We start from the raw sequence: 60,948 nt of genomic DNA, 5'->3' as shown, positions 1-60,948 counted from the left end.
CTTCACTCCCCCTCTGTTGAGTGGCAATAAAATACTGTTTCGACCTAGGATCCATAAAAGTAGAGACAGGATCCCAATCTGCTTACAAATTGGGTAACTAGAATAATTCTGTTCCGAAGCATTCAATTTATTTGATTTGTTTTGTGCATAGTACGACAAAGTCTTGTGGTAGTACATCTTTTTATAATTCTAGAATACGAGGATGGTATACATAAAAATGCTACGTAAATTTTAAAACTATTTTAACTATTAAACTTATAGACTAAAACTTAGAATAGTAAGTGAGAAAAAGGGAAAGATGGTGGGAATGGGAGAAGGGAAGGGGAATTTAAGGTTAGAAGTAGTTAGAAACTGCAGTTTTAAAACACCTTGCTTGTTTTATAAGCTTTATTGTAGTTGATATAAAATGTCATAGTTTTATGGCACTAACAAAGAACATGCGTTCTGATTCCAAGTAAGTGTAAGCAAGAACAATCAGATGTACGGGTGCACTGACATTGTTTAATGTTTTTATACAGGTACAGAGCGTATTTTGAGATACGAGTTGAGGTTATGACCGATAATCTGTTTTGAGTAGATAGATACAGGGTGGCGCACGAATCGTGCTACAAAAACAAAACGTAATAACTTTTTTTCTAATCAATGTATTTAACTTTTTGTTTTTTTATTGTATAGATAATTCAATTTTATTTTATGTAACTAATTAGTTTTGAAAATAATAGAACGTAAATGACCTCCATGCTCATTCACGCATATGCGACACCTGATGAGAAAATTGTTCATTGCGCACTGAAGGGTTGAAGTCGGGATCGCCTCAATTATTGTTGTGATGGACTGCTTCAATTCAGTCAAATTACTTGGTTTTGCTTTATACACCTCTTGTTTGAGATAACCCCATAAAAAAAAATCTGGTGCAGTGAGGTCAGGTGACCTTGGGGGCCAGCGGAAAGTGGAATTTCTGGATATCAATTTATTTCTAAATTTTCGTTGGAGCTCCTCCATAACCGGTCTGGCTATATGTGCAGTTGCTCCATCTTGCTGGAACCAAATGCTGTTAAAAGGGATACGTCTTCGCCGCAGTTCTGGATAAAAAAACTCCTTCAACATGTTTAAATAACGGTCCCCATTTACAGTCGCTGTTACACCGTTTTCTTCGAAGAAGTATGGTCCGACAGTGCACCTTGATGAAACTGCGCACCACACTGTGACTCGTTCTGGGTGCAGTTCCATCTCATGGAGTATTTGCGGATTTGATTGACTCCATATACGGCAATTTTGCTTGTTTACATTGCCGTTTAGATCAAAATGGGCCTCATCAGACATAAACAAGCAATTTATGAAGTTGTTGTCTTCTTCGGCCATTTCAATAATTTTTTGGCAAAATTCCAGGCGAATAGGCAAATCCAGAGGGTTTAATTTGCTTGTGATTTGAACTTTGTACGGAAACAAGTTTAAGTTATCATGAACTATCCGCTGCAATGACCGTCTGCTAACTCCAATTTGCGCCGACAAGTTACGAGTCGAAACTCTTGGATTTGCCTGAATTGACGATGCTACAGCCGCGATTGTGGCTTCGACCCGAACATGGGGATCTCGATGGTGCGGTCTGCGTGCGATGCTTCCAGATTCAGCAAACATGTTCACCAGCCTCATAATGGTCCATCTGCTCGGGGGAGTGCCGCCAAACTCCCGCCTAAATTCCCTTTGGACGGAAATGATGGACTGCAAAGCATGGTACCGCTGCACTATCCAAATCCTCTTTTCGGTATCCCAAGCCTCCATTTTTTGTAAATCTAAATACTAATCTGCAAAATAAAAAAAAAAAAGCCGATTACTCACACAGAAAAAAAGTTATTACGTTTTGTTTTTGTAGCACGATTCGTGCGCCACCCTGTATATGGTAATATTTCCTTTTTTCAAACTCGAAACGCGCTGTATTATTTAAAGCGATTTGCAATTTATGTTTCGAATTATTAGCAAGCCTGCAATATATAATATTAATTCAGCGTATGATACATGAGGAACAATGTAGTGCAGGCGCTAAAGGACATTTAGTATGCAAAATGTGAGGACCGGCAACAATGCTGAAATTCTTTTACCTGAGACCCTACACAAAAAACAAACATGTTGCCGGCAGCTGTGATGGTCCCTTCCCTTTCCCCCGCCCTTCACCTTGTCCAAGCGTTATTGCGTCATAGCACTCGTATTAGTCAGTAGAAAACATTTCGTGGCGCATGACGGTTAATTTTTTCGTAATCACATAATTATTTTAGTTAAGTTTTCTTATAATTCAGTGTTTTGTTTAAATAAACACATGACAACGAAACTATACGAAAATTCGTGTTTGTTTTGTGATGAAACGGGTAATTTAGTGATGAATCCAAAACCACAATCATTTATAAATATTCAGAGAGTAGCAGATCTGAGAAAAGATGACATTAGTGGGAAAATTAAAAATAATGCAACTTGTATGGCAAGTTACATAAGATGTCGAGAATTGGCACTACAAAAGCAGGAGAATGTTTCTATTTCTACCTGCTCTGCAGAAGCTAGTGTGTCAGGTACTCAAGGCACTCGAAGGTCATCAAGAACAAATTTAAAATTTAATAAAGATCTAAAATGTTTAATCTGTGGTAAACAAACAAGAAATAAAAACAAAACACTTTAGTTGTGCTCCGAAATGTCAGCAGCGGAACAAATCTTAAAGACTGCTCGAAAAAGACAAGATGATGTTTTTACACAAATTGACACTTGCGAACATCCAGCGGATTTATTTGCAATGGAAGTAAGGTATCATACACACTGTTATCGTGATTATCTACGACTACCAAGAAACTCAGCAACTCCAGCAGGTAGACCTCCAAATAAAATACCACATGACATTCTTATAGAGGGATTTGAGAAGCTGATTAATGAAATAAAACATAAATTAACAACTCACTCTTTTGAAGTGTCATCATTAGCTAAGCGACTAGCTGAACTCACTGACATAGAAGATGCAGTTGTAGAAAATCGTGATATTAAATCACTACTAATAGATAAGTATGGTGAAATCGTTTTATTTTCATATCCAAATGATCGATCGAAATCATCATTAGTGTTTATGGGCAACATACCACTGGATGAAGTCATTGAACATTTTCGTACCATAACTTCAACAAACTCCATTGTTCAAGTGGCAAAACAACTGCGTTAAAAAATATTAAGTACTGAACTAATACCAAATGGGTTTTTATGTGATGAAATTTTAATTGTACAATTTTTAAAGAAAAATCATTTACCGAATAATTGGCAATTTGTTCAGTGCTAAAAATAAAAAATTAAGTCAAGTTTTATGATATATACTTCACGATTACTGAGAAACCGACTCCAAAGCATATTGATTTAGCTCAATCCATTCATCATTTGACTCGATCGAAAAATTTAAACAATATGATGAATAAATTTGGTCATTGCATTAATTACAAAGCATTAAAAAACATCGATAAAGAAGTACTAACGTCAATTGTGTGTGAAGATATAGACAGAAAATTACTTATTCCTAAAAATATAGTTCAAGATTTGTCGTTATTTCGTCATGGAGCTATAGATAATAATGATTTCAATGAAGAAACATTAAGCGGAAAAGACTCGACTCATGTTACAACAATGGTGATCTATCAGCAAAAAAAACCTACGGAAAATGAAGTACATTTAATCAAAGTGAAGCCTACAGCAGAGTTGAACAAATTTGATTTCAATGTTTTAAACTGTCAGGAAATTCTTCATTTCCAAGATAATTTTCCAACTAATTGTAATAATTTCTTTTCAAGCACTGAAAATAAGTTACAGCTCGTTCGATTTCTCTGTAATGTAGCTCCTAAATATGCACGAGTAATAGAAGATTCCGAATTATATGTTTGCGGAGGATTTGAAGAGCCAACAAAATGTTTTATATTACAAAACTCTCTATTTTTTGAAGTACCTGATTTGAATTCGAATCATTTAGAAGCAGATTCAAGGATGTTTTGTCACATATTTCACGCAGTAAAAAAACATTCTGCTCATATCATAATTCTTAGTGCTGATACAGATGTTTTTATTCTTGGAATTTACTTCTGGAATAATCTAGCACGTCTAGGTTGTTTAGGTCTATGGTTTGAAGGTTTTTATGAGAAAAAATGCATTTCAGCTTAAAAGCTGCATCGTTGGATTTTGTGGAAAATGGCCTAAGGCATTTAGGAAATCCATACCTAACAGTCGAACAGTCGGAATTAGAAACCATTTGCACCTAAAAAAACATTAACTGCTGATGAACTTCGCTATAAATTAATTTGCCAAAATATCGGCTTCGGCTTAAATTTATTAAAAGTAATTTGCACATCAGATGCTCTACATTTACATTTGTTAAGAGCTTCAGCACAAACATATATATGGATAAATTCTGACCAAACAGTACTACAGCCTATTGATTACACCTTATTAGGCTATGAAAAAAAAGATGGTAAATTGTATCCACGACAATTGACGAAGCGACCATTACCGGAACTGTTAATTCAACCCTGCAAATGTACATCTAATTGCCAAACAAAGGCTTGTTCTTGCAAAAAGTTACAACTAAATTGTAGTTCGTTGTGCAAATGTATTAATAATAACTGCCCAAATTAAAAAAGATGAATTATTTGCATTTTTTTGTATGACTTATGGTATGTTAAAATGTTTTTTTTGCTATTAAATAATTTCTTATCAAAAATATGTGCTTTATTTTTTACTTTTTTTTGTTGCCTTATCTACTAAAATTATCTTTAATCATAAGAAATAATTGAATTTTATCACTAAAACAATCATTGAAATGGTTTCAAAGCACTTGTTCAGTCCATTTACTTGAATACTAAGGGGGTGGGGTAAAAAAAAAAAATGGGCCATCAAATCTCCCGGCAACAACCAGAATCATAATCTGCAAGCTTTTCAGAGTTCAAAACTAGAATGCGGTCCTCACATTTTGCACACTCAACTCCATACAGCCCCCGCTCTAATGAGTGATGTAACAAGTTTTAATTTAGTTTGCCGTGGCAGTAAGTAGGCAGTACAATATAGCTTTCTAAGAATATTATATACCTTGTTTACAACAAAGTTTACATGGTAAACGCATGATTATCTTGAATTTATTCTCAAACCCAGGTTAGTTACTATGTCATCAAAGTTAATATTTACTTCATTAAATAATATTGGCGGCAAAGAGCTAAGGTCATACTTTGAATGAGAAATAGCAATCACCTTCTTCTTTGACTCATTTAATTTCAAGTTGTTAGATTTGGACCAGTTAGAAATACGAGTGAGGTCCTCATTAAGCCTTGCTATCAAATCTTCAATAAGATCTATTGGCCTTGACAGGTAGATCTGGGTGTCATTAGCATAGAGATGCTAAAATTGAGAAATAAAATTGCCGATTCGAAAGGTAACTTTTTATTAGTTGCAGAGAAAATGCTAGAAACTTATAGTGATAGCACAATTTTTGCAGTAAAATGTTGTGATCAATAGTATCAAATGCTTTTGTAAAATCGAGTAGTACAGGGTTTGCTTTTTGAACCACCTATATTTTTGAGAATGGTAACACAAATGACATATCAAATGTGTTCATAATTTACTTAAAGGTTTGACATTTACGAAATGGGACGCTATACGCTTGAACAAATTGGGAAATATTGAAAACCTATTTCCAAAGTGGGGAGTCTTCTTCTTCTTTTCTGATTTTCACATCGGTGACTACGTCAATAAGCAAAATTGTCGGATTTGGCGCTCAGAAAATCCACACGTTACTGTAGAGAAGCAAATGCATCCACAACGAGTCACTGTTTGGTGCGGTTTTTGGTCTGGCGGCTTCATCGGGCCATTTTTTTTTTCGAAAATGAGCGAGGAGCCGCGGTTACAGTAAATGGCGAGCGTTACCGTGACATGCTCAACGAGTTGTTTCCAAAAATTGAAGAGGATGACATGGACGACATTTGGTTTCAACAAGACGGTGCAACTTGTCACAGTGCCAAAGTTACACTCGAACTTTGGGCTACCGTTCCTGAAAACCGAATAATCAGCCGAAATTCCGATATCAATGGGCCGCCTCGGAGCTGTAATTTAAGCCCGTTGGACTATTTTTTGTGGAGAGCCGTTAAGGACAAATGCAATGCGAATCATCCAGAGACGATTGATACTTTAAACCACGAAATCGAAGTTGCCATTCATGAAATTGGATCCCAACCAATCGAAAAGGTGCTTAAAAATTGGGTTGATCGAATGGCCTACTGTAAAGCCAGTCGTGGCAGTCATTTGAACGATATTATTTTTCATTCAGCAATGACAGTGTTCAATCTTCAAAGTAAAAAAAAAGTTTGAAAAAATATTGATTAGTTTTTTTTTATAGCCGATTCAAAAAGCAAATTTTACATGGTCCACCCTATACTAGCACGGTTAGGTAGTTTTTATCATAAGCAGAGCGAACATCTTCAAAAATTTTAAGCATAGCTGTGGACCAACTATGCATACTTCTGAAACCCGACTGGAAATTACTCAGCAGATTATTCTTGTCCAAGTAGCAGGTAATTTGTCGCGCCAAAAATGTTTCAAATACTCTCAATAGGGCAGGTAAAATGCTTATTGGTCTGAAGTGCTGAGGAACGGTAGATCATTCTATTTTTGGCACAGGTATGTATTATATTTGCTATCTTCCAGAGATATGGAAATGTACATGAGGTGATTGAAAACTTAATTATGTGATAGTATTACAAATTTTAGAATAATTTTAAGAAATTTAAGACAAATGCCGTCGGTCCCTATAGCATTAGATTTGACAGTATGTACACCCTGTATCAAATACATCTCTGTTGCAGACACAAACTCAAACTCACCGTCATCAGCATGCTCTCGTAGAGGAACTTTTACAGGTATCTCGAGTGAAGCCCTGTTAGATGCTAGAAACTGAGTATTTAAGATTTCTGGGTCCAAACTGCACACGGGCTCCTCTCCTGGCACACCTAAGGTTTTAAGGTTTTTCCATAGGACTTTCGGAGGAAAACTATCACTGATATAAACACTATAAACATTATTGGCAGAGAACGAGTTAACGGCAGGTAGTGATTGGCACTGTGGTGCTTTGTAAGTGTCTAAGAGAATTCAAATTACATAAACCTCCACGCGTGAGTCTAAACACGTTTAGATTCAATTATGCGATATTTTATAAAAAAAAAAAAATACAAATATGCAATTTTTTCAACCTTCATTATCCCCTACTGCTGAGCAATTTTACTAATTGCAGAATAAATTGCGAAAGGGTCAAGAGTACAAATTGACATCAATAGTGGAATAAAAATTCAGTTCGGAATAAATGGTCATGTAAATTTGGAGCTCATAACTAACAAACCGCCGTTATGCAACGTCTATGTAAAAAATTAGACCTGTTTTTCAAAGCCGCAGCTGGGGACTAGTGTACAAGATGTGACTTGCTCTATAACTGCAAACCTCCATGCGACCTCACATTATTTGGTATCCGATCTTCGTGAATTATATTTTGCATACGTGCGATACTTAAATTAGCAAATTCAGCACATTTTCGCCAAGATTTTCAAGTTTTGAAATGGTTTCTGAGTTATTCTCGTTGTTAAACCACCGTAAAACCACCTATTTGACCTAAATTTTTTACTGGTCACCTGTCGGACAAAACCACATTAAAAATGGCTTCTTTCGTTCCTTTGCGTGCGTGAAAAGGGCATTTCTGCGGGTACAGCTCCACTTGCTATGTTCGTAAGGGATTGAACTAAAAATTTTACTAATATCAAAGCATTTTTCTAAGCGTTACAATTTTTCAAGTTCTTTCAATCTAAACTTTTAAATTGAAGCTTTTGGAATGAGCTGTGAGTCACCGTATATTGTGAAATAGGCTCACTAAGGACATATAAGGGAAAGTGGTCCAAACTTTTTACTTCACCATTAATGAAGTGTATCTGTAGTATTTTTCATGTTTCTTGAAGTTCTAAGCTAAATAAAACCTAAAAGCTAATTGCGGCCGCCGTAGCCGAATGGGTTGGTGCGTGATTACCATTCGGAATTCACAGAGAGAACGTTGGTTCGAATCTCGGTGAAACACCAAAATTAAGAAAAACATTTTTCTATTAGCGGTGGCCCCTCGGCAGGCAATGGCAAACCTCCGAGTGTATTTCTGCCATGAAAAAGCTCCTCGTAAGAATATCTGCCGTTCGGAGTCGGCTTGAAACTGTAGGTCCCTCCATTTGTGGAACAACATCAAGACGCACACCACAAATAGGAGGAGGAGCTCGGCCAAATACCCAAAAAGGGTGTATGTATATAGGTATAACTTCTGCTCAAATATGAATGAGACTGATTTAATAAAACACAAACGATTAATTATTGTTCAATTTTTATTTTATCTCCTTCAAAGTAATCACCATTGGAGGCGATACACATATGCCAACGTTTTTTCCAATCATCATAGCATTTCTGGAAGGCCGATTTCGGTATGGATTTCAGTTCCTTCTTCGAATTCTCTTTTATGACTTCAATTGTCTCAAAATCTTTTCCACGGAGCGGCAACTTGAGCTTGGGAAACCGGAAAATGTTACATGGAGCCATACCAGGCGAATACGGTGCTTACGGAACGATATTAACATTATTTTTGTTCAAATTATCGCGAACAAGACGTGATGTGTGAGCTGGTGCATTATCGTGATGAAAGAACCATGAATTGTTGTCCCACAATTCCTTCCTTTTAAGACGAATGTTCTCGCGCAAACGCTTTAAAACGTCTAAATAATATTCAGCGTTAACCGCTCGGCCTTGCGGAAGGAACTCCGAGTGCACCACACCTTTGTAATCGAAAAAACAGTCAGCATAACCTTAATTTTTGAGCGACTTTGGCGTGGTTTTTTGGGTTTCGGCTCCTCCGGGGAGCGCCATTCCGATGACTGTTGGGCTGTTTCGACGTCATACTCATAAACCCAAGTCTCGTCACCAGTTATGATGTGCCGGATGTCCGTATCAGTCATGGCGAGCATTTCCTTAATCACAGTTTTGCGTTGTTATTTTTGAAGAAAATTTAACAATTTTTGAACAAGGCGCGCGGACACTCGCCTCATGCCCAAGACATCATGAATAATAGTATGAACGGATCCATTTGATATGCTCAGCTCACTAGCTATCTCTCTTTCGGTCACTCGGCGATTTTCAAGCACAATTTCCTTTACTTTTCCGATGTTTTCGTGGTTTACTGATGTTGCAGGACGACGTTCATGAGGCAAGTTTTCAACCGATGTACGGCCCTCTTTGAACGATTTGTGCCACTGACAAACACGTGCACGCGATAGAGCAGAGCCCCCATAGGTTGTCTGCAATATTTTTAAGGCGTCTGAAGCCTAAATTTTGTTGGAATAACAAAATTTAAAACAAATTCTTTGTTCAACTTGAATTTCCTTCGTTAAATTCGAAAAACACACTCGAGCTTGACTTGTTTACAGTAGCACAGAAAACAAACTATGTGACATATCACGCTGAAATTCGCCATGTAAGCTTATAACAGTCCTATCATCCGACAAAAAATTTATTTTTTCCATATGTCATCCGCGGACCGTTTTATTGATAAAGTCTCGTTCATATTTGAGCAGAAGGTATATATTGAGTAGTCGAAAAAGTCTTTTCGTATTTCTAATCAAACTTCAACTCACTTTTTTTATATTTATAATGAACTTTATTAAACCAAATATGTACCATTTTGGTCGACCACCTTTTGCCATTTTCCTTCTAGAGACATTATTCCATCACTGTAAAACTTTTGTGGTTTCTCGGCGAAAAAGTGCGACAAGTAATTTTCACAGGCTTCTCTTGAAGCCAACTTTACTCCATTAAGGGAGTTCTGCATTGACCGAAACAAATGGTAGTCCGATGGTGCAAGGTCTCGGCTATATGGTGGATGCATCAAAACTTCCCAGCCAAGCTCTCCCAGATTTTGCCGAGTCATCAAAGATGTGTGTGGCCTAGCGTTGTCCTGATGGAAGACGACGCCCTTTCTGCTGATCAGTTCTGGCCGTTTTTTTCGATTGCTTGCTTCAATCTCATCAGTTGTTGACAGTAAAGTGTAGAATCAATCGTTCGAGCAGGCTGGAGCAGCTCATAGTGGATGATTCCTTTCCAATCCCACCAAACACACAGCATAACCTTTCGAGGCGTCAATCCTGGCTTTGCGACCATTTGTTGAGCTTCACCACCCTTGCACCACGATCTTGCACATTATTGTCGTATTTTTTTTATATTTTTTTTTTTTTATTACAAACATAGATACAATATAAAATACATAACAATGTTTGTTGGCACTGCAACTAGTTACAGATAAACTAACGAGCAGTACAATTTTGGTAACATAAATAAAATTTTGTGAAGAGATTTTCATAGTCCCTTCCTTAAGTTAACGGCCATCATGCCAGATCATGTGGTTTAATTCGATGCAGTCGTCGAGTTAGGCCTGAGGTGTTGAGCAGATTGCTAGCTTCCTCGTTCACGTGCCTTTGAAGCCTATGGGAGTGGGCTTCTGCTTGTTTTTTAATTTCTTCAGCGACCGTAGGGATATTAAGGTCACGATGAATATCCTTATTGCGAACGAACCAAGGTGCGTTGAGAATATCTCGAAGGATTTTATTCTGGAGTCGTTGAAGTATATTTATATTACTTTGACTGGCGCAACCCCATAATTGCGCGCCATAGGACCACACTGGTTTTATAATTTGTTTATATATCGCTATTTTGTTATATATGGATAGCTTTGATCTTCGTCCAATTAGCCATTTAATTTGTATTACCTTCAGATGGGTTTCATGCCGTTTAAGTTTTATATGCTCCTTCCATCGAAGCTTAGCATCAAGCGTCATGCCAAGGTATTTTGCAGTGTTTGCATGTGGTATTGCGGCACCTAGCAGCATTATTGGATAATGATTCACTTTTTTGTTGGTGAAGTTTACATGTATTGACTTGGTATTGTTCAATTTTATGCGCCAAGTTTTCGTCCATTCTTCAATAGCGTTTGTTGCAATTTGAAGTTTGGTTGCAGCTTCTTCAGCACTTTTTCCAATTGCTAGGATGGCAGTGTCGTCGGCGAAAGTGGCGATCAAGCTATTCGAGGGTATCGGCAAGTCTCTGGTGTATAAAAGGTATAAGAGCGGACCAAGAATGCTTCCTTGCGGCACACCAGCATTTATTTCTTCAAGGTCAGAGTATTCATTTCCTTGTTTAACGCGAAAGTAGCGTTCACTCAGATACGACTTTAGGAGGGCGCAAAAACCGCTTGGAAGGCAGGTATTTAGTTTGTTATTTAAACCGTCATGCCAAACCTTGTCGAAAGCTTGTGCGACGTCCAAGAATACTGCTGAACACACGTTATTCTGTTCAAAAGAGTTTTCAATTTCGGCTGTGATTCTATGCACCTGATCGATGGTTGAGTGCTTACACCGAAAGCCAAGTTGATGCGAAGGTAACAAATCTTTAGAGTCGATAATTGGCGTCAACCGATTGAGGATGAGCTTTTCAAATAGCTTACCAATTTGAGGCAGCAACGAGATTGGTCTGTACGAGGAAACAAGATGTAGATCTTTTCCCGGTTTCGGAATCATTATCATTTCCGCAACTTTCCACAGGGTTGGAACATAGTGAAGCTGAATTGAATGATTAAATAACTTTACTAATTTAACCAAACTTATGTAGGGTAACTTTTTTAAAACCTCAGCTGTAATTAAATCGAATCCGGGCGCTTTTTTATCTTTTAGTTGTTTTATTTCCCTTTTGAGTTCTTTTATAGTAATGAATGAAATAGGAGTGTTTTCATCTACAGTATGAGTATACAAATTGTCAGATTGATTTTCGTTGGGTTGGAAAGTTTCTGTTAAGTGTTTTGCAAAAGCTACTGCCTTGTCTTTGTCACTTTTTGCCCATGTATTATTATCTCTTTTGATTGGAGGAACATGACAATTTGGTCTTTTCAAATATTTAGTACACTTCCAAAGCGAGTAGTCACCTTTTTTATCAGATCTCAAGCTTGAAAGGTATTGATTTATTGATTCATTTTTAATACAATTTATTTCATTATTTAATTCTTGTGATGCTTTGTTGAGCTTGGTTTTGTCACTAGGGGAACGAGTATGTTGCCATTTTCGCCGTAATTTTCTTTTGTTTGTGATGAGCTGCTTAATTTCTTTGGGGTAGTTAGCTCCATTTGTTACCCTTTTGAAATTGGGTGTACTCATCCAGGCAGCTTTCTGGATTTCTTGGACAAACCTTTGAATTGTCGTATTTGATCCACTTTTCGTCTCCTGTTACCATTTCGTCTCCCGAACCATTGCACAGTGGTCCGACCAGAAGGCGTTGGCGGACAAATTTCAAAAACTCATTTAATTAAGCTGAAAATATATACTTAGGAGTTTTAAGGATCAGTGATGACGAATCTGACCTTAGTTTTAGCAAATTTTAAATTCATTGAATACTTTAACCCTACATAGCTAACGTTATAGAACTAACTTAATAAGCTAACCATTCGACTTTTTGACGAACATATTTTAATATGATTTTATATTTAACTACTAAAAGGTATTGAAACTTTTATTTATTTATTTTTGGTTTATACGATATAAATAAAGTAATCAATAGAGAAATAATTATATTTATTTATCAATAATGTACAAATTATAGTATTAATGAGACCTACAATTTATTGAGATCAATTAGGCGTTTAGCTTCTTAAACCAAAAAAAAAAAATAAAATAAAATAAAATAAACTAACCTTTTCTTCTTATAAAATTAATAACTTTACAACATATAGATAGAAAATCAATAATAGGAACTTAGATTTTTTGGCACAAGTTGGGCAAAAATCAATGTTATGTTCACCACATATAGGAATGTTGCAACTGCTGCAATTGTTCTTCGTCATGCGCCGTTTTTTATAGGAGCACACACCACAGCTCTTTCTTTTCTTTGCTGTTGTATCTCCAGACGTCATAGAACTTCTACTGTCCGATGGAACAGATGCGTGGTCAATTGGATCTTCAGTGTCTTGTTTAGTATTCAGAACATCTCGTATTAGGTCCTTTATTTTTCGTGTCATCGTTGGTGTTTCGAGCCTATGTTTTAGCCATGGTTCTACAAGTTGTTCATGTAGCTTCTTCGGGATAAAGGCTTTCCTCCAGATGCCAAAATATTATGACAATAGATGATGTAAGAGTTTATCCCACATATATTCAGCATTCCGTAAAACATGCACATGGGCCATCGGTTAGTTTTACGATTGCATGACATATTTGAACACATCTGGTCAAAGGTGTCTACCCCACCTTTTGTTGAGTTATAAAACTTAATGATGTTTGGTTTATTGTTCGTTGGATTCACAGTTCCTTCCTCGTCACATGAGGACACCAAATAAACCATCTTGCTCGGCTTGGGTTTATATGATAAAAGAGTAAGTGGCCCATCATAGCAAAACATGGAAGTTCCGACTCTTCTAGCTCTATTGTTCTTCATCGCCTCTGGTATTTCTTTTTTATTTGCCCGCAAAGTTCCGACAATAGTTAACTTGTAAGGTTGCTGTAGTAAACTTTTGGCTAATGGGATAGACGTAAACCAATTGTCAGTGGTTACATTTCTATTTGATCCATGAATGCTGCGAGTAATCTCCTTGACAACATATTCTCCGAGGGGTAATCCTCCTGTATTAGTTCCCTTTCCGAGATATGGCATGGCATCAATCATATAACGAGTACCACTCTCTCACATCATTTCAATTTTGAGGCCATACTTCGCCGGCTTATTGGGGATATACATTTTAAATTTGCAGCGCCCTCGGAATGCCAGCAGTTGCTCATCAATAGTTACATTGGTACCAGCAATATAGTTTTCTCGACGCTGCACCATGAGAATATCCCATATTTTTCGTATTGGTGTGAGTACATCAGACTGGGTGGTTTGAGTTCTTAGATCACGATCATCAAATCTAATGCACCTTACAAGGAAATCAAATCTTTCACGACTCATACAAGATACATAGCGAGTTCCGCAAAATTCTGTTCTAAATAATTCATCGCTTGTGAGATGATTATCCTTAAGGGCAGCTGCCAATATAAATATACCAAAAAGAGCTTTCAGTTCTTCCTTGCAAACATTTTTTTGAGTTGAAGTTTCAGGCTTATAGGTTTGTTTCCTAATGGCAATTTCAACATTGGTCCATTTTAAGATTTCGTCACAAATTTCGTCAATCAGAAAAGATTCAAACAATCCTAGGGGTTCTGTAATATTTTTCACTGATCTGGTTGGCCCTCTTGCCATACGGACAATATTTATAACTGAAGTTCGCGATGATGTCTGTCCTTTTCTAGTTGACCAAATTTGATGATTTTTGCCTCGTAAGCTATTTTGAGATAAGATAATAATATGACTGGATGCTGCTGATGAACCTTCGTGTTGTCGATTATCGGGTGGATTGGTGTTGGATGGATTTTCATTTGGCCCTTCAACGTCTGACGATGAAGAACCGTGTTCAGAGTCTTCGTTCAAGGGTTTGTCTTGGTAGTCGCTTTCCACATCATCCAATGATAAATTATCCTCCGTCTCAGTGCCAGAAAAATCGTCACACTCTTCATTTTCGAGTGCCGCAACTATATGATCATCTGTGATTGTTGGCCTCACCGCCATGGTTAACTAGAACGTATTAAAACAATATTAAATGTAAGACATAATTTAGTACTAAGTAGATGCAAAAGTTACACAAAAGCTAAACATTCGACAAAATGACGACTACGAGCTAGGTAAATTAAAAACCAAAGTACTTACCGTATGCGCACAAGTGCCTCGCGTCGCAGCTCGGCGGTCACTGAGTTGGCTCATGCTTAAATGCGTAAGCTAATCGGTGTTAGAGGGAGATAGGAAAATGTTGCTAGTAGTCGTCATTTTGACGAACGTTAGCTTTCTAGGGTTAAATACATTTTTGCTTCCGTAATTAGCTGGTGAGTTCATTTTTACATTTTTCACGACCCCAGAGAGTACCACGTGGAGGTTTACGGTAAGGTTATTCTCTCCTCATTTTTTTTTTTGTTTTTAGATTTTTTTATTTTTTTTTTTAATTTTAAAATTTTTTTTATTTTAAATTTTTAATTTTTTTTTATTTTTAATTTTAAATTTTTTTTTTGTTTTAGTTTTTAAATTTTTTTTGGATATTTAGTTGTTTTTTTGTTTTCAATTTTTAGTTTTTTTTTATGATTCAGAATCCTCGGTTTCTGATGAGCTGTTTTCTGAGGCTGGATCATTTTTCAAATTTTTTCTGAAGAACGCAAAAAAATAAATAACTCCTTTTTTTCAAAACTATACGTCATTTTGATTTTATTATTACAAGCAATTCTCAGATATTCGTTAATATTCTAATCGGCTTATGCTCGTTCCTCCAGTGACAGATAAAAATGTTATATTATTATATATAATTTTATTGTGTATAGTGTTATATATATCGTATTAATATTGTAGTAATATTAAAAAAAAATTTTGTTTTTTTAATAAATTTTTTTTTTTTAGTTGTCTCTTAATGCTGATGGGGTCTGTGATGTCTTTTTCTGTCTTTTACACAAAATTGCATAAGCCATATGTAACGTTTTGCCTGTGGGTAAATGCACAAAAGCTACATTATTTTTAATTTGCGCAATAGGTTTCAGTTTGAGATCAAAGCTGAAATATGTGCCTACATCACTCATGTTGATTTCAAGTGGGCCGGTGTGAACCACTCGAAAAACTGATCTTTAAAAAAAAAATTTTCGAAAAATTTTGAAATTTCAAAAAAAAAAATTGGATTTTGTACCGCAACTTAAAAGAATTATTACTCTTTCCGTTAATATATTCAATTATCTTCTTTTTTTTCAATATTTGGTTAACAATCAAATGGTAATATTTATTTGCAGACATGAAAATGAAACTCTTGTATGAAGTACGATTTGCACAATTTCATGTTTAAAGTCAAAAAACTACAATGAAAAATTTTTTAAACTAAGTAATATTTTCAGAAAATCTGCCTTGAATATTTAAGAAAACATCTGCATTATCAAATTTTTATTTCAAAAATGTTGAAAAATTGAATTTTGTCCGGCCGCCGAACCACTGTGCATTGTTGTGCTACACGAACTGAGACAGCATCGCCTCCGTAAACTTCACAAATTTCATTGGTGGCTTGCGTGGCATTCTTCCCTTTTTATACAAAAATTTCAAAATATAGCGAATTTCTTCATTATTTTCACTCATTTTTGAACAGCTATAACTTTTTTTCAGCTTCCCCGAATTTAATTTTGTTTTGGTTAGATGAAGCTTAAAATGTCTCCTTTCTAACACTACATGATATGACACAATGTGATTGGTAGCACTGGAGATAGATGACTCCAACGACATCTATTGACCAAGTACGAAAAGACTTTTTCGACTACCCAATATATATACCTATATATATAAGCTAAATACATAAGTATGTGCGTGTAGGCTACTTTTTTTTCTATATTCATACAAATATATTTCGATTTCTACTCTGAACCATCTTCGGTCACACCACAAACCATATAACTTAAGTTCACCCAGCACACGCGATTAGTTCACACAATTTATGCCCTTTCGTTTGAGGTACGTGCGCTTCTGCGAAATCTTCATCAATGCTCCCAACTCATCTGCCTTAATCCTTCACTATTTAACTTAAGTATCTGCAACACTTGCCATTTTTCTTGTTCTTCGTTTTTATCTTCTCCAACAACATTTGTTCTTCCTCCTCGCTGCCGCCCAATCCTACACCAATTGGCATATCTCTCATTTGATCATCGTAGCAGCGGCCCTTCTCATCTGTAAGCCTCCAAATGGCTCGTTTGCCTTTAGTCTTTCGGTGATTAACCGTCGTCGGTCGGTCATTTGGTATGTGACTTGACGGCTGTGGCGTATCGCATTGCGGCGCTTTACCAACCACATAAACGCTCCGCATTTAGCATCTTCGTTGTGTCGTCGGTTTGCCGCCAATTTAGCATTCCCATGGTCATTGGCCGGCACTTCCCTTAGCCTTGTGCTTGGCGCATACCGATGGGTCAAACTACCTACATACCTACTCGTGCTTGTGTGTGTACGTAAACACAGTTATACATACATATGCGCATATGCTTGCATGCAGATTTGTATGTTGATCGCTATTAACCTGTATTCTAACTGTTTTTATCCGGTTGATTGGACTTGGCCATTTCACGCCGGCTCACCGCACGGTCGACACACATTCCATTTCCTCTCGTTGCTTGCCTTTGTTCTGCCATTTCTGCAATTTGTACATGCAGTTGCGGTTATATTGTTGCTGGGCTTGCTTTTGTCATGGTTGTTCTTGTTTTTGTTATTATGGTTTTTTCATTCTGATTTACTTGTCCGTTGCTGATACCAGTGATTACCTTTTGATCTCGTCGAACTACATAATGGAATCAAATTGACAATTGAGCGTATAATATAATATTTGTATGATAAGTTTGCTACTATTTACACGTTTAGATTCAAACAGTAGGAAATTATAAGAAAAAATGTGTTAATCCTCGGTTTGAGATTTAAGGAATGAAGTCGCAATTTTTTCATGTCAAGCGAATTTCAACTGAAGTGACGAAATCTTTGTTGCGAGGCTGTTCAAGAGTCTTCCTCAACTGGAAACCTGTCTCCCAGCTGGGAAAAGATTATTTCACTCTTTTTATAACTAAAGATCATTCCGAGAAATCGGAACAGGTTTTAAATGAGGTTGGCCTAGTGTTGAACAGAGAATTTCTTGATAACTTACTTAAACTTAAGGGGCTCCGGTGTCCAATTGTCGAAGCACTTTTGCCACTCTGAATGAGGTACCTCCAAAACATGCATTCTGAATGCCGCAACCGCTTCTTCAGGTGTCGAAAAACGTTGACCTCTCAGTTTGTTTTTTACGTACGGGAATAAAAAAAAGTAATTCGGTGCCAAGTCAGGACTATACGGCGGATGACCCATTAATTCGATGTTTTGGGTGCTCAAAAATGCAGTTGTTTGAGCCGATGTGTGTGAGCTCGCATTGTCCTGGTGAAGAGTGATCCGTCTTTGGCGATTGGTTTTCCTAATTTCTTGGAAGACAACTGGCAAACAAATGGTTATGTACCACTCAGAATTCACGGTTGTGCGTTGTTCCAGTGGTACGGTTGCGACATGTCCAGTTTTTCCGAAAAAACAGGCGACCATTTGCTTGGAAGGGTTTCGTGCGCGAACAACTTTTGTTGGATTTGACTCAGCTTGAAACACCCATACAGTCGACTGCTATTTACTTTCGGGCTCACACGCGTAAATCCATGATTTTGGACGACCTTCACGAAATTCGTCTTGGAGTGAACTACGACTACGATTGAATTCACCGCACCATCGATAAACACTGGTCCTTGATGGAGCTTCATCGCCAAAAAATGAACTAAGTTCATCCATGCAATGTTGCTGAGTTAATCCACGTCGAAAGTTGTAAAAAATAATCGCACGAAAATGTTCACCATATAATTCCATTTTTGGACCGAGATGAATCTTTTATGTTACTGTAAACTACACAAATAGCGCTGGTATTTCAAAACGTTCTGAGTACGTAAAAGCCAAAAAATGTCAAACTTTGTGATACAGCTGTCAGTTGCCAGATTACAACACCAGGGTTGCCAAATCACGACAAATAAAAGGCACCACTCGTATGATGAATATCATAAACAATGTAGAGTTAGTACTGACGAGACATTGTCTAGCTCGAAATCACGCAGCTTTCACCAATCACGTTTTATTCCATGTGATCCACGCATGTAACTTGTGCGAAGAAAAAAGGACTACGTTAGAACACCTCATTTGCCACTATCCTTTTCTATGCAGAGCTCCTTACAACTGTCTGGAATCGGTGTATTTTCATTTGTGGAAGATATTGCTGACAAAAGTTTAAACCGTTTATTAAAACTCGCCAACACGACTCCAATTAGACAACACTATGGACCCTTTTGGTCTATGTCAGTTCTATTCAGATCAGCCAGATGTACCTAACCTAACCTATGTAAAGTTCACTCTTTATTGAACAAATTTTTCATTCGTAAACAATTTTCATGGCCGTTGCTGGCGTATCTTTGCTAACACTTCTTACACCTCTTTAGTTTCCTTTCTTTCAATCGCGAAGTTAAAAATAGATCGCCAGTGCAACTATCAAAAGCTTTCATATACTAATCATGACGCCAATCTGGAGGACACGCCAATCTCTCTAGATATGACTTTCTGCTTCCTCGGAATTTCGGAGAATTTATTTATTTATTTATTTAAGTCTATGAATTACAATCCTTACAGACTATGAGACAAAAGTTGCTTAGATTAAACTACAAATATATTACATGTATTTAAAAACTATACTAGCTACTAACTAACTATAATATAGAATTCAAAAGGTTTACAAATGCTGTTCTTGAAAGCGAGAAATCAAGAAGAACATCATTATGAACGGCATTTAATTCCCGTAAAGCACGAGTAATGGGAGCATTATTGGCATACGTAGTTTTAAAGTTTCCCCCATAATAAGGGTAGAAGTTCCTAAGAGATCGCTGGGGAACATTAAATCGAATCCTTTCCAACAAGTAGGGACAATCGATTACTCCAGTAATAATATTATGAGTAAAAGACAGACACAGTATAGACCTACGAATCTCTAAGGCCTTGAGACTTATGAGCATGAGACGAGCAGAATATGATGGCATGGGATCAATAAAATTCAGGGACCGAAGGGCACGTTCGATTCTATTGATAGCTTGGGGACTACAAGGTCTCCAAATAAAAGCAGCATTTTCTAAATGAGACCTAACAAAAGATGTATAGAGTAACTTAATGGTATAGGGATCAGAGAATTTAGTGGCGTTCCGTCTGACGAAGCCCAACATCGAGAAAGATTTAGAAGTAATATAATTTAAATGGCTATTAAAAGAGAATTTGTTATCGAAGATGACGCCAAGGTCCTTAAACTCGCTAACACACTGCAGGACACATGCCGAGATCCTGTACTTAGTGCACAAAATGTTAGATGTTTTAGAGTAAGATATTTGGAAGCAAGTAAGATTTAAGGTCATCAGCATAAGTCAAAAATTTAGCAAATGTGAAACAACTTTTGATGTCATTAATAAATAACACAAATAAAAGCGGTCCCAAGATACTTCCTTGGCAGGTGGCAGCAAAGGAGATTGCTGAAATACCATCAAGCGTCTATTGCTCAAATAAGAGTTTATCCATTGCAGAAATGTAGAATGAAAGCCAAGACTAGCTAATTTTTTAACTAAGAGTCCATGAGAAACTTTGTCGAAGGCTATCGAAAAGTCGGTGTAAACACAGTCGACCTGGAAGCCAGCGGAGAAAGAATCAATGCAGTATTCACTAAAAACAGCCAGATTAGATACTGTAGATCTGTTAGCAATAAATCCATGCTGATTAGGGCAAATTAAAGATTTAACGGCAAAACTCAGCTTTGCATAGACCGCGTGCTTAAAAATTTTGGAAATAGTTGACAGCTTAGAGATAGGCCTATAATTTCTAACGTGATTTTTATTGCCACTCTTGTAGAAGGGCGTATTGAAAGAGAGTTTCCATGCGTCAATAAAACACCCCGACGATAAAGATTTGTTGAAAATAATTTTCAGAGGATAGACGAAGGCCGGACAATTTTTTATCAAAACTGCTGAAAGTCCATCAGCATCAGTTTGAGAGGATGATTTCAATTTAATTAAAGCGTTACTAATATCCTCAGAAGAGAGGCAAAGACCTCCAAAGTTCAGGGCATAATCTAAGTCAGAAGAAAAGTCGGATGGGCGATCAAGTTCGTCGTCAACAAAATTAGATTTAAAAAATTCAGCAAACAAGTTTGCCGTTTCAGTTGGGCTTCGCGCTTGGCTATTATCGAAAAACATACCAGTGGGAACACTGGCACTACTCCTTCTAGATTTTATGTATTTCCAGAAGATTTTGGGATTTGCTTTAAAATCGCATAAAGAATAATTGAATGATAACCTGACATCTGACGCAATAGTAGCAAAACAGGAAAAGTCGATTTTGACAACTAAGGGTAAATGATGCTTACCTTTAGGAGTTCTTGAATTCAAACATTCGTTGATCTCGTAGTTTATGTTATCACTTACAAATATGAGGTATAAGATTCTATTCAGAGAATTAACAAAATTATTAATTTGAAATAAATTAAGACTAAGAATATTATCAATAAAATATAATTCATGATTTGCAGTTACATTATTTCGTGTGAGAATAGAGTGAGGCACTAGCACACCAATTTATCTTACATAAATTATTGCCATTTAAATTATTTAGGACAAGATATACTATGTTGTCAACATGCGCTTTGTACAGCTCGTATGAACTTTCAGGCCGCAAATACGAGGCAATTAGATATAAAGAGCCTTGTGAGTTGGGACAACTTATGCAGACGCAGATCTGATCCAGTAGAGAGTCACCGTTCATGAGGGGCACAAAAATGCGTTTAAGTGACACCTGATTCGCACCCGCACATCTTTTATGACTCTACTCGTACGAACAACGCGCGAACGTCTGTGTCTGGTCCTGTTTTACACTTGAGATGATTCTAAGAATCGACTGCTGGTATACAAACATTTTGTACACAGAGTTTTTGTAGCAATTTGAATATCTGACTCGCACTTTTTATTACTACTTTTGCACTTTTGCAAAGCAGTCAAGGGGATACGATTTTCGATGTTACCCCGCTCCGTTTTAATAACGTGAAATTTTAAACCAAACTCAATTGAATTCATTTTGGGGTAACAAATGTTTGGAAAAAAATTAAGTAATGTGCAAATTCAAATTAAAGTTTAAAGCCGTTTGCTTTGAAAATTTTATAATGGAATTTCTCGAGAATAGTCCTAGAGTTGTCTCACATTTGCTTATTATTTGCTTACGTCACCTCCAACACAGCTTCAACAGCAAGGACTGGAATGCAATACTAAGCCGATTCGCAGCGGGATATGTAACGGAAATTATCCAGAAAGGACCCCCACAAAATTCGAGAGCTGTGACTTGGTTAACCTTAGAAGTTCCCGCGAGTGCGACATATTAACTTTCCAACACCTAACAATACCATTTGTCAAGACTTACGAGAAACAGAAGAGTACTACCTACAACATTGGAGAATTATAGTACTGACAGAAGTGAGTGAAGAAAATATTTATAAGCTTTCATTATAGTCATCGAAATATAGTAAATAAAAGTGTTTTTTGATAGATTACGCTTATTACGATTAGTATTCACATACATTAAATCATGGAAAGACTTACGTCTCAACAACGTTTACAAATCGTACAATTGTATTACAAAATCGAGGTCCAGTGAAAAGTGTTTATCGCGCTCTTAGGCGCTCATCTCATGGTGTTCAGCGACGAGGTCCATTTTTAGCTTAATGGCTACGTTAGTAAAATTGCCATATTTGTGCAGAAGACCAATCTGAAGCCATTCGCGAACTGCCATTACATCTATTGAAAACAATAGTTTGGTGCAACTTATGGACTGGAGGAGTCATCGGCCCATATTTCTTGAAAGACGAAGCTGGCACCAATGTAACAGTGAATGACGAACGCTATCGTGCCATGATAAACGAATTTTTGTTGCCGACTGAACGAAAATTGAAACCCGTGATCTCCACAACATTTGGTTCCAACAACGCGAATAATGGCGCTACTTGCCATACAACCCGAGCAACAGTGGATTTACTGCTTCGTCGTTCCGGTGTGCAATTTATCTCTCGCCTCGAACCAGTGGATTAGCCACGAACATCGTGTTATATTACGCCTTTGGACTTTTATTTGTGGTAAAGTCTAAATGCTTTGTGGATAAATCAGCTTCGATTGAGGCATTGGAAGCCAACATTATTAAAGTTATTCACGAGATACCGACCGAAGTCCTCCAGCGAGTCATTCAAAATTGGTGTTCACGGATGGACGAATTACGGCGCAGGATTGCGGCGCAAAGGATTATCTTTAAAAAAGTCTTTTGAATGGTTCTATACAAAAATAACACGGATGGCCCAACCAATTTGAATTTTCGTTGTTTTATTTAAATTAGATATCCGATACCTCTAAACTGATTCCCTTTTACAGGGCCTGCCATTTATCGTTACGGATTTGAATTAGGTATTATTTGAAGAACGGTAACACTTAGCTGTCATCTGACTTGACAGAAAATTAGTTGTATTCTTCCGCTGAACGAAAATGATTGTGTATACGCTCAAAGGACCGACCGCCCAATGCGTTTTCGCTTCGCTTCATGGGCTTGGGATTGACTTGAAGAAGATGAAGACTTTTACCGAAAAATCATCTTTTCGGATGAAGCTCATTTCCATCTCGGCCGCATTTGGGGCTCAGAAAACCCGCACGCACTCGAAGAAAAGCCGATGCATTCACAACGAGTCACTGTTTGGTGCGGAGTTTGGTCGAGAGGCATCATTGGTCCATTTTTCTTCGAAAATGACCGAGGAGTGGCCGTAACCGTCAATGGAGAGCGTTACCGGGCCATGTTGAACGAATTTTTGTTCCGAGAAATTGAAAAGGAGGATATTGGTGGCATTTGGTTCCAACAAGATGGCGCTACTTGCCACACAGCGAATGCTACGATCAATCTTTTGCGCACTGTCTTCGAAGATCGCATTATCAGCCGAAATTCTGATATCGTTTGGCCGCCTCGGAGCTTCGATTTGACGCCGTTGGATTATTATCTTTGGGGCGCCGTCAAAGACCAGTGTTATGCCAACAAACCAGCAACAATTGATGCACTGAAGACCAACATACGCGATGTCATAGCTGAAATACAGCCGCATACAATCGAAAATGTGTTGAAAAATTGGACCGATCGTATGGGATGGTGCATGGCTAACCGAGGCAGCCATATGAATGAAGTTGTGTTCCTTCATTAACCGGAAGGATTGTACTTCAAAATAAAAAAAAACAGTTTGGAAAAATATTGAGTAGGTTCTTTTTTATAGTATTTTTAATTCCGTAAAGTTATATGGCGGACCCTTTACAAGTGATGAGACAAACCGTTCATGTGGCAGGAGCGCACACCTGATATTGTTATTGTATTTTAATAAACACAAAAACGAAAAATGTTTTTAATTGAACCCAAATGAGATTCTCAGTCGTTCTTTTGTTGGTTCATAAAGAGTCGAAGTCCGTTACATCGTCTAAGCTAGGACTGCCAACAGAAACTGGTCGGTGCCTCCTATTAACCTACAATGCATGAATTTGCATGTTGCTAGGAGGCTCTAGAACAACAGCCAATCGCGACCATCAACACAATTATAATTAGTTGTTGTTGTGAATACAAACATATAAAGAAAGTTATGGCTCAATGCATTTCAGTTCGAATTCCTTAAATTATTATTTATTTCCTTCGATCTAACGCTTGTTCGACTTTCACTTTATGCCACCACCCTTAGTACCCTTGCCACCCGCTGAGCGCCTTTTACTACATGTAAATGCCATAAAAGCTGCATGTGTGGGCAAACACTCATACACTTGCACACATTTGCTGATATACCGCAATGCTCATAAATCTTGTTGGTGGCAGCAGTTTGTAGTTGCAGCAAAAACAGCAAAGTGCGGTGGCGATGTTCACAGCTACCTAGCGACACGATGCTTGCAACTGCAACTGCAACTGCAGTTGAACTAAATCAAAAAATTGCAGCTGCAATGCGAGACAATGAGACTTAAAGTGGCGCAACAGACGGAATGTGCAGCACATAGCGAACGACAATGCGGCAATAGCAGGACAACGACTACGACAACGACGACGACGATGATGTCAAAAACACAATACAATTGACGACGGCAACAACAAATGAAAGTAAAACAAACGACAACAACGCCAACGATGATTACAGCAAGAACGAGACAACTAGGAAGGATTGCTGCAATATGGTTTGTTGGTCGGTTGGTCGGTTGGGCAGTTAGTCGATTGGTCGGTGTGTCGGTGTGCCCGCTTGTCAGTTGGGCATTTCATAGTTTGCTTGCTTGCAACAAAGCGATTTTGAGATTCTCGTTGCTGCAATTGTTGCAACGAGATTGCCGACAGCGATGACAAAAACAACAAAAGCATAACAATGCAACATTGCAACTATGGCTCTGGTGATGGCTACAGCTGAGGTCGTATCACAAAACAAAAAACAAAAACCACCAGTAAAGAAACACAACAAAAAGATGAAGAATCAGCTTGAATGCGGCCAACACACATAATTACACTTATCATATATACATACATATGTACATACATACATACATACGTACATATGGGTGCATGCATAGAAATCTATATACGTACGAGCATGCCTGCACTCAACCGCGCACAGGTCCGTATATTGCAAATGTGTAGTCATCGACTCTTCTGAAAAGACCCACTTTCACCCATTGCACCAAACAACAATAATAACAACAAGAACAATGACTGCAACAGAAATGGGAACGATATGCAATCTCACAACAATTGTAGGGCGTACGACATTGCAAGCGAATGGCTAGGGCTGCAAGTGTGGCTGAATTAATGGAGGACAGACTACTGCAGAGTGCAGTCTTGCAACTAGCTGCTAAATAACTATTGCACATCAAAATAATGTGGCAACTTCAATGGCAATTTTCAGACTTGTAGCTGCATTTTTACGTAGACCTGCTTTTTACCTGCCTACTGTGGACTGAACCGAATTTTATGCACTCGACGCTAAACACTTGCGAAATGGCAAACTTATTTAGACGGTACATATCCGTTGTGATACCTTTGATCCCACATGGGAACCTCATTTATTTTTTCTACGTGAAGCCCAGACTTGGTCCTATTCCCACGCCGGACAGTGCCGCAAGAGAATTGAAAAAGTAGAGCTACCGAGAAAACCTGCTCTGATTTTAGCTAAGGCTGAGGAATTGCAAAGGAAGTGATCAACTGTTTGTTCCTCTTTCTTATCTCTACGACTTCTACAATATTCTGGGGAGAAAACTTCTAGTTTTAAGGAATGTCTGCCAAATAGCCAACGATCGGTTATAACTACAAGTCACAACCATCTTTGAAAGGCTAAGCAATCCCTTTCTTTTCTTTTTATTTATTTGCGGCCACAGTGTTTTCATCTCTCCATAACATATTGGTCTATTGGATAATGTTGTTTTTAATTAATCATAGAATACCTCGTAGAAAACTACTACGAATACAAAAAAATTGTAATCGTGGGTTCCATGTGAACACGAAAAAAGTGCTGCCAAACTCAAATGTCAAATTTTGATATTTCAACAACAGCTCACTTCAATGTAAACGAAAAAATTTAGCAAATAATCTTTAAGTTTTTTGTCAAGTTAGCTGAATTGGAGAAAATCGAGAGAAGCAAATGGAGTCTCGGAATTGAGCGAAAAATATTAAAAGATGAAAGCAAACCTCTCGATATGGACTAACCGATGTAAGTGCTTGCCTTTTTGTTAAAGAAAAAGTTTACGTAAATACGGTTTAAAACAGGTTTATCAAAAATTAGCGGTTACATAAAGCTGCATTTACATAAATACGTTTTGAGTTTTATTGAGGACAGCGCGAGCTCAGCAACGTCGTCGTCCTTAGCTCCAGTTCTCCGACTTCGACTTCTGTTTTACGGTTTCTTGCGGAGGGAGGCTATCAGCAAAGATTTCGACATGCCGATGGGGCAGTCGTTTAGCATTTAGATATGTTCTAAAAGACGTATTGGCGTCACTACGAACACGATTGTATCCACAGTGGGTAAATCTCGACTTGATTGCCAATGAAAAACGGCAAAGCCAGATGGAATTCTATCAAAAATATAGATAGCTAGCTCAGCGGCTTTGCAATTTCCGCAATATCTCTGTGCCCCGGAACCCAAATAAGGCTCACCTTGAATACGATGCATATATCATTTAGGGCTGCTCGGCGTTCCTGTTTAACCTTTGATCTTAGTATAGCTGCATTCATGGATTTAATGGCCGCCTGGGTTTCCGAGAATATATTTATTGTTGTTTTTGTTACGGTATGCGTATTTAGATACGTAACCACTTCTTTCATAGCTGGAACTTCAGCCGAATAAACGCTGCAGTAGCCTGGAAGTCGAACGGATAGTTCCAGTCCTAATTCCTTCGAAAATTCTACCCTTCTCTACGTCCTTGAGGTTTGCCACTCTCTTCTTGGCGGTATGATCGCCTTGAAGAGTCTGTCGAAGGTGAGTCTAGGGATGGAGTAGGTTATTTTTTGTTTGTGACTATTCAGCGTATGTAAATTCCTCTCTAGGATATTGAGGGGAAAAGATGCAAGACTAATGGGTTTGAAGTGTTTGAGATTAGTGTGTGAGGTCCTACTAGCCTTGGATATAAAGGAGTCTTTTGTCTCTCTCAAGATTAGTGGAATGTAGCCTATGTTAAAACCACGATTACTGCAGTTCAGCAAGATGGATACTGTCCAGTAATTTTTAAGGATCAAAAGCGTTAATGGCCCATTTAATCATTGCGTTTGTAAGTAATTTGTTGTTGTAACATAGCAAGATATTCTCAATAAATTTTTTGCAAATTCTGTTGAAGTGACAGTGCTTGGTCGGATCGCTCCGGTAACGTATACCCGATTGTCGTTAGTCTACTGCACGGGAAGCAAAATAATGCAGACTCTTGTTTCTATGTGCATTTTTTACTTATTAGAGCCCGAATAAGTTCGAGCTCATTTATTTTGATTAAAGTGACTCAGAAGCCACAAAGATCGGAATGGGAATAACTAAGCAATTTTCGGCATCGAAATGCGGAATCGGTCTGATAATCATGCGGGGATCGTGCTACAGACGTACATACTCCTTTAAGCCAACGATTATAATCATTATGAGTTCTACAAAAATCTACTTTTTTCTGGATATTCTCTTCTTTTTAATTGGCGCGCGATAACCACTTACGCGATTTTGGCCGAGCTTAATAAAGCGCGTCAGTCGTTTCTTTCTCGTGCTAACCGGCGCCAATTGCACACACCAAGTGAAACCAAGTCCTTCTCCACCTGATCTTTCCAACGCAGAGGAGGCCTTCCTCTTCCTCTACTACCACCAGCTGGCACCGCATCGGATGCTTTCAGAGCCGGAGCGTTTGTATCCATTCGGACGACATTACCCAGTCAACGTAGCCGCTGGATCTTTACTCGCTGCGCTGTGTCTATGTTGGCCATTGCCTGTGATATTCGCCGTTGCCAACGTGCAAAGGTCCAAAAATCTGGCGCAGAATCTTTCTCTCAAACACTCCACGCTTCTGCGTCATACGTTAAGACGGGAATGATGAGAGCCTTATAGTGTGTTAGTTGTGTACGTCAAGAGAGGACTTTACTACTCTGTTGCCTACTTAGTTCAAGTAGCACTTGTTGGCATGTTGGCAAGAGAGATTCTACGTTGGATTTCCAGGTTGACATTATTACAGGAGTTAATGTTGGTTCCTAAGTATACGAAGTCTTTTACAACCTCGAAATGGTAGCTGTCAACAGCGACGTTTGTGCCAATACGCAAGTGCGCCGACTGTTTGTTTGATGACAGGACGTTTTGTCCTCGTTCACTACCAGACCCATTCGCTTTGCTTCTTTATCTAGTTTGGAGAAGGCAGAACTAACAGCGCGGTTCTTAAGGCCGATGATGTAAATATCATCGGCATACGCCAACAATTGTAGGCTCTTATAAAATATTGTGCCTGAGCGATTAAGTCCTCCGGCTCGTCGATCCTCGCCAACATCAGATTAAAGAAGTCACACGACAGCGAGTCACCCTGTCTGAAACCTCGTTTGGTATCTAACGCCTCGGGGAGGTCTTTACCAATTCTGACGGCGCTGCTGGTTTTCAGCAACGTCATCTTGTAAAGCCGTATTAGTTTTGTGGGGATACTAAATTCAGACATCGCGGCATACAGATAACTCCTCTTCGTACTGTCGAATACAGCTTTGAAGTCGACGAAAATGGTGTGTGTCGATTCCCCTTTCATGGGTCTTTTCCAAGATTTAGCGTATTGTAAATATTTGGTCGATGGTAGACTTTTCAGGTCTAAAGCCACTCTGATAGGGTCCAATCAGTTGGCTGACGGTGGGCTTCAGCCTTTCACACAATACGCTTGCTAGAACCTTATAGGCGATATTTAGAAGACTAATCCGGCGGTAATTGGCACAAATTGCAGGATCGCCCTTCTTATGAATTGGGCAGAGCACACTTGAAATCCAATCAGCAGGCATGCTTTTAGCCGACCATATTTTGCATAGGAGCTGATGCATGCACCTTGTGAGCTCCTCGCCGCTTGTTTGAATAGCTCAGTCGGCAGTCCGTCGGCGCCCGCGGCTTTGTTGTTCTTTAGCCGCGTTATCGCTACTCTCACCACGTCACCGTCGTCGACGATCGGGATCTTCACATTCTCTGTGACATGCGCAGCTGTCACTGTTTAACAGGTTCGAGAAGTATTCCCTCCATAATTTAAGTATGCTCTGGATGTCAGTCCCCAGACCGCTATCTTTGATCTTACAGGAAAACGTGATTAATCGACGCATAAAATCCACTTTACCCTTTTGAAAACGCTCTTAATATTGCTGAGAAAGTCGCATTTGAATGTGTTTTTGTTCCATTGTTAGGTAAATAACGCACCCATTGTGCACACAGCATACTGAACCCTAATACTTCAGTCAAAATATTGCTTACATTGTCCAATGAGATGCCAATGTCTTCTACTAAATCTCTTTCGATTTCTGGAGTTGTTGCTGGTTTTGGGCGTCCTTGGTATGGATCGCCTACAAGGCTTGTACGACCGTGTTAGCAATCCCTATCTTGTACGCATATGCAGCCAATAGATTGTGGCCTGTTAGCATACCTATGATAGTTCTGCATTCCTTTCGCGAGAGCGTAAGTACGAATGGAGTCAGTTTTTTGTCGTTAGTTCTACACATGAGTTTTGCTGTTTTGCATGTGGTCAGGTTAGTCCACCTAGCTTTCACTTGCCTTTTCATGTGGTCGTCCATTTCATTGTATATTGTGTTTAGCGGTTTTGGTATGTCGTTCTCTTGTTCAAATGGTAGTCTCACAGCACTTTTTGCTATCTCATCTACTATTTCGTTCCCTATAATGCCTTTGTGACCAGGTACCCAGTAGATATGCAGCCTACTGTTTCCGGCTAGCCTTTCTATGGCCTCCCTGCTCCGTCGAACATTTTTGGACTTAATACAATGTGAGCTTATTGCTCTTATTGCTGCTTGACTATCCACGTATATATTAATTGATGAGTTCTTTCTTGTTCTAGTGTAGGCTAGCTCCGCGGCCTTCCCCACAGCAAAAACTTCCGCTTGGAAAATACTGCTGTGGTCTGGCAGCTTGATAGACTGCCTTATTCCTAGTTTTGAGCAGTAGATACCCGCTCCCACTCCGTCTGGAGTTTTCGAGCCGTCTGTATAGATGTGAAAGGTTCTATGGCCAGGCTTCATGCCTTTGTGCCATCCCTCCTCTTCAATTGTAGTGCGGAACCTTCTCTCCCAATTAAAGTACGGAGTCATGTAGTCTGTGCCACCTGAGCTCCACTTTCCTATTGAGCTGTGACCGAAGGTTCTGCAGATGAATACCCCCGCAGCCATTAGCCTCCTCGCGGATTTCGCTGCCAGGTTTTCTGCCATGAGGTCAATAGGTGGCATGCTGAGTATCATTTTCAGCGCCGCCGTTGGAGTGGTCTTCATCGCTCCTGTTATGCAAAGAGCAGCGAGTCGTTGAATCCTTTCCAAGGCCCGGTTAAGACATTTTGCCCTTTTATTTCATCATAAATATATTGTATTTAAGTTGCAGTTGCAATGAGTCGATGTGAAGATCGCGGGATGTTTCTAAATCCCCCCGACTTTGGGGCATTTGATAAGAAATCCTACAAATCATGATGGGCCATAAGTTTTCCATTAGATTCAAACTGGTATCTAGTTCCAGGGTGGCCCTTCCAAAAGAAGGTTCTAGTGTGTCATAAATTACTTCAATAACGCACTTACGAAAATTCCGAAGGACGCAGTCATCGTTTTGTTTTTGCGCTTAAAAGTGATGGGAATATCTTTTCGCATTTCGTTGTTTATGGCTGAGTGCTTTTCTGATTGCAAGGAACAAAACAAATCTAAGCTTTTTCAATTGTGCAGAACTCCACCCATGCCACGACTCAATTCGAGTTTGACACACTTATTTACTCCCCCCAACACACGGACGTGAATTCGCAAATCTGCCTCTAGGATATGCTCTTATATTATATTTACTTGTGGGTCCTGGGTGGCTCACTGCTTCCGCCTTTTGCGTTGGTCTGCATCGTTGAGTTCGATTATCAATCGTAGGCCGTTGTTACGGTTTCGCGAAAATTAGCTTCGGGTAGGAGGTTGTCGACCTCGAGACCCTAGTCCGTCTCCGGACGGTATTCACCTTGCTTTATTTGTCCTACTTTCCACGGGGATTTTCCATGGGATGATGGCCTACCCAGTCTCGAGTAAAGGCACCACCAACGTGAAGAAAACGCAAGGAGATCGACAGTGAGAGTGGAGAAGCATCATTTCGTAGGATCAGTTATCAAGTTGCACATCACCACCCTTTCGTGGTACCATAGCTGCCATATGTTCTCGTCCAGTTATCAAAAAAGTCTCCATCAATCTCAATATAAGATTAAAAACATCAGAATTGTGTCCACTTAAAAGTGTAGTATCTGGAGCTCATCGCCAGCAACTTCTATAGATTATTTGTGCTGGTAGCTGAAAATGGGGCAGCAGCAGAACTAACCGCCGCCTAATCCGGAGAATTGTTTGAAGGCCTACAAGTAGTATGATTATTATTCTCTTGATATTTTCTATGGCGGCCGCCGTAGCCGAATGGGTTGGTGCGTGACTACCATTCAGAATTCAGAGAGAATGTAGGTTCGAATCTCGGTGAAGGACCAAAATGAATAAAAAGTTTGTTGTAATAGCGGCCGCCCCTCGGTAGGCAATGGCAAACCTCTGAGCTTTTCATAAAAAAATATCTGCCGTTTGGAGTCGGCTTGAAACTGCAGGTCCCTCCATTTGTGGAACAACATCAAGCCGCACGCCACAAATAGGAGGAGGAGCTCGGCCAAACACCCAAAAAGGGTGTACGCGCCAATTATATATGTTTATATATGTAAGGCAGCGCAATTCGTCGTAGGCATCTCCTTGATACTTTTATTCTTCGACAAATTTTCATACCTCACCGCTTTGTTTGTTCGCGTTGTAGCTGCTTGCTGGTGCTTTGATAGTCTAATTGCAATTCACTGCTCTGTTCTGTTCATTTTTTCCCATGTTGCCATTTGCAATTCTTTTCTAGTTCATGCGCAATCCCTCACCCGCCATGTGCTGCGTTTAGTCGCGGCACTCGGCCTTTATTCCCATTTTGTTTTCCAACTTCCGACCATTCATAACATATACATATACATATATATTATGTTGCCTCGTTCAGCGTTTGCAACTTTATGTTGTATTGTTTGCCGCACCAGCCCATTGCTTTCACAAATTTCTCCAACCCACTTTCTATGAGGTGGCGGCAGGAGATTTGATGGCGCTGAACTGCATTGAGGGCATCACACTTGAGTCGAAGCGCTGGCGCGGTACTGTAAGGCGAGCAGTTCCAAATACAAATCCCACTAAATGAAACTACAACAACAACAACAGCAGACAAAGCAATGCCACAATAGAGACTCTGGCAGCGACAACAGTTACGGCGGTTGCATCTGCATTCAAACCGTGCATTGGGCGTGGTGGGCTCAGAGGCCTAGGACGAGGCCGCCACTCGACTGTGTGCTCGTCAGCCTGTTTTTGTGAGATTTGGAGCACATAACGATGGCGGCTGAGAAGTTTGCGGCGGAAAGAGGCATCCTACTATGGCATGCTGAAATAAATTGAGTTGGGCCATAGCCTGCTACTTCGCCCCTTGCGTCAGATTGCAACGTTGTGGGCGTTGGATTGCTGTACCGCAATGTTGCACGAACAAAGGACTAAGCGCCGCAGCGCGTCACTCACTCACTCATTTTCTCATTGATTCAGTCAGGCAGTTAGTTAGTTGGTCCTCTTTATGCCATACTAAATTATCAAGCTGGGCGAGATTTCAAAGCGGCGCACAACGTTTTTTCGAAGTACTCCAGCACAAAAGCGGGCTTCAGTATGCACACATAAGATACATATATATATATAAAGATTATTCATCCGTTGCTGCTGAAGAGTATTTGCAAACTACTGGCACTTATCTTAGCTTTGTCTAGAACAATGCTACCAAATTGCCGATTTTCGACTTCATCTCTTCAATAAACGTACCGCCGAATGTAGCCTTGATGCGGTCATGCCAATCTTATGTGGTACGGGAGTGGTTTAGAAAGATGCGCTGCCTATTTTTGAAATTCATTATAAAAGCGAAAGATTGTGAAGAGGTCAGCAGTGACCCCTTAGGTGTTTTTTGATGTAGCCTCCTGATGAAATTCATCTAACAGTAAACATAACGAATTTTTTACAAGGTGCGCTTGAAATTTGACAAGTGAGCTGCGCGCACTGTGATTACCGAACGATGATAATAAACTTTGACCAAGAATGGACGGTACGGATCTCACACATATGTGGTTTTAAGCAACTGACAAAAGAATACGCGGGAAACATTGAATTTATATTCGTTCAACATAGCAGTGACATTCTCTGGCTACCGATTTAACTGCGCTTGACTTGTTTTTTTTGTGACTACCTGAAATTGCCGGTCTATACAGACAAAGCACAGACTGCCGCCCTGAAGACCGACCTTCTTCGCTTTCTTCATGTAAGTGGGACTCATTTATGAGAAGATGTCATTCAAAAGTGGTTCACTAAGACGCGCAGGGAGTTGCATAGCGGAGTCGCCGATATTATGTTGCCAAATGGAAATGACAATAAAATAGTTTAAGAGCTCTTAATAAAAAATCCTTTTACGTGGAGGAAGCATCGAAAGTCTTTACCCTGTCGGAGTGGTCCTTTAAACCAAACCAAGTTTCTTACCGTCAATGTACCGATTCCATCCCGGTACTACCATTAAATAAATCGTCTTGAGGCGGTTACTCTTCACAAGCGGTCCATCAAAAGTTGCATATACATTAATCACCCCACAGTTTTTTTTTATTTCCGAAGGAAATTCCCCAGTTCGGTTTGCCCACGTCCTCGCACAATACTTGTCTCACGTCGGCTTAAGTGTTTCTTTTTCAAGTACCGTCTGTTTAGTTGCTGCTCACCTCGCAGACGTCTGCGTGTTTCAATGCATATTGCATATTGCTGATTGCTGACGAAATCTCATCCCACGCATACTTTGAAGCCATCATAACGCCGACTACATTTTCTAGTATTATCGGATCCTCTGATAGCGTAACTAAATCACGTCTGCTAGTCGCAAATCGTGGGCACACACAAAACAATTGCCTTGCGTCTTCATGGCAGACTGCACAAAAAGACGACTAGCGTACCTTAAAACAGTGCAACCTACTTATGCAACCGTGACCTCTCAGACTTCTTTTTTTCTACAATCGCTGATATGTTAGTGTGACACTGCTCTTTTGCACTTGTACGAGAACTCGTGTTTGATGACAGACGGCGTTCCTGAGGGAAGTTGGTGTTAGCATCGTGTGTTGCCATCTATCAAACAACGGCAAAACAAATTTTAAGCTGATTAGGTTGGTTTGAATTTGGCAGCAATTCGAGTAAGACTTGTTTCGTGATTTTCGCTAAGATGGATAACCCGCAGAGTCGTTCGGTAATCCACTTTTTGTTTTTGGATGGCAAACATGCGAGGAGATAAAAGCAAATTTCGATGCTGTCTATGGGGACGCTTAGCCATCTATGGTTTAACGATTTTAAACGTGGGCGAACATCCGTTTTTGATGAGGAGTGACCAGGATGCCCGGCAGACGTGGTTATCGAGGAAATCATTCAAAAAGTCCACGCCATGATTCTTGCTGATCGACGAACGAATCTGCGCGAAGTAACGGAGGCCATAGATGTGTCGATGGGAACGGCAATTAATATTTTACATGATAAGTTGGTTGAGAAACGATTGTCGGTCCGAAGGGTGCCGCGATTTCTCACCGTAGTCAACAAGCGGATGTGGCAGTTAACTTCGATGCAGTGTTTGGAGCAATTTAAACGAGATCCGAAGGAATGTTTTCGTCGAGTTGTCACAGTTGATAAAACCTGGATTCATCATGACACACCAGAAACTAAGCAACAATCAAAACAATGGATTTCTCCCAGTGAATCCGCTCCAAAGAAGGCGAGGACAGGAAGACAGTCCCATCGACCGGAGAAGTAATGACAACGATTTTTGAGATGCGAGCGGCGTCAACCTCATGGACTGTTTAGAAAAAGGAAGAACGATCACTGGACAATACTACAGTGAGTTATTGGACCGCTTTAACAAAAAATTGAAGGGGACACGGCCTCATTTGGCGAAAAGAAAAGTGCTGTTTCACCACAGTAATGCACCAGCACATCCGACCGGAGTTGTCTCCGCCAAACTGCATAAATTGCATTATGAATTGCTGGGGGTGCGTATTCACCCGATCTGGCGCCCTGCGGCGGGCCAGAGGCGTATTTGGCAGAGTTGGAAAAATCCAATTGTTTGGAGGGGTTAAAAAATGGCCGAAGCGTTGGGAGATGGGGACTATGTTGAAAAATAGAAAAAAAATGTAGAAAAAATGGAGGAAAAATGGGGTCTCCATTTCTTACTTAACCTCCCTCGTAGTCATGCATGTTTTTATTAGGCGTAAATTTTGCAGCCTGGGCGGTGAAGCGTATTTATAGCTGTTTGAATTAAGGCGAATCCATTAAAGGTGGTATCGGCAAATCAGGTGATTTGCTTTTTTTTTCTTTCGCCATGTCCATTTGGCCGTCAGCCCAGAATTGAAACAAGGCGAATTCATTCTTTGTTTTCCACTTTGGCAATACTTTACTTTGACAGTCAAACGAACAAAACATTGTTATTGGTCTAGTGCCATCACGTGTAATAAACGTGCCTTGGTTTGAATAAAGCAATATTTTTAAATAGGGTTACCACCTAATTTTTGAGAAAACTACTCATTTGGCGCTCATATTGTAATATAATAGTTTATCCAATCCTAACATATGGCGCAGAAGCTTGGACGATGACAACATACGATGAAGCGACGCTTGGAGTGTTTGAGAGAAAGATTCTGCGCAAGATTTTTGGACCTTTGCACGTTGGCAGCGGCGAGTATCGCAGGCGATGGAACGATGAGCTGTATGAGCTTTACGACGACATAGACATAGCGCAGCGAATAAAGATCCAGCGGCTACGTTGGCTGGGTCATGTCGTCCAAATGCATACAAACGCTCCGGCTCTGAAAGTATTCGATGCGGTATCAGCTGGTGGTAGCAGAGGAAGCGGAAGGCCTCCTCTGCGTTGGAAAGATCAGGTGGAGAAGGACTTGGCTTCACTTGGTGAGCACGAGAAAGAAACGACTGGCGCGCTTTGTTAAACTCGGCCAAGCGGTTATAGCGCCAATTAAAAAAAAGAAGAATCTTTAAATTGTTTAAGCAATTTACACAAAGTAAAGTTGGGTTGTTTTAGCATTAGTAATTGGATTTATTCGTTGACTGAGTTGTTCTTCCTACAGTCACTTCAATTGAAAAAAAATGTATTTGATGTTATGTGAATGTAAATATTTAAACTCAACGCCATATTGCCTTACATTTAGTGCACATGACTAGATTTAGTAATGTGTGAGGTACATTATTTAAATCTCATCACGTTCACTGACCAGCTCAATCAATTTAAACTAGAAACAGTGGCTGTGGCGGCTGGTGGCTATGCAGCTGTGGTTTCAGCCTTTCATATCAGCCTATCCATTTAAACATAATTGCATTGCGCCCTTATATTTTGCGCCAAGAGAAAGAGAGTGAGAGAGAGAGGATCGAGAGTGAGTTGGGGGAAAAAGTAAAATAAAGGAAAATACCAGTCAACTATACAAATACAAAAGCTTTTGGCTCGTCAAAAAAATCCCACATTTCTTCACACAAACACAAAAGAAGCAAAAAATACACTGAAAGGCAGAAAAATACACAAACTCATTGTGCCACTTTTATATTCATTTCCTGTAAAATAGAACAAAAAAAAAACAACAACAAAAAGAGAAAAACAACGTATCGAAAACAACAGCGCTGTGCACACAACGAAAGCGAAAAAAGCTGAAAATGTTGAAAATGGCAGCCCAACAACAAAAACAAGTGGATTGTTGCGCTTTTACATTTCCCCCAGCTCGATACGAAAGCTCGCCCTAATACCTCGTCCCTGCACTCTTGCGCTACCAACCTTCTACTCCTTTAAGCAGGCAACAATTTTCACATTTTCGTGCTTTCCGCGCGCCGCTATGCATTTACAATTCAGTAGGGTCGCTTGTGGCTTTCATTTATGTATCTCGAGTACAAATGTATAAGTACATACCAACACATTGGCAGGCCAGTTAACACACAGGCCGTAGTAGCCCGATAAGTGGGCCATATGATGACGGCGCCTGTCATTTGTTGGTGGCCAAGCGCCATACCCCAACGCATTGTGGTCACTTGGGGGCGCGCCGGTTAATCGAATTTTATGACTTTAGTAGGTTTTTGTGGTTGGGGTTACATGTGCATATGCATGGCTATGTATATATGAACGTAGATGGCTGCACGTAATAGTTGGGGCGAAAAAGTTTGCTGGCGCACCATCAACGGATCATTTCCGAGTTTCAAAGCGGCTGCCACAGTTAATTTGATTGGCAAAGTGACAAAGTTTGTTCGTTCATTTGTTTGCTTCTGTTTTGGTTGATTTTTTGTTTGTTTGGACAGCACGAATAGCAATGTCAGGTAGTGAGAGGTGCTGAGTGAGGTACGTAAGCGGCGCACTTATGGGATATTTTACCTGATAACTACTCGTAAATTCATACTCACTAAAATAGACGTACATATAAGTGCATAAATATGTATATTCGCTGTGTGCAAATAGTCTTTTGATTGTGCTTTAGTATAAAAATATGAATAAGCATTTATTACGTACTTCATACGCACATATAGTAGCTCATATTAATTTTCTAAATAAGTTTCTTTAAATGGATTCAAATCTAATCTAAATATTGAGCACCCAATTAAATCGACTTATTTTGAGTTTAGCGCAATTTTTGTCGTCCTTGCATCGCTATTGCTGACAGGTGCTATATTTGAACATTTGGTTTTAGTCGCGAATAATTTTACGGACCAAAACGGTGACAGTTCTACTGAAACGACAGTTCTACTGAAATGCTATTGGCTACAATTGCTGCCCTAGCCAACATGGTGGAATGCCTAAGCAAACCGATGGTCCGGCTCAGTCTTTCTTAGATATATGCAAGCCACTATGCAGCGTCGTGAGTTAGATACCAAGGAAGGGAATGGAACAGAGAAATATGATTTAATGTACAAGAGATATTCAGTTTATTCGTATAAATTTAGTCTACGAAATTACAAGTTTTTTACAGAATATAGTCAAATAAAAAGTTTGTTACTAAAAGTTAATTACAAAAACTTATGAAAGTAAGGCATTAAAAGTAAGAGTTCAAAGTTTTAACAAACTCATATTTCGCTAGAGAAAAAACAATGTTTTTTTATTTTTTTTTCAATTTTTTTTCCAATTGTTTAGACTTACGAAAGCAACTGGCTGTCAGACTAAGTATAGTTAAATATTTATCATCAAAACATTGTTTAATTAACCAATCTACTCTTATAAATGTAACCAAAGCTCTTTTACTGTCCAAGATTGATTTGGGTCTCCCGATGTATGGCAATTGTGCGAGAAGCAACATTAAGCTTCTGTATTCCCCATATCATACGGCCGTTAGCAGGAGCATACGCGCGTTTCCAAAATCTCCGATAAAATTTTTATTAGTTGAAGCTGGATTACCGTCAATAGAAGAAAGATTTGATGCATGTCTCATGAAACACATTCCAAAGTTATTTCTGTGCAACAACACTTTATATGAAACAGTGTTAACCGAACTTCAGCGGAAAAAAACGCCAAAACGAGAATCAACAATTGGACTTATCATCGACTTGGCTAAAGAACTTGGCATATACTCACCAGTAATCTCAGAAAAAGAAGACTTCCCGCACATCAACAAGTCTTTTTTCATCTTGGAATTAGAAAAATTCAATAAATGTGGCACTAGCCCAATAACCTATCAACGCTTATTTTCAGAGCTCACTAACTCTCTACTTGGCGAATGGAACATGATATTTACTGATGGATCAAAAACTGAGACAAGTACAATACATCCTTCGCAGTCGTGGATTCTTCGGGGAACACTGTCTCAGCAGGCATCCTTCCCCATTTTGCCTCTGTTTACACAGCTGAAGCCACAGCAATCCTGAACGGGCTCATTTCTGTTGAAAACTCAAATCTTTAAACTATTATATGCACGGACAGCAGAACAACAATAGCGTCAATACTGAATATAAAAAATAAAACTTATGTTATTTCCCAAATTTGCAACAAACTGATCGGCAATAACAACAACATAAAATTAATGTGGGTACCAGGCCACGCAGGCATTAAAGGGAACGAAATAGCGGGCGAACGAGCTAAATTGGCCGCCATGGAACCGGTCAAAACATTTAACAAGTTTTCGAAAAAAAGACTTCAATAAATACCTATGTACTCAATTACCTGTATCAAAAACAATTGGTTACATGGGGATCTACACAGCACCAATACACTACATTTAATCCAAACAGGCTAAAACCCGACTATCCATCTTACTGCCGATGCAATGATGTCAAAATGTTTGTTCGGCGACGGCTTGGGCACACGATTGCAAGCCACTTCTATATATTCTACAGAACTAACCGGCCAAACTGCCAGCACTGCCCTACATCACCACTAACATCAATTCATCTTCTCGACAACTGCAGACAATTTTCCGCAGTAAGGAGCAATATTTTTGGGGACCAAATCGCATCATCACTATTAAAAAATATAAGCTACGAAAATATTATAAAAATATCAGATTACTTAGCACAGACCGATTTAAAGAAACTTATTTAACTAACTTACCATAACTTTACCTAGTTTGCCTGTAATTAATTCATAATTCATTTTATAACAAATCAGAGAGCCGAAGGTCCTGGCAGCCAGTGCTCCTATTCTCGTGTTAAAATAATTATATTATTATACCACGTTTGTAAATAAATAAATAAATAATTTTTTTTATTTTTTGCGGATAAGGGGGTTGAAAATGAATATTGCAGCGTCAAAGATGCTGTCGCAGCAATGGTATACCCGCATACTAAAAAACTTCCCCTCGTTTGAAACCTTCGCCCTTCGTATTATTTCAGAGTGTTGTCCAGGTTCCGCATTTTTATCCAGATAATTCTTTCTTCGAAACTGCTGATGACTTCCCTCGTTTTCTCACTACTTAGCATCTTGTCGATTATATTTTCAGTGGTTATGTGACCGACTGCATTCTCCAGCGTTCGACGTGCTTGTTCCCAACACATGCATTGGAAGAATGTGTGGTCAGCGTCATTCTCGGCGGCATTCCCGTATGTTCCCTATTTTGAACAGGTATTTCTGAAAATACCAGTACCCCGAAAGCATTTGGGTCTTATAAAAATGGTCTTCGCCGAAGTCCCTGCTGTTCCATGTGGCGACGTTCTTTATAAGCCTAGTCGTTCATCTGCCGCTCGTTTCATTAATTCAGCGGTCTTGCCATAGCCTTAGCGTTTCATCCCTTATTTCATGCGCTGCAGGTTTGCTAATTCTTTCTTCCATTCCCTCTTGTTTTAATACCCATAGCTCTTTTCTTTCAAAAGCTAGTAAATCTATCGGTATTGAATCGCTTATTAATTGAACAGCTGGCCCTGATATTGTGAGGTAGGCGGACACAACTCTTAGGGCTGCCGTTCGTTATGCATCCATGCTTTACCTTTAGGGCATTTGCCCACAGTTCAGCTACGTATAAGAGAACGGAGAGACCACGCCATTATTATTTCCCGTTTCGTTTGGGTTGGACCCTCTATGTTTGCCATCAGTCTACTGAGTAGCGACTCATCTTAGCGGCTACTCTGCTGCGTGCTTTATTTGGGCGCAGAAGGTTAGTCTTAAGTCCAGCCTTATGTCTAGGTACTTAAGAACCATTTTTGAGGTTAGCAGTTTTGAGCAAGTTTGCATGGTAACTTCTAACGAGATGTGCTTGTCGGTTAGAAGTATTAGCTTAGTTTTCTCTGTGGTTAATTTGAGTCGACGTGCATCTAGCCACGTTTAAGTCCGTATCATAACTTGGTTAAGTTTTCGACGAGCTTCTTCAAAGTTTCGTGCTGTGATGACAGCTGCAATATCGTCTGCGTGTCTGATTAGAAAAGTACTATCGCGCATTTCTATATTGAATATCTCATCATAACTCAAGTTCCACAAGCCGGGACTACGAATTGAGCCGCGCCGGATGTGACGTCTACACAACGAGAAACCTCTGGGGTTTGATAGACGAGTTTGCGGTCTCATTATGCATGGTAGGTATGTCGGAATTTTGAATATGTTAGCGCATCTTACGCTATTGAAACTGTTCCTTACATCTAAGGTGGCAGGAGGACAACTACCCTGTTCCTAAGCTATTTATAACGGTTTGAAAGTCGTGCTGTCTTGAAAGAAAAATCAATTGATATAGAACTCAAAATCTTATTTAACAATAAGAATTTTTGCAAAAGTGATTTTGAAGCATTTCTTAATATTTCAACAAAGTGATTCTTAGTACACCAGAGATGCAAATTATTAATATCAGATTGAATTTTATGCATGTCACTCAGATCTTTTATGCACCTGCATAGAGCATAGCGTTAGAAAAACAACACAAAAAGTAAAGGACCTAAAATACTTCGCTGAGGATTCCCGAAATAAGCCAAGAAAGGTGTGCTGCCAATGGTGACAACACATCGCCTCCTTAGGGAGATAGGATTGAACCCAATGAAGGAAACCCGAGTGAAATCCAGAGCAAGCTAATGTACTAATTAAGGTAGAATGAGACACCGTAGAAAAAGCTTTTGAAAAACCTGTATATACTTAGTCCTGCCATAAGTTCTGTTACAAGTTAAGTCCGTTATAGATATGAAATTATTGTATAATACTTTTTCAATGCAGTTAGTTTCATTTATTTTAATTTATTGTAAAAAAATATGAAATTTTCATTCGAAATGGTCGCCATTGGCTTTTACACAAGCCTCCAAACGATTAGGCCATTCTGCTACTGCAGCATGCACGGTTTCCACGGATATTGACTTGGCTGGTCGAACCAAAGATTGTTTGAGACTTTCCAAATATCTGTGAGGTCTTCGACAGGCCATGTTCTCCAAGTCTGATCACAAACTCCAAAATATCTTTAGCTTTAATATTTGACTGCACCCCAAGTATGTAGTTCTTGTAAAGAAATGTATCCAACAGTTAGACTCCTTGAGATACTTTTGATGTTTTCCAAAAAAATTTGGTTTCCAGATATTTTAAACTTTTTAAATTTTTATTCTAAGGTTCTTTAAGTGTAGCTTAGCTTACTTAGTAACTATAGGAAATTCCGAACCACACGCGCCTGCTATTGAACTGTTAAATGTTTTTAAAACATTGTTTTTCTGCAATCTATTCATTTGCATTGTAGTCTGTAGTTTGTTTTGAGAATTTGCCATAAATAAAGTCTTAAATAAATATTGAAGTGTTTGTTCAATATTTCACTAAGTAAAATTATGCTATATAAGGCTTGCCAAAATTAAAGTGAGTATCAATTTGCAAGCGCTCAACTTCTTGGAAAGATGCAATTTTTCGCAGCTCTATTCTTTGTTATTGCTTTAATAGCCGTCCTAGTTCAAGGTAAGTTTCCCAACAACTTATTCAATTCGTAAATTCAACTTAAATATACAATTTAAAATATTTACAGGACGACGGGGTGGTCCAGGAGGTGCTCCACCACCACCTCCACCATCAAACTCATCAGCCTCACTACCACCCCCACCATCGGACTCATCAGCTTCACCTCCACCCTCAAACGTATCTTCCTCAGCCTAAACTGTGGCTCCTTCTAGCAACTCAACAACAGCTATGTAAAGGGTGGCGTTAACGCTTTTGATGGATATATGAACTATTATGGGAATCCTAAGATTATGTAATTCCAAATTAAAAAGTGACAGTTTAAATAAAAGCAATATCTGACTAACTTCAATAAAGGAGCTATTAATTAAAACGGCTTGGCACGGATTGAGCCTCCTCAGTGGGGTTCACACTTTCTCTTCTTCCCTCACGAGCTGTTCCGTAGTCTTCCGACTATCACTGACTTAAGATCTGCCTCTCGTACACATTTGTTGAAAAAGAAATATCTTAACATTGTAGATGACGAATAACACTCGATACGCTCGTAGTGGCGTACTTGAAAGCTTTTGTTACTAATAGTCTTTACGTTGTTAGTGCTTCACCTACGCGTTGTATAGTTGTTTCTAACAAAATATTTTCTTTTTGCTTAGCTAAACGTTTTATTCACTCATAGAGTGTGACATAAATTCACAACCAACTTCTAAGTTTGAAATAATTTAACGTTACTGGATGACATTAAACCAGGCCCATAGCGAGATGAAAGAAACGACTGAGTGTAACAACTTCCAACCAAAACATTCAAAAACATGCAATCTTGCAACTAAAATGACATTTGTTAAAAAAGAAACAAGGCTCTATCCTCAATAATCGGTTGAGATGCTGCGCGATGGTAGCCTTCTGGTGCATACAAAAATCGAAATGTATATTTATTTATTTATTTACAGGGTCCGGCACTCGAAGTGTAACCAATTAAAAAGGCCATACATTTAGTTAGGAAAATGACTTTTAATTCAAACTAACTTAGGTTCAAATCTCTTCAAATGAAGAAAAAGTTTTTTCTAATAGCGGTCGCCTCTCGGCAGGCAATGGTAAACCCCCGAGTGTATTTTTGCCATGAAAAAGCTCCTCATAAAAATATCTGCCGTACTCGGTTTAAAACTGTAGGCCCCTCCATTTTGTGGAACAACATCAAGACGCATGCCACAAATAAGAGGAGGAGCTCTGCCAAACACCCAAAAAGGGTGTATGCGCCAATTATATATACATATATATATATAGCCTTGAGACGGTCCAGAAACGAATCACAAGCTGCCCGAATGTGACTTGCTGGTATTTTGGCCCACTCGCGAACATTGGCTTTTTTCAGCGCCTCGAGACTGGTGAATCTTTCAGTTCGGATTTTGCTTCGTAAAATGCCCCAAAGAGAATAATCCATCGGACTCGCGTCTGATGAATTTGAGAGCCATTGTGTGGACGTTATGAAGTTCGGAACGTTGTTTTTTAGCCATTCTTGGTTCATTTGAGCGTTGTGAGATGGTGCCGGGTCCTGTTGAAACGTTCATGGTCTGCCACTGAAATGTTTTTCTACCCACAGCTTCAAAGTAACTTCCAGAATACTTTCTCGATAATATTTCGCGTTTACCTTGACGCCAGGCTCGATGAAAACGATTGGAAAGCACCCATCTGCGGTTACAGGGGCCCAAACCTTTACCAGTGGCGGGTGTTGCGTCTATGTGACCCAACGATGACTCAAATTCTCGTATGAACGGTCCGACAAATAAACCCTATCCTTTTGGGAGATTACGAAATGCTCAATTTGAAAAATATTGTTGAACAAACTTAGTTGTTTTCTATAGCTTCTTCAATAGTGTACTCGTATACTAAGCGCCTTATTTGATCGATCGTGGAACTTTTTCTCGGAAACCCAAATTGGTGAGAAGGCTTGTATTCTATTATTTGCTGTAGGCGTTTAGAAAATAGTTTTTCAAACAGCTTTCCGATTATTGGAACTAATGCAATTGGGCGGAAGGATGTGATCTAATTGGGGGTTTCCCGGCTTTGGAATTATTTTAATTTCAGAAATCTTCCAGTGCATTGCTATAATTTGAATTTCAAGCATGCATTCAGTACTGAAGTTATTTTTATTACTGCTTTAGGTGATCAATTATTTAGCAGACCGGTTGTGATTAAGTCATATCCTGGATTTTCCTTTAATTTTATGCTTGAAATTTCCTTGGCGACGTCATCAATGGTAAACATTTCAATTTCAAGAGATTCTTGGACAGTGGGAGGAGGCAAGAAAGTTATTTCCGTTTCATGTGGTTCAAAGATTTTTTAAAGGTGTTATGCGAATAACTTGGCCTTATCCAAATCTCTTTTTGTCCATGGTTGATTATTATTAAGATTCTTGCAATCCGAAGTTACCAGCGCAGATACGTTTCGCAGTTTTCTATTTAATGTTTTATTTTGGAGTTCCTGTATCTTGCATTTCACCACTTTGGCCAATCTGTCTAATTCAGTTTTAAGAGATGGGAACCTGATTCTCTGCCATCTTCTTCTGATTTTCCTGTTTTCTTTTATTACGAGGGGTGCCTTTTATATTTCGGGATTACGGAACAAAAACAAATCTTAATCATCGAAAATCACTTTATTGTTTTTCAAAATATTCTCCATGAAGATCTATACACTTTTGCATGCGTTTGAACCAATTGTCGAAGCACTTTTGCCACTCTGAATGAGGTACCTCCAAAACATGCATTCTGAATGCCGCAACCGCTTCTTTAGGTGTCGAAAAACGTTGACCTCTCAGTTTGTTTTTTACGTACGGGAATAAAAAGAAGTCATTCGGTGCCAAGTCAGGACTATACGGCGGATGACCCATTAATTCGATGTTTTGGGTGCTCAAAAATGCAGTTGTTTGAGCCGATGTGTGAGAGCTCGCATTGTCCTGGTGAAGAGTGATCCGTCTTTGGCGATTGGTTTTCCCAATTTCTTGGAAGACATCTGGCAAACAAATGTTTGTGTACCACTCAGAATTTACTCTTCTGCGCTGTTCTAGTGGTACGGTTGCGACATGTCCAGTTTTTCCGTAAAAACAGGCGACCATTTGCTTGGAAGTGCTTCGTGCGCGAACCACTTTTGTTGGATTTGGCTCATCTTGAAACACCCATACAGTCGACTGCTGTTTACTCTCGGGCTCATACGCGTAAATCCATGATTCATCACCTGTCTCGATGTCATAGACGTGTTTCGAAGCCCCGCGATCGTATTTCTTGAGCATTTCCTTCGACCAATCGACACGAGCCTTTTTTTGAGCGATTGCCAAATTGTGTGGGATCCAACGCGAACAAATTTTTTTAACAGTCAAATGTTTAATATTGAATGTATGCTGGCCCCACTAATGCCGAAGATTGTCTCAATCTCACTATAGGTCACATGACGATCTTGCAATATCAGTTCGCGCACAGCATCAATGGTTTTCGGAACAACAACTGATTTTAGACGACCTTCACGAAATTCGTTTTGGAGTGAACTACGACCACGATTGAATTCACCATACCATCGATAAACACTGGTCCTTGATGGAGCTTCATCGCCAAAAAATGAATTAAGTTCATCCATGCAATGTTGCTGAGTTAATCCACGTCGAAAGTTGTAAAAAATAATCGCACGAAAATGTTCACCATATAATTCCATTTTTGGACCGAGATGAATCTTTTCAGTTACTGTAAACAACACAAATAGCGCTGGTATTTCAAAACGTTCTGAGTACTTAAAAGCCAAAAAATGTCAAACTTTGCCATACAGCTGTCAGTTGCCAGATTGCAACACCAGGGTTGCCAAATCCCGAAATATAAAAGGCACCCCTCGTAGTTCAATTATATCTAAGGAATGGAGTACTCAACCATGCAGCTTGTTGAACCTGTGTTGTCAGCTTAGCTGTTCGGCGACATTGCTGATTTTGTTTGATGAATTTATATAGGTTTTCAGTTTGTTTTTAAAAAATTTACATAATCACATAAGTGACGTAAAGATCCGTATGTATGTAGGTATATACGTAAATATAGAATATTAGAAAGATTCTCTATGCCTTGCAAAACCGTTGGAAGATACAGCAGTTGTAAGATTTTCCATATAGGCGGAGAAAAGGAAACAATAGGGTTTGGGTTGGCGGATGACGCCCAACATTGGTTAATTACTTTCGTATTAACCGCTTCAAGCAACTGCTGAAATTCACCAATTGTGTGATATTTAAAACTGATATATCCACAGGTGTAACAAAAAAGTGAGATCCCAGATATATGATTCTTAGCTCGGCAAAGGCAGGGCAGCTGAGAAGAAGGTGCTGGGATGATTCCAAGTCTCGCCGCATGGATAGCTGATGAACAAAGCCCGATAAGGATACCCCCCAAATACGAGAGCCGTGGCTTTGTCAGCATTAGAAAATCCCTCTGCCCCTGCTCAGAAGGATCTCCCGACATTGCATGTTTGCGCACTACATCACTACTACTACTCGCTTGGTTGACACCAAGCCCATCTTTCCAGAAGTAGACCGCAACTCTTCAAGGTAACCCCAATCCTCTCATTTCGCGGCGAAACCGACTCCTGGCTCCCATGAGCCAGCTCATCAACCCAGGAATTTCCCTCTTTGCCACTGTGACCGGAAACCTAAATGAGCCTAATAGCAAAGCATTTGGATGCAGTCTCTCTGCTTCTTTTATGGCAGCTACCTCCGCTTGAAAAAATACTACAGTGGTCCGGAAGCCTAAATTTGAGCTTGATAGGGAGTTCCTTCTAAAATACTATCCCACCAGCCTTTCCGTCCAGCTTCGAGTCATCTAATGAAATATTTACAGTATATGTAAAAATTACACCATATATAGTAGGTATACTTTTTCTAAAAACAAAGTGTTGGGGGTGCCCTCGTATTCTTGCATATCTTAGTAAAAGGTTTGTTAATTTTTTGCTTTTTTGAAATTAGGCAGGACCTAGAGAATCCCCCTATTGCGCTTATAAAGAAGCCTAAAAAATTGCAATGTCGTATGAAAGTTTTGCTCTTTCATCGTTTTATGCTGCGGTCGCACTTTGCTTCAGAATTCAAAGCTTCTCGCCTTCAGTCCCAAGTGAAAAATGAAATTGAACATTGGAAGACTGAAGAGAGGAAAAAAAAAACAAAATCACGTTGAACGAAGCAACTGAGTGTATTGAAGGGCGCGAAAAACAAAGCAAAGTACGAAAGGATGAAAAATACAATATACTGCTGTAAAATATACAAAATTTTGCATCTTTACAAAACGAACAATGCTAAAGTAGTCCTTTTTAAACACAATATTTCAAATGGTTATTATAAAATTGAATGGTGTGAGACAAGCAGTCGAACAGAGGGCATGAGGGAGAGTCTGTCTAAGAGCCAGCTAACCGAAGCAAGTGCCTGGCTTCTTGGGCTTCCTCAAATGTACATACATACATACGTATATGTGTGCGGGTTGTATGTAAGACATGTTAACGCTGTTGACTTGTTAGTATTATTGCTTTGTTGTTGATATAAATGCAACACTTTCGCCATCGGCCGAAAGGAAATCCAAACAAACATTCAAACTTAATTTTTGTATTGGGTGGTTTGACATTCAAAAGGGCTAACATGCATACGAGTATATGTATGTATACACGTATGTACGTAGTTGTAGTTGAACGAAAAAGGTTCGCCTTGCGAATATGTAACTCCCATTTATTTAGTCTGATTTGTTGCCATTAAATTGAAACGTGCAGGGTTTGCATTATTTGTAGCTAATTAATAAAATTGTCAATTGCGATGGTTGAACAAAACCTGCATCCTTAAACATAAATCGAGCTTTATATAAGAAAATATACAGAGAAGTGAATAGATGAAAGCAGGAGAAAGAATTCAGCGTATGACTTACCTTCTGACTCTGCGCATTATTTGACTTCCAAACGCTTTTCTAAATTACACCGCAATGAGATGTATCATTCCATTGGCCGAATTCTCTAAACGAGATACGCGGGGGCATTATCTCGATTTCAAGTACAGGGTGGCTGATGAAAGCCGCTACCAAAAAAAAAATTGAATAACTTTTTTTCTTTTTAAGTTATCTGTTCCATTTTTGTTTTAATTTGCAGATTGATCTTTAAAATTTATTAAAATGGATAACTGGGACACGCAAACAAGAATTTGGATAGTCCGCCGCTATCACGCACTGGAGTCCATAGTTTTGGTACAGAGAGAGTACAGGCGGATGTTTGGCGGCGATCCCCCGAGCAGATGGACCATAATGAGACTGGTGAATAATTTTGCTGAGCAAGGAACAGTCGCAAGAAAGCCTTATCATCGAAACCCACCAGTTCGGACGGAGGAAACGATCGCTGCTGTAGCTGCAGCTATACAAAGCAATCCAAGGGTTTCAACAAGAAGCTTATCTGCTCAACTTGGTGTCAGCCGACAGTCTTTGCAAACAATAATGCACAAAGATTTAGACTTATTTCCCTACAAAATTCAAATGGTTAACAAACTGAATGCAGCAGACTTGCCGATTCGCTTGGAATTTTGCCAGAAGATCCTGCAAATGGTGGAAGAAGACCAAAACATGTTAAACTGCCTGTTCATGTCTGATGAGGCCCATTTCGATTTAAACGGCAATGTGAACAAACAAAATTGTCGAATATGGAGTACTTCTAACCCACAGATACTCCACGAGACGGAATTGCATCCTCTTCGCGTGACAGTGTGGTGTGCGGTTTCTTCACGCTGTATTGTCGGGCCTTATTTTTTTAAAGAAAATGGTCACAGCGTTACGGTTACTGGAGACCGTTATTTGAAAATGCTGAAAGAATTTTTCTATCTAATACTACGCCGAAAGAGAATTCCTTTCAACTCTGTGTGGTTTCAACAAGATGGGGCAACGTCTCACATAGCCCAGACTGTTATGACAGAGTTGCGACGAAAATTTCCCAATAAACTGATTTCAAGAAACTCCGAATTTCGTTGGCCCCCCAGGTCGCCTGACCTTACTGCACCTGACTTTTTCTTGTGGGGTTTATGTAAACAAGAAGTTTATAAAACAAAGCCAACAAATTTGGATGAACTAAAACAATCCATTCGTGCAACAATTGCGGCTATTCCTGTCGCAACTCTCAAAGCAGCAATGAACAACTTTTTACTAAGATGCCGCACTTGTGTCAACGAGCATGGGGGGCATTTAAATTCAATTATTTTTAAAACTAGTTAAGCTACATTTAATAAAATTTAATGACCTTCAACTTGAAAAAAAAATAAATGAATTCCATACACTAAAAAAAAAGTTATTTGAATTTCTTAATGTAGCAAAATTCATCAGCCACCCTGTAGATAAAGAGACAAAGACCGACTAAAATAGTGAGTACGGAGAATATTAAATGATGTCTGACAGAAAACCTACCAGAAAATTGTACCACGGGACTCAATATCGAAGCTGTGATAAAATCACGCATTCTTTCCGCGTAAAATAAGTTGGCATATGAACTCGGCCGCTGTGGCCGAACGGATTGATGAGTGACTACCTTTCGGTAGTGACCAGGTCCGAAACCACGGGCTCAGAAACCAAATGATTTAAAAAAATTCTAGAAGCGGTCGTCCCTCCGCTATCAATGGCAAACCACTGACTTTTTGGTATTTGGAAAAAACTTCCTTAATGGTTTGCTGATCTTCAAAGTATGTTTTCGTATCTATTCGCAAGTAAAGTATATGTTCGTTCCCTCGACAGTCGGTTTTACGTTACCGGAACGACCCAAATTTTTATCCGCCCAAGGACTGTCACTGCAGGAGCACTCCCCGTACATGTATGGGGAATGTTTTTGCTCCTATAACAACTAAAACAACAACAACCGAATGTATTTCAGATCCTTATAAAAAACTATCTGCCGTTCGGAGGCATATATATATATATATATATATACATAATTGGCGCGAACACCCTTTTTGGGTGTTTAGCCGAACTCCTCCTCCTATTTGTGGTGTGCGTCTTGATGTTGTTTCACAAATGGAGGGACCTGCAGTTTCAAGCCGACTCCGAACGGCAGATATTTTTATGAGGAGCTTTTTCATGGCATAAATACACGCGGAGGTTTGCCATTGCCTGCCGAGGGGCGACCGCTATTAGAAAAGTGTTTTTCTTAATTTTGATGTGTTCCACCGAGATTCGAACCTACGTTCTCTCTGTGAATTCCGAATGGTAGTCACGCACCAACCCATACGGCTACGGCGACCATTCGGAGGCGGCATTGGTACTCCAAAATTACATACATTTGAATATATGAACCTTAGAAGGTCCTCGCGGCCGTATTTGAGCTGATAGCCTATCAGCTTCAGTTTTTCAAGTCCGCGTAATATCATAGTTTTGCAAAAATGCAAAATTTGGTCTACCCTTTTCGAGTAGTTGAAATCGGTTTTAAAGTCGGCAAAAGTACTCGACTGCTCTCGAAAATAGTCCGGAATGCATAACTTCACTTTCAATTGCATCCGAATGCTTAGATATGAAGCCCTTATGGGTACTTGCTCAAAGAGACTTTGCGGAACTGCTAGGCTGGTGAGCTGGCTAGGCAGAGAGCCGCAAGGTTTTTTTCCTATAAGAGAGGACTGTGGTTCCTTCTGAGATGTAGGCTACACGTTAACTCACTGAAAGCGGAGCAAGAGAACAAGTCGTGAACACTGTAATGAGGCTTAATATTTATAATATCTCCTTTAAAATGCCGCTTAGTACTACCCGTTACAATGCATGCATCGTGAGATATAACTTACTAAGGACATCCAGCGGAAAACATTCTTTACTTCTCCTAATATTTCACGTCAAGCAGGAATGAGAATGAAGTTTGATTCAGCCATATTTACCAAAACAGACAAAGTTATTTTTAGTACTTTTTTCGTCATTGCCTAGTAGCTATAAGAAATTCCGAACCACACGCGCCTGCTATTGAACTGTTAAATATTTTTAAAACATTGTTTTTCTGCAATCTATTTATTTGCATTGTAGTCTGTAGTTTGTTTTGAGAATTTGCCATAAATAAAGTCTTAAATAAATATTGAAGTGCTTGTTCAATATTTCACTAAGTAAAATGATGCTATATAAGGCTTGCCAAAATTAAAGTGAGTATCAATTTGCAAACGTTGAACTTCTTGGAAAGATGAAATTTTTCGCAGCTCTATTCTTTGTTATTGCTTTAATAGCCGTCCTAGTTCAAGGTAAGTTTCCCAACAACTTATTCAATTCGTAAATGCAATTTAAACATACAATTTAAAATATTTACAGGACGACGGGGTGGTCCAGGAGGTGCTCCACCACCACCTCCACCATCAAACTCATCAACCCCACCACCACCTCCACCATCAAACTCATCAGCTCCACCTCCACCCTCAAACGTATCTTCCTCAGCCTAAGCTGTGGCTCCTTCTAGCAACTCAACAACAGCTATGTAAAGGGTGGCTTTAACACTTTTGATGGATGTATGAACTATTATGGGAAACCTAAGATTATGTAATTCCAAATTATAAAGTGACAGTTTAAATAAAAGCAATATCTGACTAACTTCAATAAAGGAGCTATTAATTAAAACGGCTTGGCACGGATAGCGCCTCCTCAGTGAGGTTCGCACTTCCTCTTCTTCCCTCACGCGCTCTTCCGACTATCGCGAGTCCACTGACTTGAGATCAGCCACTCGATACGTTCGTAGGAGCGTCCTTAAGTGCTCGTGTTAGTAATTATTATTATTAGGCTACTGCGCACTGTGACCGAAATAGATCTATTGCGCAAAGGCTACTGAGGTACCCAATATTTTAAGGCTTTTTAAAAATTTTGGCACATTCTAGTGTTTATTGTTCCACAGTTTATATGGAGGCACAGCAGTACCACCAAGGTGCTGTAGCCGTTTTCTGCCTAGTGCATGACATTTAAAAAGGATGTGTTCTGAATTTTCAGTGTCCATTTCACAGAATCGACAGATGATGGTCTCAGAGAGCCCAATTTTGTTTAAGTAATATCTCAGGCTAGAGTGGGTTGTGAAGTAACCAGCTAAAAGTCTTAAGTGTCCTCTGCAAGTGAAAGTAGCTTATGAGCAATTCCTCTGTCCGACGTTAGGAATTGTTTCGCTTGTCACTGACCGATAGATTTTCGTCACTATTCAACGAACTTCTTCACTTCCCACCTCTCGAGAATTTCGTTGATGTGGCCCTTTCAAAGTCCACAGAAATGTTCAGGACCAATTAGGGGCATGTTTGCCCCTTTTTTGCTAGATGGTCCGCTATTTCATTTCCCTCGTGTCCAGGAACCCTATTAAGAAGATCCGGGCAGTCATATAACATTTTTGAGGTTATTGTTGTTGATAGAAGAAAAAATATCTGCCTTTCGGAGTCAGCTTGAAACGGTAGGTTCCTCCATTTGTGGAACGAAATCAAGGAAAAGGAGCTCGGCCAAACACCCAAACCGGGTGTACGCGCCGATTATATATATAAATATACGTAATATTGGAATGAAAAAACTAGTTTTTGTTCTATTTTAAATTATTTGTATTTTTAACCAATATAAACTTTTTAAATACAAAATAAAAAAACCTGATGTTTTTGGTTACATTTTTGTGAAAAGTGTCAAGTGGTTAATAATAATATATAACATTTCTTTATACTATATTAAAATATTTCTAAAATATTGTCCATTTCTTAGATGGAGAAAATGCGCAACACCGTAAAAAGAAAAAAATTTCAAATCACGTAGAGAACTTTGACCACTTGAAACGTGCACTTTACTGCACTAAAATTTAATGGTTAAATTTAGTTTTGTATTTTTTATTAATTCTGATTATAGGATTTTGAAATCTTGGTGCAAATTTGACGAATTTATATTATATATAACTTTGTACTTCCAATTTTGTTTTTAAATAACATTTTTACTAAGCAAAAAAATTACTTTGAGTGATGGAAATCTTTATTTTAAGCCTTGCTTGTCTGCTTGCATGACGCAGCTTGTATGATATTTGTTGTAGAATGAAGCTGTATATAAAAAATTAATGAAAGTAAGTAAGAAAGCAAGATCAGAGTAGTCAAAACAGCTCCAAATATCGCGATGCTACAATTTAATTCGAAAGGGTAGGTATATTTTAACATCGAGCATCGTTGAATTCCCAATTGCTTTCACTTCTTTTTCAGTTTTTAATTTGTTCTTCTTCTTATTCTTTTATTACCTGTTTAGATGTATTACCTGTTTTTCTTCACACAATTACATAGTTATAACTTACAAAGTATTATTAAAACTCAAAATGACGAAATGTTATTGTCTGGTGGTCTTCCAGGACCGCGCTTTCCATATGGTATACCTATAGTCCCTCTCTATTCGGATAATTCTGTCGCCACTAGCTCTAGTAACGTGATCATTCCAAGCTTGTCTTCTTGTACTTATAACAGTTTTTAACAAGTACTAATATTTTTTTCTTCTTAATAATCTGCAGAAAATTGGACACATCCAAGTTTAAGCGGACGATGTGAGCGTATTAATCTCAGAACGGTCACTAGATGCATTAGGTTGGGGAATAAGTTCATAGAGTTTTTATATTTTCTTTTAATTTTACAACTACATATTTGTTTGCTGTTTGGCGAAGGGTAAGTTTTTATTCGATGGAATTTTTTCTGCTCAACAAAAGTATGTTAATTGCATTTTGTTTTGAGGTTTAGAAATGGAATACCCAGGAGGCAAAAATTAATATTTTCGAGACCTGCTCTTCTTTGCTTTGCATCAAGGTCAAAAAGCTACCGCAGCAACTCGGAACGTGTATGGATTTGCGACGAGTATGGAAAAGGTGTGATAGGCGCGTCTAGAGCACGGAAATAGTTTGCAGAAGGCCTTCTGAATTCGATGAAGAACGTCTCAAATCACTTTTGAAGGAAAACGGACGCCAAACCAGTCAAGAATTGGCGGAAAAAATTAACTGCGATAATAAAACGATTCTCAATCACCTTCATTCAAGCATTCGAGCAACATTTACCGAAAAATTGTGAGCCTGGGTGCCTCACGAGCTCAACGAAAAAAACAAAGAAAATCGCCTTCTAATTGCATCTCAGTATCTCGACCGCCATCGAGCAACACTTGGTTAACAACGCTTTTTGTGTCGAATCGTCAAGGGGATGGAAAGTAGTACCTATACATCAATTTGAACCAAAGAGAGGAGTAGGTGGCCCAAGAGATACGCCAAGGCCGAGAGTCCAGCCGGCTCTTCATCCAAAGAACATCATGAAATGTGCTTGGTGGGACTGGAAGGGCATGGTGCACTGGGAAATGCTCGAAAAGAATGCCACGGTCAACAAGGAGCTCTAAACAAGATTGAGCATTGGTACGAATTACAAGGTTTTTCGGGGAATCCTATAAAAAGTTCCTTGGTACTTTTCACTAGGAAGCGCGATATGGAAGGCCAGTTACTGCCCACTTTGAAAGGAGTAGCGCAACAAATGTCTTCTGAGGTCAGATACTTAGGGGTAATGCTAGATAGCAAGATGGCTTACAAGACCGGCGATAGTCCACTGGGTGTACTTATCCTGATTAGGCGCATTATTACAAACGTCTGTGTAGTCTGGTGGAAGGCTACTATGATTGATTCCAGAGTAAAACGCCTAACCAGACTACAGAGCAGTGTGTGCTTGGTTACGATAGGTGCTGTGAGTGCGGCATCTGGCCATGCCCTTAATGCCATCCTGAACTTGCAACCTCTTGATCTTCAAACTCGAAAGGAAGCGATATATCTGGCGACTGTCAGATATGCCACCAGTTGCCGGAACGGTGCACACTGTTCTCAATGTCAGCGGACAATCGGGTGCCTTACGTTAGTTTCGGTAGGAGGTATGATGTTTTGATCCCAGATGGAGATCAAAGCTCTTAATGAGATTTCAGCACACTTTCTACACCGACAGATCCAAAACCAGTGTTGCGATGGTAGCGAATTTGGGTGGTACTCAGACGAAGACACTAAGGGCACAGTACAGAGGGCACAGCTACGGTATCCTTATCGGAAGTTCTATTAAATGACGAAGAAAAGAAAATCGACGAAGAAAAAAAAACAACTTCCATTATGATTTTATAAAAAATATAATAAAAAAGACGAATACGAGTACACTCCAAATAATAGCTTGCATCAAAAAAGGAATAAAACATAAAAAAGCACCCAGATATGACATGATAACAGGATCGGCATTAGCGAAGCTATCAACCAAGACCTACAGATATATTTTTGCGAAACGTTTTAATGCAATGCTTCGCTTACAATATTTTCCGAAACTCTGGAGAGTGGCAGAGATAATTGCATTGCCAAAACTGGGTAAAGATCCAACTACCATATCATCATATAGACCAATAAGCTTACTACTGAAAATACCTAAAGTTATTGAAAAATTACTGCATGATCGACTAACCCAATTTCTGGACAAAATACGTATAATGCCGGATCATCAATGTGACTTTCCAACATATCCATAGAATTACAAATAAAATCTAAACAGATAGATATGATATGATATGATAGAATGTGACACAAAAGATTACTCCACAAAATAAAAATAATGATTCTTTTTGACTACTATCTCACCATAAAAAGCTACTTAACCGAGCGAAGTTTCTATATTAATTATAACAATCAATGTTCGTTTCGTGTTTTGTTTCACTGTCAAAAATCTTCAGTTTGGTCTATAATTGAACTATGAATCGTCTTACAAACGAACAAGGCTTGCAAATCATTGAATTTTATTATAAAAATGGGTGTTCTGTTAAGAAAGTTTAAGCTCCACTTTTTTATCGAAAAATTGTGTTCAGCGACGAAGCTCATTTTTGGATCAATGGGTACGTACTCGTAAATAAGCAGAATTGTCGATTTTGGAGTGAAGATCAGCCAGAAGAATTGCAAGAGCTACCAATGTATCCAGAAAAGGTCACAGTTTGGTGCGGTTTATGGCCTGAAGGTATCATTGGACCGTAGTTCTTCAAAGATGCTGCGAATCGTAACGTAACTGTGAATGGTGACCGTTACCGTGAAATGATATCCAACTTGTTTTTGCCCAAAATGCAAGAGCTTGACTTGCATGACATATGGTTTCAGCAAGACAGTGCCACATGCCATACAGCACGCGTAACAATGGACTTGTTGAGAGGCGAGTTCGGTGAACATTTTATTTCAAGTTCGGGGCCTGTCAATTGGCCACACAGATCGTGCGATATAACGCCTTTAGATTACTTTTTGTGGGGCTATGTTAAAGCTCATGTCTATTCAGACAAGCCTGCTTCGATTAACGCATTGGAAGACAACATTAAAGCATTTACATGTGAGATACCGGCCGAAACATTGGAAAGAGTATGCCAAAATTGGACTAAGCGGATGGACCATTTGAAACAACATTTGAATGAAATAATCTTCAAACATTAAATTACAATATATTGTCTGTACTATCGATTTTAAATAACAATTGCATGCATTTTTCTGAATTTTACGTGTGTTTTTTTGAAAAACTTTCCTATAGCTCTTAGTAAAACTTCAACGACAACATTCGAAGATTCGTCGAATTTTGGCCATGTTTGGCATGTACACGAAAAATAATGACATCCACAGGACTTTTTAAAACAGCAACAGTATAACAGAAATAAAAAAGTGAACAACAAGACACTTTAAAAAAATATACAAGCACAATAATGCATAAATCAAAAAACAACAAAAAAATAAAATAAAAATATTTATAGCATTTTAGAAACAGAAAGTTATGATTGAAAGGACTTTAGGCTGTTTAGAATTTGTTTCACAATTTTTATCCAGAAGAATATCGAAGTGCAGAATTTCGGACAACTCCCGATCGGAATAAATTTTATCTATACTAATATTATAAAGAGGAAAACTTTGTTTGTTTGTTTGTAATGAATAGGCTCAAAAACTACTGGACCGATTTTAAAAATTCTTTCACCATTCGAAAGCTACATCATCCACGAGTAACATGGATTATATCTTATTTTGGAAATAGGGCTCGAGATATAGGTCAAAACGTGGACCCGGGTAACCTTCGGATGTGTATGTACAATATGGGTATCAAATGGAAGCTGTTCGTGAATGCTTTAGTCCAGAGTATTTTTCATGCCGCTCCGTGACTAGGGTCTCGAGATAGAGATCAAAACGTGGACCCTAGAATGTGTTTGTACAATATGGATATCAAATGGAAGCTGTTCGTGAATGCTTTAGTCCAGAGTATTTTTCATGCCGCTCCGTGACTAGGGTCTCGAGATATAGGTCAAAACGTGGACCCCGGTAACCTTCGGATGTGTATGTACAATATGGGGATCAAATGAAAGCTGTTGATAAGTGCTTTAATACGGGGTAATTTTCATACCCATTGATGACTAGGGTCTGGAAATATATGCCAAAACGTGGACCCGCCGTGTCTTTGAACCGAATTAAACCAAACTTACACACATTGTTAAGGAGGTATTGAAGATGGTTTCCGTATAGTTTGGATACCTATTGGTAGATAGGGTCTCGAGATATAGGTCAAAACGTTGACCCGGGTAACCTTCGTATGTGTATGTACAATATGGGTATCAAATGGAAGCTGTTGGTGAATGCTTTAGTTCAGAGTATTTCCATCCGCTCCGTGACTAGGGTCTCGAGATAGAGACCAAAACGTGGACCCTAGAATGTGTTTGTACAATATGGATATCAAATGAAAGCTGTTGATAAGTGCTTTAATACGGGGTAATTTCCATACCTATTGATGACTAGGGCCTGGAAATATATGCCAAAACGTGGACCCGCCGTGTCTTTGAACCGAATTAAACCAAACTTACACACATTGTTAAGGAGGTATTGAAGATGGTTTCCGTATAGTTTGGATACCTATTGGTAGATAGGGTCTCGAGATATATGTCAAAACGTGTACCCGGGTAACCTTTGGCTGTGTATGTACAATATGGGTATCAAATGAAAGCTGTTGATAAGTGCTTTAATACGGGGTAATTTTCATACCTATTGATGACTAGGGTCTCAAAATATATGCCAAAACGTGGACCCGCCGTGTCTTTGCACCGAATTAAACCAAACTTACACACATTGTTAAGTAAGTATTGGAAATGGGTTTCGTAAAGTTTGGTTGTAATTCGGAGCACTGACAACGGGTACAGCGTTCTTTTGAACCAGCCATAATGTCGCTTACTTTTTTAACGCTTGGGGCGGAACTGAACTGTCAAATTGACAGTGTGAGTTACAATGTGTCAATATTTCTTTCTGATTTGGATGCCATAGGGAAAAAACGTAAGTGCAACAAGTAAAAATTGTTTGTGAATTTTTTTGGAGTGGATTTTGGAACAGTGAATAATTTCTTACGAAATTTGATAATTTAATGTGAAATCCGAATGAAATTATGTGTTCGTGGAAAAACAATTTTTTTTCGTTTTTTTTTTTGAAAAATATAAATGGATAATGGTTAAAAAAGCTCCAATGCTTAATAAAACATATAAATTGAAATGAAAAATTCATGAATGATCAGGAAAAAAGACGATTGTTTATTCATATGCGTTGATTTGAAATTTAAAAACAATCTTCTTTTTTCCTGATTTTCAATTTATATTTTATATTTATTCAAAAACAAATAGAAAAACAAAAAATATTGTTTATGCCAAAGCGCTTGAATAAAGAATAAAGAAATAAATAATATGAAAATCATATAGTTTCTGTTCTAAACCATATCTATTCTATTTTAGTGTGCCCAGCGAAGGGGGCCGGGTTTGCTAGTTGCAAATAAAGAGAAATAAATATACAATAAATTACTATGGGTCTCACCTTCTGACGTTGGATGCAGAGAAAATAGAGGAAGCACGCACTGTTGTGATTTTTGACCCCAAGATGCCCGTGAAGGGTTAAGTAATTTAAGTAATGGCACGTTCAATGTCAAGTTGTGGTATATGTTGATCGTCAATATGGTGGCGTGATTTTCTCCAACTATAAACAGAGGATAAAGTAAAACTAATATTTTGGGTACTAAAACTCTATATACAAATTAATTTTGGGTCATAATTCAGTATTATTCAAAGTACTGTATGACCACCTTTATTCTTAATTATTTCAAACATTCGAGTTGATAAGGAATCGTAATATTTTTCAATTTCACTCAGTGAAATAGTTGGCCAGGCTTTTTTAATCGCTTAAACCAGGGCCGCCGAGTCTTGAAATAGTCTTCCCTCTTCATACACTCTCCTGGATAAAAGTCCCCAAATGTCCTCGACAATATTTATGTCTAGGGAGTATGGCGGCCACTCGAGCTCTTTGATGAAACAAACTGCAGCTCGCAAGTTCCATAAAACGATATTGCTCCCCAAACCACTACGCCTCCTGTACAGGAGTGATGATGACTCAAAAAGCATTCCTCTTTTCGCATATCGTGAAAATAATAGTTGTAGCCATCCGGTCCGTCGAGATTGAACTTTTTTTCGTCGCAGAAGACCACAGCCTTCCACTCCTTGTTCCACGTCATGTGATCCAGCGCAAATCGAAGTCGCGCTTCCTTCCGTGCATCATTGAGAGTAGGTTTTTTTATATTTTTAATCTCTTTAAGTGTTTAGCACTCCGAATAACTCGTTTTACCGTTGCCAAACTAGCATTTACACCGCTTTCATCCCTGATTTTACTGGCAGAGAGGTGGGAATTCGAAGTAGTTCGAAGGATTAGTCGCCTCTCTGTTGCCATTGTAGCATATTTTTTTCCTCCTTTCATTTTTCTCTCGTAATCGGCTTCATTACGAAGAAAATTGCTTACCACGTTTTGGCTTCGACCAATCTTCTTTGCTATTTCATTATTTTTTAGGCCAGATTCAATATAGCCTTTAATTTCACTTTTTCAAAATCGGTTAAAGATTTTCCCCGACCTATATTAAAAAAAATGGTAGCAATTACTTTAAATTTAAGTAGGTCAAAGAAATTATATGTTTTCAATCA

The 60,948-nt window shown here is 39.0% G+C and overlaps 1 protein-coding gene across 1 annotated transcript; it reads right to left on the bottom strand.

The window, feature by feature from the left end:
- Positions 1 to 13,788: 13,788 nt before the first annotated feature.
- Positions 13,789 to 14,709, bottom strand: LOC128857632 (piggyBac transposable element-derived protein 4-like). Its single transcript, XM_054093381.1, has one exon. The coding sequence runs from the start codon at positions 14,707 to 14,709 to the stop codon at positions 13,789 to 13,791; it is 921 nt and encodes a 306-aa protein (XP_053949356.1).
- Positions 14,710 to 60,948: the final 46,239 nt, after the last annotated feature.

This window comes from Anastrepha ludens, chromosome 3 (assembly GCF_028408465.1).
Source record: "Anastrepha ludens isolate Willacy chromosome 3, idAnaLude1.1, whole genome shotgun sequence".
Lineage (NCBI taxonomy): Eukaryota > Metazoa > Arthropoda > Insecta > Diptera > Tephritidae > Anastrepha > Anastrepha ludens.
The sequence above is the reverse complement of the archived record's forward strand: the minus strand, read 5'-3'. Positions and strand labels throughout refer to the sequence as shown.

Bases quoted from the DNA above. Each gene is read 5' to 3' on its own strand.
- LOC128857632 (XM_054093381.1), bottom strand. From the start codon at position 14,709: ATGGCGGTGAGGCCAACAATCACAGATGATCATATAGTTGCGGCACTC.